Source organism: Lactuca serriola, chromosome 4 (genome assembly GCF_051521515.1).
Source record: "Lactuca serriola cultivar US96UC23 chromosome 4, Lser_US96UC23_V15, whole genome shotgun sequence".
NCBI lineage: Eukaryota > Viridiplantae > Streptophyta > Magnoliopsida > Asterales > Asteraceae > Lactuca > Lactuca serriola.
The window spans coordinates 154,264,122-154,335,291 of NC_136411.1; the positions used below are offsets into that span (position 1 = coordinate 154,264,122).

Sequence of the window (71,170 nt, forward strand, 5' to 3'; positions counted from 1 at the left end):
TCATTACCCCCAAACTGTTTTGAATCATAAAAATATGTTTTTTAAGATATGGTAGTGATCATACTCATCCAACTGAAAGATAATTATCAAAGTTTTAAAATAGTTGTTGTTTTATATGATAAACCAAATTGTTTTAAAATTGTTCATATATAATTGCCATGTATATGAGTTTAGTTAGATCACGAATTATATGATAATTTAGTTGTTGGAAATATGATCTAATTGATGTTTAATGACCTCCATAACTTGTCCTCAAGTTACGGAAAATGAAAATTCAACCCTTATACTGTATAATATTACAAGTTTAATAATATATATATATATATATATATATATATATATATATATGTGTGTGTGTGTGTGTGTGTGTGACATCCCCAAAATCACGGCCAGAAAAGACCGGTTTGTTTATGCTTTGTTTAAAAATCAGAGTTACATTTTAAATGAAAGTGTTGCGGAATTTGTCCCAAAACAAAAATATGATAAAGATTTATCAAAAGCATTTCCATAGAAATGTATTTCATTAAAAGACTCGGGATGTCATGTTCGTACAGATCAAAAGCATAAACAGTACAATATAAGCCTTACTACATTATTTCATATCTACAGGCCTATATCCGTAATCCCTCGTCCAAAACATCACACCTATGTTCATGCGCCACTACCTGTAATACATAAAACTGAGTAGGTCAGGCTTGGGAGCCTGGTGAGCACATAGGGTTTTCAACCCACAATAAATAAGTTTATTAATTTCATCGATCAACAATAACCCGATTACCCGTTCCCGTTATCCTCACTTTACGTCCCTAAACACCTATCATAAGGGACCTAGCCTAAGGATCATCATCGGGACGGACACTACTGCTAAGGGGATTCCTCAGCAATAAATGTCCTAAAGGCAACCATGTGGGGGATGGAGTACACCGGTGAACATATCGTTCACAAAAGCCTACAGGTTGCGAGCCTGCTAGTGTTCCACTGGACTGTCTAGAAGAGTCCGTGGTCGTCATCCATACTCCGCTAGATGACAGAATCAACAACATCAACATCGATGCCTCTCATCATTTTATCACACATCACCTATTGCATCTACCCATGTTTTACCCCCAACATTTTCGTAGATATAAAATACATATACAGTTTAAATCATTGAAAACATGTATAACAACGTTCATCTAGCATAGAGAGCAAGTATTCAGATAATATGCACACATAGCACGTAATTTATATAAAATACTTCATATCTATGTGTAAGTTGAAAGTAACTATGCACTCACCTGTTAAGGTGATGATTCCAAAATCGGGCAGCGCTTGCTTCTAACGATTCTATTTTCCTTCGACGAAACCTAGCATTATTATCGCTAAATTTTAGTCTAATATTTACCGTGACCAACTATTAGTCTTAGTATTATTATTATTATATAAGCGTTAAACAATATTTTCCAACCACTATGTACAGACAGGGGCCAGACATAAAACACCGGAGGGCAGGACCATTTTGGCATATAGCACTTCTGAAATCCAACAACCCTATGCGGCCCTTTAAACCAGATTCCCCGTACCGCGAGTAGTTAAAAAAAATATTATAACGACACTTATATAAGTTATAATAATAGCTCAAATATTTATTATAAGTTCATAATAACAATACTAATTTTAAATATAAGCTATATTAAAATAAGGTAAGCATAACTTACTTACAAGGGGGTTTTAGCTAGGAGTCGGGCTCTGCAGGGGCAGAACTTCGTCGCTGAATCTTTCTAAGAAAGATTCGTGCAGCGCTTCAGCGCTCACCTTACTATACTAAGCTACAGAAAGAGAAGTCGAATCACGAGGGACCGAAATGCTCGGGGGATAAGGAGAGAAAGACTCTTGAATCAAGAGAATGGTGCAAGAAATATGAGATCCCAAGGCTCTTATTTATACTAATTGAATTTTCAAAAACTACCCTCCATAATTACTTAATGACCTTTTAGTTATATAAACAACTAAACACCCCTCTATAATACTATTATAAATGGATTTAATGATATTTGTACTAAACTAATGTCGAAAGAACTCAACATTAGTCTTATAATGACCGCATCGTCGATACCTTTCTAATGATATATACATATGTATATATATATGTGTACGTATACATGATTTATACTTTATTTTAATACGTAAATATGTTATTATAATTTGTAACTCGTTCATACGAACTCCGTTTTTGACGTTCTTTATATCCACGCGTAGGTGAAGACGCACTCTACAACTTCGTTTAGACTCCGTCGGCTAATTTTGACTTTATTTTTAAAGTTATATTTTTAACAAGCCAGGACAGGATTGGTCTGTTTAAAATCTCATAACTTCTTCATACGAAGTCAGATTTGGGCGTTCTTTTTATCGATGTTCTTAGTTTAACATATTCTACGACTTTCGTTTAGATCACTAAGGCTAAAACTCGCTCTATCGTAAATTCACTATTCACGCTTCCCGGTATCGTGCCGGTTCTGTCGTGAAACTTCGACGGGTCATAACTTCTTCGTTATAACTTGGATTTCGGCGTTCCTTATATGCACGGAAACCTTGAGACATATTCTACAACTTTATGTAGAGATATCGGGATTATCTCACACTTTAATTTTGACGCTCATTTTTATTCTTTATTAATTATACATTTATAATTAAATAATAAACACATATAATTCACATAATACTCAAATATTTCATCTTTATTACTTCAAAAAGAGTTACAAGAGTTGACCTAGACTATTACATTGACAAAAATGCTTAGCCCTGAAACCCGGGCGTTACAATTCTCTCCCCCTTAGGATGATTCCGTCCCGGAATCATGCATCAACAAACAGATGTGGATAGCGACTCATCATGTCATCCTCTGTTTCCCAAGTGAGATTCGGCCCATTCGAATGTTTCCATCGGACTAGCACCAAGTCGACCATCTTGCGTCGTAACTTCTTAGTCTTACGGTCAACAATTGCCTCAGGCTCTTCGATCAACCTTTTATTTTCATCCATCCTTAACTCTGAGATTGGAATTATGTCGGGAACATCTCCCGTGAATTTCCTCAAATAACACACATGGAAGGTGTTATGAATATCATTGAGTTCTTCGGGCAATTCCAGCTTGTAAGCTTGGTTCCCTATCTTCTGAAGAACTTTGAACGGTCCAATAAACCTTGGACTCAACTTTCCTCGTTTCCCAAATCGTATAAGTCCCTTCCACGGTGAGACTTTAAGCAAAACGGAATCCCCAACTTCGAAAGTTATCGGTCGTCTTTTCTTGTCAACATAGCTCTTCTGACGATCCTGGGCTGCTAACATCCTTTCCCTAATCACCTTCAACTTCTCAGCAGTCTCATGGACTATCTCGGGGCCCATAAACTGCTTCTCTCCGGCTTCAAGCCAACAAGACGGCGTACGACACTTCTGCCCATACAAGGCTTGATAAGGAGCCATCTTGATGCTCGAGTGAAAACTATTGTTGTAGGAAAATTCTACCAGAGGTAAGTGCTCGTCCCAATTCCCTTGGAATTCGAGGGTACATGCTCTCAGCATATCTTCCAGCGTCTGAATCGTTCTTTCGCTCTGACCATCAGTTTGCGGATGATAAGCAGTACTCAAACACAACTTTGTACCTAACTCCTCTTGTAGACTCCTCCAAAACCTTGACGTGAAACGACTATCACGATCTGATACAATCGTAAGAGGGACACCGTGAAGTCTTACAATTTCCTTCACGTAAGCATTTGCGAGCTTATCCATAGACCACTTCTCGTTGGCTGCTATGAAGTGTGCACTCTTGGTGAAACGATCCACGACTACCCAAATCATGTCGTGACCGTTCTTTGTCCTGGGCAGTTTAGTCACAAAATCCATGGTGATGTCTTCCCATTTACCCATGGGTACAGGTAAAGGTTCCAAACTCCCATACGGTTTCTGATGTTGTGCCTTAACCCTCGCACATGTTACGCACTCGGCCACATACTTCGCAACATCGAGCTTCATCGTCGGCCACCAGTAGTAGGGTTTTAGGTCCCTATACATTTTAGTGCTACCGGGATGAATCGAGTACATGGTCTTGTGTGCTTCTTCCATCAGAAGATCTCTTATTCCTCCCGTCTTAGGTACCCAAATTCGATCTTGGAATACCTTCAGTCCTCGACTGTTTGTACCAAACACTAACGTTCTTCCCAAACGTTCTTCCTTTCGGTCATTTTTCTCTAAAGCTTCTTCTTGAGCTTTCCTGATACTTTCCATAATCGTCGAGACGACTTCAATTCTTAACGCTCTTGGCCTTTTCCTTTCCACATTGACTTTCCGACTGAGAGCATCAGCAACAATATTTGCTTTACCTGGGTGGTAAAGTATCTCACAGTCGTAGTCCTTGAGAAGTTCTAGCCAGCGTCGTTGCCTCATGTTCAACTCCTTCTGATTAAAGAGATACTGGAGACTCTTATGATCAGTGAAGAGCTTGCACTTCGTGCCGTAGAGGTAATGCCTCCATATCTTTAAGGCAAAAACTACCGCTGCCAACTCCAGATCATGAGTGGGGTAGTTCTTTTCGTGCTCTTTCAATTGTCGAGATGCGTATGCTATCACCTTTTCTCTTTGGGTCAGAACACAACCCAACCCGACTCCAGAAGCGTCACTATAAACCGCGAAATCTTCGACTCCATCGGGTAGAGAAAGTATCGGTGCTTCACATAACTTCTTCTTTAGCTTCTCGAATGCCTCATCGTGTTTCTCACTCCACGTATACGTAGCTCCTTTATGAGTCAAAGCTGTTAATGGAGCAGCTATCGAAGAAAAGCCTTGGATAAATCGTCAATAATATCCGGCTAATCCTAGAAAGCTTCGAATCTCCGTGGGACTCTTTGGACGTTCCCACTTCATTACAGCCTCGATCTTTGCGGGGTCAACCATTATTCCCTCCTGGTTAACAACATGACCCAAGAATTGGACTTCCCGTATCCAAAAGTCGCATTTGGAGAACTTTGCAAAAAGCTTCTCCTTCTTCAACACTTCTAATACTTCCCGTAGATGCTTGCCATGCTCCTCTTGGCTTTTCGAGTAGATGAGAATGTCGTCGATGAACACTATCACGGATTTATCGAGGAATGGTTTACAAACCCTATTCATCAAATCCATGAATGCTGCGGGAGCATTGGTTAGCCCGAATGACATAACCAAGAACTCGTAGTGTCCATATCTCGTTCTGAATGCAGTCTTCTCAATATCCTACTTTCTCACCTTTAGCTGATGATATCCTGACCTAAGATCGATCTTTGAGAAGTAGCTCGAACCTTGCAGCTGATCGAATAGGTCATCAATCCTCGGCAATGGATACTTGTTCTTCACCGTTACCTTATTCAACTCTCGGTAGTCTATACACATTCTCATACTTCCGTCCTTCTTCTTCACGAATAACACCGGAGCTCCCCAGGGTGATGAACTTGGTCGAATAAAACCGTTGTCCAACAGCTCCTGAAGTTGCGTCATGAGCTCCTTCATCTCCGTCGGTGCTAATCGGTAAGGTGCCTTTGCTATCGGTGTTGTTCCTGGTAACAAGTCTATACAAAACTCCACTTTCCTATCAGGTGGTAATCCGGGAAGATCTTCGGGAAAGACTTCCGGATAATCACACACAACCGGTATATTCTGCACCTCTTTCTTCTCCTTCTTGGCATCGATTACGAATGCCAAGTATGATGCACATCCTTTGGACAAACATTTCCTGGCTTTCATCAGGGAGATGATTCCAGAATTCACTCTGCGTTTGTCCCCATACACCATAAATGATTCTTTTCCGGGTGGGTTTACCTTTACTATCTTCTTTCGGCATTGAATCTCAGCATCGTTGGCGCTAAGCCAATCCATACCCAAAACGATGTCGAAACCGTTTAACTCTATGGGTAATAGCTCTTCGTGGAATTCGTTTCCGTTTATGTCAATGACGATGTTCCTAATACGATTACTAACAGGTACGAATTTGCCACTGGCAACTTCTACAATCAGGGCATTATCTAGTTTTTCTACAGGCAATGCTAATTTCCCACCAAATTTATGCGACACAAAGGAGTAGTAGGCTCCGGAATCAAATAGTATATTTGCAGGCAAACCATTTACAAGAAAGGTACCTGAAGCGACGTCTGCTGCCTCCTTTGCAGCCTCGAGCGTCATCTGGAAGGCTCTCGCCTTCGGCTTCGGTGGTATGTTGGGTCTTCCTGTCTCCTTCTTCTTCGGGCAGTCCTTCAAATTTTTCCCTTCTTCATTGCACCCATAACAGGCTTTCTGGTTGAGGGTGCATTCATTGGCGTAGTGCCCAGGCTTTCCGCACTTGTAACAAGTGACCCCTCCGTCACACTTCCCAGAGTGCTTCTTCTTGCACTTGTCACACCACTTCGCTTCTGATCCTCCTCCCCTCGAACCAGACTTCGAGAATCTACTCTTCTTGTTGGACTTCGAGGATCCATTGAACTTCCGTTTCTCACCAACCTCAGCCCTCTCCAGACCTCTTTCCTTTTGTTGGGTCTCCAAGTTCTTAGCTGCTCGAACAGCTGATTTCAGAGTGGTTGCCATCTTGACTGTTGGGCCAAAGTCAGCCGGCAGTCCATTTGCGAATTTCTCAATTTTGGAAAGTTCGGTTGGCACTAGGTATGGAAACAACTTCATCTTTTCCGTAAATGCAGCAACATAGTCATCGATGCTCATTCTCCCCTTCTTCAAATTTTGGAACTCATTGTTCAGATCAATCAGGTCTATCTTTGAACAGTACTGCGCCTTCAGTTGTTCCAAGAACTCATCCCATGACATTTTCAGAGCTTCTCCCCGTGGCATTGTATCTGCCAATAGCTTCCACCAGCTCAAGACTCCAGTTTTCAATTGTCTCACAGCGAAGACAGTCTTCTGCTTCTCGCTGCAGTCGCAGCTCTCAAACACCATCTCCATCTCGGAGATCCAATCCATAATCTCAACAGGCTTTGGGCTTCCTGAGAGACTTAGTGGTTTCGCACCCAAGAAATTTTTGTACATCCGCCCATCCTTGTTGTTTCTCCCTTCTGGGCCATCCTTTTGCTCACCTTGAGTCCCTACTTGACTCACTTGGCGGCTATAGTTCCCTTCCTCAGATGGCTCGGGAACTGGCTCCGTCAGTTCAACATGTATGGTAGGTTCGTCCCTATTTTCGTGGAGCATCCGTCTCATTTCTTCCCTTTGTTCAGCTAGCATAGCCTGAATCATGGCTTGAACTCCAGCCATGGTGACTGGCTCAGGTGCAACTTCTTCAACAACAGGTATTTGCTGAACCACTGGGGGTTGGTTCCTACCTCCATTTGCGTTCACGTTTCCGCTACGGGTCCTTGCCATCTTGATCTATACACCGAATAAGGTGAATTTAGATCTTTATTTAGGATAGACGTTTTAAATCGTCCTTATCACTCCGAAACGTTTACATGCTAGTTCTAATATCGTAGTCGTACGTTTAGAATCCTAAACACATAAGGTTTCCAGATCCGGTCGGCAACAGACCATAGATCCGAACAATTAACAGCATATTATGCACAAAGCCTTTAGCACATAAAAGCATTTTAGGCACAATTCCTAAAATAAGCTAGTGCTCACACCTCACAATCATCGCTTAGCATTCTAAGTTTAAGTCTATAAATCCTACAAATTCCTAGTTCGCTTAAACTAATGCTCTGATACCAACTGTGACATCCCCAAAATCACGGCCAGAAAAGACCGGTTTGTTTATGCTTTGTTTAAAAATCAAAGTTACATTTTAAATGAAAGTGTAGCGGAATTTGTCCCAAAACAAAAATATGATAAAGATTTATCAAAAGCATTTCCATAGAAATGTATTTCATTAAAAGACTCGGGATGTCATGTTCGTACAAATCAAAAGCATAAACAGTACAATATAAGCCTTACTACATTATTTCATATCTACAGGCCTATATCCGTAATCCCTCGTCCAAAACATCACACCTATGCTCATGCGCCACTATCTGTAATACATAAAACTGAGTGGGTCAGGCTTGGGAGCCTGGTGAGCACATAGGGTTTTCAACCCACAATAAATAAGTTTATTAATTTCATCGATCAACAATAACCCGATTACTCGTTCCCGTTATCCTCACTTTACGTCCCTAAACACCTATCATAAGGGACCTAGCCTAAGGATCATCATCGGGACGGACACTACTGCTAAGGGGATTCCTCAGCAATAAATGTCCTAAAGGCAACCATGTGGGGGATGGAGTACACCGGTGAACATATCGTTCACAAAAGCCTACAGGTTGCGAGCCTGCTAGTGTTCCACTGGACTGTCTAGAAGAGTCCGTGGTCGTCATCCATACTCCGCTAGATGACAGAATCAACAACATCAACATCGATGCCTCTCATCATTTTATCACACATCACCTATTGCATCTACCCATGTTTTACCCCCAACATTTTCGTAGATATAAAATACATATACAGTTTAAATCATTGAAAACATGTATAACAACGTTCATCTAGCATAGAGAGCAAGTATTCAGATAATATGCACACATAGCACGTAATTTATATAAAATACTTCATATCTATGTGTAAGTTGAAAGTAACTATGCACTCACCTGTTAAGGTGATGATTCCAAAATCGGGCAGCGCTTGCTTCTAACGATTCTATTTTCCTTCGACGAAACCTAGCATTATTATCGCTAAATTTTAGTCTAATATTTACCGTGACCAACTATTAGTCTTAGTATTATTATTATTATATAAGCGTTAAACAATATTTTCCAACCACTATGTACAGACAGGGGCCAGACATAAAACACCGGAGGGCAGGACCATTTTGGCATATAGCACTTCTGAAATCCAACAACCCTATGCGGCCCTTTAAACCAGATTCCCCGTACCGCGAGTAGTTAAAAAAAATATTATAACGACACTTATATAAGTTATAATAATAGCTCAAATATTTATTATAAGTTCATAATAACAATACTAATTTTAAATATAAGCTATATTAAAATAAGGTAAGCATAACTTACTTACAAGGGGGTTTTAGCTAGGAGTCGGGCTCTGCAGGGGCAGAACTTCGTCGCTGAATCTTTCTAAGAAAGATTCGTGCAGCGCTTCAGCGCTCACCTTACTATACTAAGCTACAGAAAGAGAAGTCGAATCACGAGGGACCGAAATGCTCGGGGGATAAGGAGAGAAAGACTCTTGAATCAAGAGAATGGTGCAAGAAATATGAGATCCCAAGGCTCTTATTTATACTAATTGAATTTTCAAAAACTACCCTCCATAATTACTTAATGACCTTTTAGTTATATAAACAACTAAACACCCCTCTATAATACTATTATAAATGGATTTAATGATATTTGTACTAAACTAATGTCGAAAGAACTCAACATTAGTCTTATAATGACCGCATCGTCGATACCTTTCTAATGATATATACATATGTATATATATGTGTACGTATACATGATTTATACTTTATTTTAATACGTAAATATGTTATTATAATTTGTAACTCGTTCATACGAACTTCGTTTTTGACGTTCTTTATATCCACGCGTAGGTGAAGACGTACTCTACAACTTTTGTTTAGACTCCGTCGGCTAATTTTGACTTTATTTTTAAAGTTATATTTTTAACAAGCCAGGACAGGATTGGTCTGTTTAAAATCTCATAACTTCTTCATACGAAGTCAGATTTGGGCGTTCTTTTTATCGATGTTCTTAGTTTAACATATTCTACGACTTTCGTTTAGATCACTAAGGCTAAATCTCGCTCTATCATAAATTCACTATTCACGCTTCCCGGTATCGTGCCGGTTCTGTCGTGAAACTTCGACGGGTCATAACTTCTTCGTTATAACTCGGATTTCGGCGTTCCTTATATGCACGGAAACCTTGAGACATATTCTACAACTTTATGTAGAGATATCGGGATTATCTCACACTTTAATTTTGACGCTCATTTTTATTCTTTATTAATTATACATTTATAATTAAATAATAAACACATATAATTCACATAATACTCAAATATTTCATCTTTATTACTTCAAAAAGAGTTACAAGAGTTGACCTAGACTATTACATTGACAAAAATGCTTAGCTCTAAAACCCGGGCGTTACAATATATATATATATATATATATATATATATATATATATGTGTGTGTGTGTGTGTGTGTGTATGTATGTATGTATGTATAAGACAAGTCGTTCTTACCGTTAGTAGGCCCCATTCACGAAGTCGGTCTATAAGGGGAGTATAAGGTTACTGCCTATAAAATGGTGGTTTAATGGGTGTCCACTCTCACCCACCGCTTCCTTGACTTCTGGAGGGTTGTTGGCCGAACGGGTAGGATAGGACACTAATTCTCCCTCATTAAAAGTATAATGATAAATATAAAGTAACTAAACTTTTATTTAATTCCCAATCTTAGTTACTTTAGGAAAAATGTGAAAATGGTGCTAATCCATGAAATTACACTTTGCACCTTATTAAGTCGTTAGTGGAGCGTGTGTAGTTAACCGGCACACTAATCTGGGACTGAAAATGTGTGGCAAAGGGTAGCTTGATGTTAATAATAGATCAATGGAGCACGTGTGGTTAACCGGCACATTGATTAGGTGATTTGTAACATTGGGTGTACCATGTTAATTTGCATGGTTATTCACACCTTGTTTGTGATCCTCGGCATCCCAGTCACAAACTTGAATGGCACAATCAAGATTTAAACATGCCTTTGAAAATTTCAATGAATCTCAAAGATCTAGGAATTTCAAACCAATTAAAACCTAATAATCTATTTCGTTTTTCATGGTAGAAATTGGTAAATCGTCATTTACCTACCTTCAAATATTTTACAATCGGATTACGGCATCCCTCTTCGCAATTGTAGAATATTGTGTTGGATCCTAGCCTTAATATTTCATATTGGGTGTAATATTAAGGATTCTCATCTAATCTAAACTTTATTCTTCTTCCTTTTAAGATGTCTACCCCCAAACAATGCTTCAACACCAATTCCTTCAGGCTCTTTCTCCCTCATGAACCTATGTGGAAGGGTCATTTTTTATGGCTCGAATTTCAATGTCTGGATTTGAAACATCAGAATAGCTATTCGTTATGTAGGAAAAAAAATATGTCCTTGATAAAGAGCTAAAGGAGATTGATGTCACCACTGCTATCCTGAACAAATCGCTAAACACACTACTCATGAGAGGGATGCGACAAAGGTGTCGTGTCTTATGATTGCAACCATGACTGCTGAGCTGCAGAAGTCATATGAGGACTACTATCCCTATGAAATGTATCATGGTTTGATGGAAATATACCATCAAAGTGCTTGGCAAGAGAGGTATAAGATCATTGCCTCCATGATCACAACCAAAATGAAGGATGGTGAGCCCATCACAGCCCACTTGCAGAAGATACAAAGATATGTGGACCGCTTGCAAAAACTGAATGTCAATTTTGATGAAGAGTTGGCCATAAATATAATTCTACACTCTTTACCTTCTTGTTATGATCAGTTTCGTATGACTTATCATATGAACAAGGAGGAGGTCACAATTAGCAAGCTTCAAGGGCTTTTAAGGACTATAGAAAGAAACCTTAAAGGCAAGTCGGTTGTGTTTGCTCCTACTACTCCTGCCCATGTTCTGGCAATAGGACATGGAAAGGGAAAGAAGAGGAAGGCTCCCTCCAAGAGCCGCAAGGGAAAGTCTCTTGATGAATCCTCTTCTAGTGGGACCAAAGCAGGTTCCGTTGATCCCTCTTCCAATCTGAAGGATCCCACATTAGATCAGATCAAATTTTGGGGTTGCGAGGCTTTTGTGAGAAAAGAAACTCACGACAAGCTCGAACCTCAGAGTGAGCGATGTATTTTTATCGGCTACCCACAGAAGTCCTTTGGATATCTCTTCTATATATCGAGTGACGATGTTGTCTTTGTTGCGAGGAGAGGAGTATTGAGAGAGAGAGAGAGAGAACTCATATGCCAAGAGGACAGTGGGAGGAAAATTGACCTTGAAGAGCTTCAAGAGTTAAGCGATGAAGGAACCTCAAACACTCGCACTCAACCCGAGGAGGAAACTCCGGTTGAATCAATTGAAAAGTCCGTAGCTCCGAGGCGTTCCAGTAAGGTTAGTGTTCCACCTGTGTTATATGGTTTTCATATAACAGCTGAAGGTGATACATTTATCAGTGATAGCACACTGATAAATTTGGATGAACCTAACAACTACAAGGAAGCCATGGCAGGCCCCGAGTCTGCTAAGTGGAAAGAGGCTATGGACAGCAAGATTCAGTCCATGTATGACAATCAAGTTTGGAACTTGGTTGATAATGTACCGAGACGTAAAACAGTCAGGTGCAATTGGATCTTCAAGAAGAAGACCAACATGGATGGGATTGTACACATATATAAGGCGCGACTGGTTGTGAAGGGCTTTACTCAAACTCCAGGAGTTTACTATGATGAGACCTTATCACCAGTAGCGAAGATTAAATCTGTAAGGGTTATGCTAGCCATAGCTGCATTTCATGACTATGAAATATGGAAAATGGATGTCAAAACTGCTTTCCTTAATAGAAAGTTGGCTGAGGATGTTTACATGAGGTCAAGTCAACCTTGCAGGAGGTCAAGTCCTGGCTTGGGAAGTGTTTCGCTATGAAGGAACTCGGAGAAGCTGCCTATATCTTGGGGATAAGGATATTGAGAAACAGAAGTAAAAGACTAATAGGACTTAGTCAAAGTACCTACTTGGACAAGGTGTTGAAACATTTCAACACGGAGAACTCCAAGAAAGGTGACTTACCTATCCAAGGCAATACCAAACTGAGTAAGACTCAGAGTCCGAGTACAAATGTTAAGATAGCATAAATGAGTCATATACCATATGCATCTGCAGTTTGTTCGATCATGTATGCTATGACTTGTACTCGCCTTGATGTGGCCTTTGCTTTGAGCATGGTCAGCAGATATCAAGGGAACCCTGGTAAAGCTCATTGGACTGCGGTTAAGAACATTCTTAAGTGCCTGCGGAGGACTAAGGACTGGGTCCTTACCCTCGGTGGGAGTGATGACTTAAGAGTAACTGGGTACAACGATGCGAGCATTCAGACCGACAAAGATAATTTCCGCTCTCAGTCGGACTGGGTGTTTACCCTGAATGGAGGAGCAGTGACATGGAAAAGTTCCAAGCAAGAGACTGTAGCTGATTCAACGTGTGAATCAGGGTACATATCAGCAAGTAAAGCAGTGAAGGAGGCGATATGGTTGAAAAACTTCATCGAAGACCTTGGAGTTATTCCATCCATAAAGGAGTCTGTGGAAATTTTCTATGATAATGAAGGGGTGGTTGCCTTAACCAAGGAACCAAGAGATCATGGAAGATCCAGACATATCGACAGAAAGTATCACTTCATAAGACATCAAGTAGAAGAAGGGCACCTCGTAGTAAAGAGGATATCGTCAGCGTACAACCCAGCAGATCCCCTCACAAAGGGACTGACTAGGGTTAAGCACTTGCAGCATGCGAGAAGCATTGGGCTAAAGGATGGTATTAGTTTTAGTGATTAGATAAACCAAAACTTATAATAGCTAAATTTTAATTGACATTTGATGATGAATAAAAGGAGTTTTATTTATAAGTAAAGTTAATGTCTTGTGTCAATTATTTACTATTGTTTCACTTTGCATGTTTTGACTTACAAAATAAATAAGATTTATTCAAACTATCCACAGTCGTTCATACTTTGGAAGTAGGTATGAAATAAGACTGTCATGAGTTGGCGTGTAGGATTGTCTAAGGAGTTAGGCATTGCAACAAGTTTGCTAAACCATTCATGAGTAATTCTGAAATAAGATTTGAGTATTGGATCAACTTGCGCTCACTTGTATCACTTCATGGAATTTATCACGAGTGATCATGAGACGATAATATCATGTATGTCTTTAAACCTAGATATATAAGTTGTTGACTATGAGTTAGTCATGCATTGATGGCACGAAAACTCATCAATAACTTGATGTTATAAAACGTGTCGTTGTGCATGATTTAATGAGTAGCTAGTACAAGAACATAATGTCGAAGTTTATCTGTTTTTTTATCCTAAGAGGATTAAAAGCGATATCTTGGGCCCCTCGATGATTCTGTTTTGACTTATGTGTCGGGCCCGATCAGAACTAAATTGATGTGTTCATTTATGTTCTATTTCAGACAAATCGGAAATCGGGAAACAAACTGCTGGACAATAAGTATGACATTGTTTCATGTATTTTTCCAGCTGATATCTTGAGAATAGAGGAGTATATGATCCCTTATCTAAAGGATCCGTCACTGACTGGGTCAGAGTTGACGACAACTTTTGGAAGCTTACGATTGTTAAGTCGGATCCTGAAGTCACATAGGCAGCTATAGTTAGACTTATCCAAGTGGGAGACTGTTCGATTTGTCTAAGCCCATAACTATAACTGGTATGTACTTGACCCGATAGTAGCAGGGTCCTTTTGGGTTGCCTTCACCAGTGCAATTTGATAGGATGGTTTTATGAGCATAAGGTTAATTACGATTTATTAATATATTATAAGTATAATATATTAATATGGTTAGTTAATTAGTATTATCCAAGAATTAATTTGGAATTAATTTTATAGTCAAAAGAGACTAATTAAATATGGAGGGATTGATTATGTAAATCAATGATAGTTATAATATGGGCTAAGTGATCCATGATTATGTAAGTGGGCTAAACCAATAATATAACCCATGGATAGTCCATGGAGGTTAAACCCATGGATCATAGGAATGTGGAAAGTCATGGATCCTTAGGGTTTACAAAGTGTAACCCTAGCACTTACCATAACTATAAATAGCCCCTTCCATGCTCCAAAATCGGTTGCACCTTCAAAAGAGTTAAGTAACTTATTCTTTTAGAACCTCCTTTGCATATTGGTGTTTGTGAACCATTAGAGGCATCACACTTGAGGTGCTCAAGTTTCCAAAGGTCAAGAACTCTACCTTACTCAAGAGGTATGTATCCTAACTATGTTTTGATTATATATAGCTTCAATTGTATGCTAACTAGGGTGAATGCTTTTGAAAATGAAAATGCATGTATAATTAGAGAAAACATAGATCCAAAGCATTTAGGGTTGCATATGCACTTAGGAAGTGTTATAGTGCTCAAAACCCAACAATAAAGTCTCTGACTTTATGACTTAACATGTCTAATAAGTGCTTAACTCAAGGTCTTATCCCAATAATACCTTCTAAATGATGCATGAAGCAAAACTAACCATTTGAAACCCCTTTTTATGACTTAAGACCCCTCCTAGGGTCTGAAATGACAGCTTAATGGTCAAGAACATGTCATGCTCAAAATCTAACATTTTAGGGCCAAAAAGCTTCATAAAGACATCCAAATCTAGATCTATATGATAGAGGGCTAAAGTTGCAAGCTTTATACCTTAGAAAGGTTGCAAATGATGTAGAAACTCCATATCCAAAATGCTTAACTCTTCCAAGATGAGCTTGGCTTCCTTCCTTCTTCTTCTAAGCATAAAACACACACTCTTAGGCTTTAAATAGCTTCTCAAGGTGAACTAGGGTGGAAACGTATCAAGAGGGATGGAGGCTGATGAGGTGAGGGAAAATGAACCCATAAGGGTGTTTAAATATGAGTTAAACACTAAAAAATAGGGTTTCCAAATCTGGCAAGTACGCCCAGCTTACAGCATGTACGCCTATCGTACTAGGGTGTGCCCTAGTACACTCAACATACATACGTATGCATGGCGTACTCCTCCACGGCATAATTACGAAAATGCCACTAGCGCTCCTTTTGCACACTTTCTTGAACTTAGGGACCAAAATGCATCATAATTAAATTATAAGGTTAAAATTAGAAGTGCCTTATCATCGAAATGTTACATGAAGACCTCTAAGGTTGTTATTTGCAAATCAGGTTGACTTAGGCGTGTTTGGGGGCCTAGAAACACACTCATTGCAACAACTCAAGAAAATCTAAAAGATCTATATGCTCAATAGTCATTATAGAATGATATTGCTAGATAATATATGATCATAAAGGGTCACACTAACAAAAAGTTGATGCAAATATATTATTTATAAGTATTTGATTCTTGATAAATAAATATGACTCTTGCATTCAGTTGGAAATTATTTATTTCATGGAAATATTAATTTTCAATGTTAAGTGTCAAAGAATATCATAATATATCATAAGGTATGATTTATTATGTTATGTATATCTTTTTAGACTAGAAAGACTTTTGTCTTTTAGCTAATTGGATAAAGGTTTATAATCTATAAAAGGCTTAAAGCTTTTTAAAACTTTGTCCTTGTTGTTTAATAAAATCGTATGTAGGAGAGACCATGTGCCTAGTTGCCTTTTGATTATTATAATACAATGTGCATGCTTCTAAAGTTAAGCAATACACCATCATGAAGCATGTGTCTTAAAGTGTTAAAGACCCATTCGGTAAAGGGATAAAGTAAGAGGCATATAAACTAGTTGTGAGCTTTTGTTTCCTCTTGATAAAACCATATACATGCTCTCTTCTTCCTCTTTCTCTCTATGTCTTAAAGGTTTAACTTCTTATTAGATGGAAAATAATACTTGCAAACTCTCTTTAACTTAATACTTGGGTGTAACTTAAAGCTTAACAATGTTTTTATTATTACAAGAAGAAGACTAACATTTTATCAAGTTGAAAAATTATTGGTATTCCTAACTAAGGTGGAGCTTCACTCTACATTCTTAATCAACTTCTAACCTCCCAAGAGGAACTAAAGTCTTCAAATGTTGTATTCTTTTCTTCCTATGGTTGTTTTAATCTTTCCATGTTTGCAAAATAATCTTTGGTAGATAAAATGGTTTTAATTTATTCAAATCTAAAATTGTTTCTGTTGCTAATCTCGATATTTTTGACACTATAGTTAAACTACTTTTGAATAAAACCCAACAAAATCACCTTAAGTTATATAGGATATAGATAAATTAAAGTCAAAGTTAAACCTAAAACTTTGACAACCATTATCGATAGGTCCAGTACACATGAATAATTCCAACCTCTTTCTTCATAACCTACCTTGCAAACTGCAAAATGATATTGTTTACGTTTGATTTTGTTTTCGAATCAACATCCCCTTTGTCCAATTTTCTCTTCACTGGAAACATATTGTCCAAATGAGTGATAACCCTAAAAATGGAAGAAATCGACTCGTGTTAATGGAAAAATGATCTCTCGATGCTTTCGAAAGTGAAGATCTAACGAATTACAATCTGATGGACGCCAGTTTGAGGTAGAATAAGGTAGGAGGGGGATAGAGTTAAATTTTATTTAGAAGATGTTACACAAATGGTTTATTTAGAAACAATAAAATAAATAAATAAATAAGATGGTAAATCGACTATTTTCTATGTCTTTTAATTATAGTATTAGTAAAAAGGACAAACCAAAAGCGGTGTGCATTTTCCATCATTGTCCTTAAGTTCTTAAGTTGATACTAGAAATTTAAAATAAAAAAAATAAAAATAAAAAAAAATAAAAATCATATCTGGAATTTTGTCTAAAATTTATCTTACAAAGATCTGCCAAAAAATTTAGGAAAATGTCAACAATTAGTAGTTTATTTGTAGAAAAAAAAAAAGGAAAAGAAAAAACAAATTAAGCCTACATAGGATGGTTGAAAAACCGATAGTAATTGGTACAATCATTATTGGTTAATGGTTACTGCTCCCATGTGTTTGCAGCTGGAATATGGGAACTTTGTGTTTAAATGGAAGTCTGGCCAGAAGCCCCACATTTCAACTTCGCCCGCATTTTATAACAAACGTGGCATCTGGTCGATAGATTTTGGTAGCTGATTATCAACAATATTTACTATTATTATTAATGTTAATAAATTATAATAAGTATTACTAATAATACTAGAATAACTATGAAAATATTATTATAACCATTTACTATACTTTTATACAAAAATACAACTGTTTGAAAGGGTAAACACTGTGGGTGTAAATGATATTATTAATATGCCAAATTGACACTTCCTTTTAAAAAGAAGTACCTATTTAATAGCATCATTGCTCATTCATAACTCATATAATACATAATAGAAATTAGAAAAAATAAAAATAAAGAAAACTATTTCGTGGTTGAGTAGCCGCCACCTGTCATAGACCAAAAACTTTTTATTTTCTTACAATATGGTTTCGAGTTTCGGCAACTTTGTTATCTTTCAACATTACTGGACGAGACTTTCTTCTTCAAAATAACGACTATGTCCATTCATAAGAATTATAACTGAAAAGACTTGAGCATGAGTTTTGTGACACAGATGTAACCCTATGTAACAAGTTGTACAAAAGTACCTATATTAAATTATAGTAATATAAGAAACTTATTTATGAGTGCAAAATACAAATTAGGATATTAGATATGATATTAGATATGCTAAAATGAACAATTAATACCATCTCCTTTGTAATTTTATCTAGCCTAAGATCTACGTACAACATACTTTACTATTTTTCTTTTAATATTTGCACAAACTTGGTAATCGATTTAAAAGGAAACTCACACATTCACTTTTTTCCCAATGGACACCATGAAAAAGGGATTTGTGCATTAGTGCCAGGTATGGAGATTGAGATATTTACCTTAAAAGAGCAACCCAAAGTGTTAGTGGTAACTACTAAAGTAGAACCTTTAGTGGTTAATAAATACAGAGAAAAAAAAAAAGGAGTGGTTGCTGTTTAGTGCTACACATAAGTTGTTTCTTTTTTTAAACTACATTGAGTACAAAATAGCGAGCTTGAAATATATAATATATTAACCCAAGCTTATAAAAACTCAATTCCAAATCCAATAAAAGTCTTTCAAGTTTTTTGTATTTTTTATATTATCTTTGTGTCAAACATGAATCAGAACTTATATTTGAATTTGGGTCAAAAAGATATTTTGAATCAAACATAGTTTCAATTGATAGATTTCGATCTCTCAAATCCATCATCAAAAAAACCTATCGAACTATTAAGTTGTGGAGCCTGATGTTAAAACCTGACCACCACTGTGACATCATTAGTTCAAGATCACAACGCCTAGGTTGGTTCGTTTGGCACTTTAAACCCTATCATGATTATCAATGCAAACCTCTCTAGTTCAATGTAATCACAATCAGCTTAATCGACGTAATTTTCTATGTTGTTTTTACTTTTCACGAATCTTTAACATATGTGTGGGTTGAGAGTAAACCTAACACGAATCATTTTTGCATCCTTGTGATGGAGGGAGAGATAAAATTGGGGGGTGAAAGAGAGAGACCCACTCCATGATGTTCAAAGGACCACAAAATTAAACCATAAAAAAGGGAAGAGCTAAATCCTCACCGACAAACACACCATTCTCAAAAATCATGTCATGAAAGCTGGCTTTGCTTTAATTACTTTCTCTGTGTGTTTAATAAATAATAATAATCGACTTGTAACATTTATTTTGGGTTTCGCTTTTCAAATAATATATACTAGTCCTCCAGGTAAATTATTAACTTAACTTTTTAGTTTTCAGTTTAGATGAGGGGCGGAGCTAAATCTCCAAACTCTACTACAACTCCAAGAAAAGAAAAGACAAATTGTTGACTTCAAGTGTCATGGACATTGGACACCACCTCCGTACTTGGCCTATTGAATCTTTTCAGTCGGCTATATATTTCACCTCACACTCTCCCGAGTTTTCAGCTTTTAAATCTCATCTCATCTATTGATTCCTTCTGACTTCTTTCTGACACTCTACCAAATGGTACAAACAAAGAAATTCAGAGGCGTCCGTCAGCGCCATTGGGGTTCTTGGGTTTCCGAGATTCGCCACCCTTTACTGTATTTCACAATTCTCCCTTCTCTCTCACACACATACACACTGATAACACATTCTATATCTAATGACTTTGTTTGTTTGTAGGAAGAGAAGGGTATGGCTAGGGACGTTTGAAACGGCGGAAGAAGCTGCCAGAGCGTATGATGAGGCTGCCGTTTTAATGAGTGGTCGTAATGCCAAGACAAATTTCCCGGTTGTCAAAGGCCAAACATCCGGGGGTGGAGACAGTGACGCAACTCCGGCAACCACCAACTCGCCACCGTCGTCTTCAACCACTACTACTAGTCTCTCAGCGATACTAAGTGCAAAGCTACGGAAATGTTGCAAGTCTCCGTCGCCGTCACTCACCTGTCTCCGGCTTGACACGGAAAGTTCTCACATCGGGGTATGGCAGAAACGGGCGGGGATTCATTCGGAATCTAACTGGGTTATGACTGTGGAGCTTGGAAAGATGAAGGATAGTGTCGAGAGAGAAGCTGAAGTTGAAGTTGAAATTCCGATGGTGGTGGATACGCCGATGATGGCGTCTGGTGGTGGTGGTGGTGATGAAGAGGATGCGATTGCATTGCAAATGATTGAGGAGCTGCTGAATACAAATTGATGGGCCCCACGAGCTGACTAAAAAGATAATGAAACTTCCGACGTCAACTCATGATCAGTACCATGCATCATCTTCTCTCTTGCAGAATCCTAGTTTTTGCAATAAGAATGATATATCGAATAGTTTACACTATATGAATTTGCACGTACATACATGTGTATGTGTGTGTATGTGTGTATATGCAGTTGCCCGATTAAAACTATAGGAGGAGAGGGTAAACATGTAAATTAATAAGTATTTTTATCAAGTTGCTTTTACCCTCATCTGTTATTTATGAATTTTTATGTTCTAAGCAAGCAGCCTCTTCAAGTCATACTTGTAGCAATATATAGCCAAGTCGATTTTCTCGTATGTTTGCCAAAAAGAGTGAAATAAATCCAAGTATATTTTTAGCCAATTGAAAAGAAAAGAGTAATCTACTCAATTTCAGCTCTTAATCCTTTCATCCATAGAAAGTTTGATTCCTAGAGACAAATTGACATCGACTTTGATAAGGACAGGACAATACAATAAAACCTTTGGCTTATTAGAATTAGAGGTTAGGCACATAAATTGATGATTTAATTGCTATGAAATTGACAAAAAATTTAGTTATGGTTGCCGTTAATTGTTTTGAAGAAATGTAGCATCATCTAACGATAAATGGGAGATTCAATGTTGGAATAAACGACTTACGAGGCTAGTCCTTGCTCTCAAACGATACTCAAAACTATGTAAATTGTGTTTGATAAAGACATCATAAATTATTTTCAAGAAAGTAGGGATGGATATAATGACCACGGAAACTAGTGAAAAAAGTGCATATGCTACTACGGAGGTCGTTATCAATAATTAGGATTAATTAACTCACATAATCCTTTCTTGGGGTTTGAGATCTGCTAGAAGTTCTAATACCAATTCTAAGGAATATAGGGCCCCAGGAACTATTGAAAAGTGCATATGTGGAGATATGCATTAAGAAGTAAAATCTCTTGGTATATATGTTTGGTATCAAGGATCCAAATGAACAAACTAATGGAATCGGCAAGCTAGTTAAATTTCATTATCATCTTCGGTTTGTTGGTTTGAATGAAATAAATCATTTAGAAATGTTTGATGAAAATAAAATTAAGGAAAAAATGTAATCAACTAGAGATGGATCACCAATAATTAAATTACATATGAACTTATTTCACGATTCGTTATATTGTATATGTATTTCAAATAATGAAAAAAGTTTATCAATTTGAAAAACGTTGTTTAAAAAAATGCCATGAAATTTAAAATCTCAAAATAGATTTTATTTTTTGAAAATTTATAGAAGGAGTAACGTTGTTGAAAATTATGTAAATAAAAATAATCATACAGTTATAATATATCATTCTGTTCCATAAAAGAATAGAATGAAAATCCATAGGAATAAATATAACATTTCATGAATCCTCCGTTCCACTCTATAGTGGCATACAAACAAGATCTTTTTTTTTTCATTACTTTCCCTCTTTGATTAACATATGTCAAGTAGTACCTTGAAGTTCTTGACAGAGTTTTCCTAAACTACATTGGCATCGATGATATTAGGTAGCTCACAAATCCATGCTTATTAACATGTGACTTTAAATGGGAAGAAAAATAAGAGGTAATTTTGATAATTTGATTTGTGTTTCTAGGAATAAGAGCATCCTTCTGAAAACAAAGATAACCCAAGTTGAGCAAAACGCCAATCCGCAAGGGAAAATCTTATCACTTGATTTTCTTTTGGGGGTTTACGATAAAAACATAATTGCTAACATTTAATAATGAGCCACAAGGAGTAGGTGGTTAAATTTCTTAAGAAAGTGGCCCCTTAAGTGTCGAATTTATTTGAATTTTAGGTCAAGACAATGATACTTATGATGGGTCCAGTTGTGTCTAATTAGATCCAACATACTCCTATAAGCTATAATCATTAATCACAATACTTTAGTTACAATAGTCGCTAACAAATGAGAGTGTACCAAAAGCATATATAAAGTCATACATAACAAATACTCGAAATATACCTAGAGAATGTCAATTTAGGTACTAAATCAGGGTGTAGACATGATTGTGGGATATATCTGAGCTTGAGCTTTCTTTTTCCTTTTAGTATGTAGTTGTATAGATCTAGATATCAGATGTTAACCGGGCATACTCTCTATATTCTTCCATTGGTCCCCCATGTGCTATTCACTTGACCTTTCTATTCAGAATCTTCGTTTCTACTGGCCTTCAGTACGTTTTTTAGCCTAAAATTCAGCGATTATAATCTATTAACTATCGTTAAATGAGTATATTGCACATGTTCATGATACACCACCACTAAACATGTGGGCATGGAAAAAGCCACTTGGGGCATTATAGCGCACATGTCATTTTCACCCAAGGATTTGAGCCAGTTCATGTATATTGGTACTTATGCTATCAAAGTGGAACACTGCAAGAACTACTGAAATCCCATTTGTGCTTTGCCAGGTCATGAGCCTGAAGTCTATGAATTTGGCGTTTGTTTGTTGTTGACATGTTCTTTGAGATGCCATATCTTTCAGCTGAAAATTGTTATTGCGTCTATTTAAGGGATGAAGATTAAAGCTGGAATTTGATTTCGATTTTGTAATAGTTTTAGATTTGATTTTTAGGATTTTGTTTGAAAATAATTTTAGGTTTTCTTGAGAAGGGAGATTGAGGTCGAAACAAATTTTGGGAGCTTAGTGCGGTTTGATACCACTAATAAGTTATTTTAAGTGTTTGGGTGAAATAAAATAAAAAGTGTTTATCAACTTATAAAGTAGTTTTTGGTAAGTTGTTTCCTTCTAAATTATTTGAAAATTTGCATAACTTATTTAAAAAGGATTCATTATACTTAGGAAACAAATTTTCTCTTTTACCATTGCTTTAACCCAAAGAAATCCATATGGATCGTAGCCTCATTTTCTTTTTGCACGACCATCAATACACATACCAATTTACCATTTTACCCATATCCTTTTGGTCAGTTTATAGGTATAAGCAGAATTTGCAAAACACTAAAATACAACCTATCACTTTACTGTGTTTTGATATGGCAAAGTTTGTGTTTTGATATGGCATAAGTTGATTCAAACATTTTTTGCTCTAAACTACATAATTATACACATAAGCTAATAAGCACTTTTACAAAGAAAAAAAGAACATAAGTTGTATTAAATAAGCAAATCCCAAACACACTCCCTTAACAGTTAACAGCTGGACAGATAAAGCTGATGACGCAGGATCAAAATCGAAATGAAACCTGCAGATAGGGACCAAAAGCGAAAAGAATAACGTTCCTTTTTCGACATACCTTATTTTATATAATAAAAGTGCAAATATGGAGAAGTAGACATAGAAACCAAGCTGAAAGTCACTCTAATTTTATCTAATTGCACCTACAAGGCTACAAGACAAAAACAATGCATTTCTTGGAAAAGCATGTTAGAGACAAGGCTAAAAGCAACAACTAACAAATCTTGATGACCTCAGAATGCAACAAAATTAAGCCTAGCAATTTTCTATAACATGCAATATACATCTGATGTATAAAATAATACACAAGTGGAAGAAAGAAGATGATTACTTTAATGAACCTATCTTAGAAATCATCGATCAATATCATTCGTCTATACATCTTATAGGACGAATACTTTTGTCAACCATATGATTAGTGTTATCTAATGCAAAAAAAGAGGAAATAATATTAATCCCAAATGACAAAAACTATAAGAATATACTTCGAATATATTGACTTTCAATTCTTAGTAGGAAGAAATATCGACACGGAATGATTCCTTGATCCATAGAATATGCTTAACAATGTTTGGTCTTTAAAAGAAGACAACTTCAAACTTTGGTGCAATACCTTCTTGAGAAAAAAAAAATTAAAAAGATGAAATTTGGAAAAAGATTTCGCGTTAAGATATCGATTATCATGCCTGAATGGGAAAGTGAGTGTATGTCTTACAAAGACTTGAAAAAGCAGTTGAATTTAATGGACCCAGAAAGACGCCATGAGGGTTTTCAACAATTACTCAAGAATGAACTTGAAAGGATGAATGATTTTTTTGTGAGGACTGAAGAAGAATACATAATCAGATTCCAGGTAGTTAAGGCTTATACCAGTTATCCACTCAATTATTTTATAGGTTTTATGGTAAGGAAATTCATTTTTTTTGTGTTGTTATATTGGAAATAAACATATAGGTGTTGAAAGACATGATAACTGATGAATATAGCAGTGAAGATACAGCACAAATGACAAGTGATCTCCTGCAATTCCACAATAAACTGGTTTTGCTACTTCACTACAATGTCCTAAATTGTGATGGTATACATTCTCATCCTTGCAGAAAACTCAGAGAAAGTGTCATAATTATATTATAGGTTTCCATGGATTGACTAACTGTAAACATAAAAACAGGATTCTTGAAGATCATCAAGAAACACAGGAAGAAAACTGGTAGAGAGTTTAATTTGTCATTTATGCAGGGAGATAATCAACAACTGTTTTTCATTGCAAATTCACTCGGTTTACTTTTGGGAGAGTGTAAAGAGATTCTAGAACAACTGGTGCGCAGATGATGCCCTTGTTTGGAGTATTCCAAGTGGAATAAATGTCACGTGTTCTGCATATTGACAACATGAAATGCAGAAATTACTATATACTTATATTTAATATTGAATCATGAATGTCTCTAGCACTGACATTTCAATGGATTTAGTGGTAAATCTTGCCTATATGGGTCATTGGGAGGAATCGCTATTGAGTTTTTTCTATCCATTATGTACAATGTAATGTTAAATATTCCTATCATATGTTATATTTGGTAAAATCTTCAGAGAGAGTCAGTGTTCAGTTGTACTCTTAGTCAGCTTGAAACTGGTGGTGTTTGAATTACACTAAGGATCCTTTGTGAACTGTAATATCTATAGAAATAAGCAAATGCGAGTCATCCATTAAAATTGTTCTTACACAAGATTCCCAATTTCAGTGGCAAAATCACATATTCTTCTTTCCTTCTACACCCAATTGAAATTGAATCCATGGCCTCTAGAACCTGATTTATGACATGATACCATTGATGCAGTGACGCTAAAGTCTCTTGGTAAGTAATTTTAGTTTTTCTTAAGGAACCATTAAGCCTGCAGCTCTGTATTGGAACGAATAAGTGTAAATTTCAAGAATACTGGTTTTCTTGTAAATACCTAAAGTGTTGGGGACAATGAAGGTAATTTGAACAGTACTACCAAAAAGCTCGAGAAAAAACGAGAATTGTTGATGTATTGGTACATCGGTGTTGGTAGATTGATGTAAGTCTCTCTTTACAATTGTATAAATGCACCGACTCATGTTAGTTGAGGCCAGAAATGATGAAAGCTGTGTGTTTGGTAGTGCTATTTGCCATTTCCATAACATCACAAGCAAGATCAATCATCCAAAAACCGCAACCTAACCCTAACTTCAAGATCAACTCAACTAATCATCAGGTACGGGATCCAGTATCTGGTTTAAGTAAATTCAAAACAGAATTTTCACTAACATCTTTTGATTTTCCTAGAATGCACGCACCTGTTCATTCACCGTGGAGATCACGACGAGCTGTTCTTCCGTTCGATACACTCGAGATCAAATCAGTATCTCCTTCGGCGATGCTTACGGCAATCAGGTTCGATTTCTGTAAACATAGTCCGGACTTCAAACTTCGAAACAAATTAGAATACAATGTTGATGAGAAATGATGATTAGGTTTACGCACCGAGGATAGATGATCCGTCGACGAGGACATTCGAGCGGTGCTCCGGCGATACGTTTGAGATATATGGTCCATGTACGTATCAGATATGTTATTTGTATTTATACAGAAGCGGATACGATGGGTGGAAGCCTGAGAGAGTAGACGTATACGGGTATAATACGAGGGCGGTTTCCTTCTACTATAATGTTTGGATCCCAGCAAACATCTGGTACGGGTTCAACTACTGCTCTCCCTACCTTTCTGCAAGCAAATAGGATTAATGATAATGTTCTCTTTCTATTTCTATTTAGGAAATGATTTGTATAATAATTTTTTTCTATATATAAATATTGGTGTTTTAAAATGTTATACTGTACAATTTAATAATACATAAATTATTATGTATGACAAAAAAAATTGTTATATACAAATCTTACATTCATAATTCCATATGTATCATTTGAGTTTTTCACAGGTTCTAATGTAGGCAACTATAACATAACTCAGCAAAATAAAAATATAAAATTGCTTGTTTGGTGTTTTTGTTGCTTAATGTAGTCCTGTGTAACACGAACTGTGCGGATGTTTAAATAGTTGTGACATGTATGGCTCGATCAAATAAAGAAAATGAAATGAAAGAAAGCACAATAATTACGTATTATTTTAATACTTAAGTTTTTTTTGCTCTCCAAATGGTTTTGAACATAATTGTTTTATTCTTGTTGAATGGAATTATTTGGAGGAATACTTTAGTAATCTTTATTTTTTTTGGTAAAATATATTTGGACTTGTTACCATTGCAACTAGGTAAAACACATGAGAAAGTTTTTATATTTGTAATTAGGTTATAACCAACGGTTAATAAATTAAAATAACATAAATGATAATTATGACAAATTGCAAAAAAGTCATTATATTATAACAAAATTTTGAATTTGACGAGTTTTTTTTTCTATAATTATGTTATTATATTTATAACTTTATTGCAATATCAACCAAATGATCAATTATATATTTTCTACCTGTAACTATTTTTTAAAATTGTAATAAAGTTATTATGTTTATCAAAATTAAGATTTAGATATTGTTTCTCAATTATGTTACTCTATTTATAACTTTGTTGCAATATCAACCAAATAACCATATATATATATATATATATATATATATATATATATATATATATATATATATATATATATATATATATATATATATATATATATATTAAAGGATGACTTTTTAGGAATAGTAACTTATCTGACTTTTGGCAAGAATAGTCCTCTGTTTATGTGTTTGTGTTCAAATCCGTTTTTAGGTCATTTTATGTCGGTACCCATATTTTGTGCGGATACGTGTTGGGAATAGTTCCGATTTCCCGGTCATTTTGTGTTCAAATTCGTCTTAAGGTGCAATTTTTGTTTTTTAAAACAAATATATATAAAAAAACACTTTTTACATCCTATAGTGAAAATGAATATGTAAAAAATAAGAATTTAATTTTTTTTAAAAGTCATTCTTAAAATGTAAAGTTATTTTGTTCATATTTCAATTTTACTGAAAGACCTGTCGCATCCGAACCCCGCAACGCGGGGTTCCCCACCTAGTTACTATTAATCTAACACGTTACCAAATAAATGACACTATAGTTACATTTTTGTTATGACATCCCGAATTTTAGGGCTAAAGTTATAACCGATCAATTCACTGCGAATCTCATGATAATCTGACTTATTGAGTTTTATGTTATGTTTTGTGTACTAGTTGAAAACGTAATCCGATGTCGGGATCTTGATTCATCAATTTATAAATGTTTTGGACAAGTTAAGGAATTAGACTACTTTGTGGGACCACTAGGTTTATTAGAGCATCTCCAACCCACTCTCATTTCCATTTTTCCCCCATTTTTATCCTCATTCTTCTCCAACCCACCCTCATTTGTTCCCTCATATTTGGAGGATATGAATAGTATTACACCAAATATGGTGTTATACTGTTCATTTCTCCTAAAATATGGATGAACTTTGTGTTCTCAGTTTTAGTCTCTCTGTTTATATATTTATACATTTTTAATTTATTTTTATCTATTAATTATAATTTAAATGTAATATTTAATACTTATAATATTTTTTTATATATTAAATTATATTAACTAATTATAAATATAAAGTTTGTGTTTTGTTCATCAAATTCTTATAAAAAGTTAAATACATATTGAAATTTTAAAAATCAATAAGGTATTTTACAAAAGCTTATAAATATGTTATAAATATAATTTTATTTATTTAATGTTATTGTAATGAAAAAAAATATAGATTATATTTTTGTTAAAACCAAATTAGTTAAAGGGGTGTGTTTGACAACCCACATAAGTTGTAAGAATTGAATATACTTGGAATATACTTTTTGGGGTTAAAATGGGGTAAAAAGTAGAGTATGGTTGGAGATTAAATACTATTTACCCCATTTTTACTCCATTTTTTTAGGAAAAAATGGGAATGACTTAGATATGGTCTTAAAGGCAAAAAAAAAAAAAAAAAGTCCTGCCATTCTTTTGCTTCTCTTCCACGTGAACAACACTCAATACTCTTTTTCAATATGAAGGTATGGGGATGAAGACTTGTATATGCATGGCTTGACTATAAAACAAGATCCAACCTTCTTTACAAGTCACAATCTTCTCAGCCTCATTCCCTCTATATATCTCTCACGGTTGTAGTATCACCACCAAGAAACCACCATAACCCACCACCCAAAACCACCCTTATACCTTACTCTTTTGATCAAAAACATCACCCAAACACCACCTCACATATCCCTTCTCTCCCTCTCATCGGTTTCTGCCTAGAAAAAGGAAGGAAGAGATGCAACCACCTTGCTGCCACCACACTGCACCACCCTTATTCCACCTTCAAAACTTCACAATCTACTGAGGTAACTTGAAGGACTCCTCCATCATCCCTCCACATCCCGGTGCCTTTTTCTTCACCGGAAAACCACAAAAAACCGGCAGCGGGAGGTTATCAACCACTCTCCATCACCATAAAAAATCACCGCCACCATCCGCGTTCTCACTACTAGAAAAATTGAAATACAATACAAGGTAATAGAATACGGTCACTAAAACACACGTACTAGATACGGCACAAAATAAAAATAACACGTTTATTTTTCATATGTGTTTATTTATTTTTAAGACTAACTTCTTATTACCCTCCAATAGTAGCCCTAAATTAAAATTGTCCAATATGTACGCTCCCTGTCATCGCCATAGCCACCGACGCCAACACCACCACCATCACCACCACCACTACCACCGATTATTGCCGCCATCAGTAAGTTTCACTTTTACGTTTAAGGTGTCTCAATGTTGCTTAATCCTTTATCGAGTTTAGGAATACACATATATGTATGTATTTTTCGCATATGTGTACATATTTCGCTTAATCCTTGATTGAATTAAGGAATACAAATTTGTGTACGGTCAAGGTGGTGAGATTTCTCTTACCATTGGAGACTTAAGAAATATATATATATATATATATATATATATATATATATATATATATATATATTACGCATCCGTAGATGAAGGTAGTGAACGAGGTTTCATATCAGAAAACGTCAACAGTAGATGAAGGCAATGAACGAAACTATTTTTGGAGGAACTGCAGTTTATGGATGTTACAAAAGTAAGTTTTTGGATCGTATGTCGGCTATTTTTCCCAAGGTATTAAAAACAAATCTTTGTTTATACCTGCAGTTGATCGGAAACACACCATTCGTTTATCTCAACAATGTTGTGGAAGGTTGTGTTGGACGTATTGCAGCCAAAACTGAAAATGATGGAACCATGCTCTAGTGTTAAAGACGGGTACTTATTTCATTAGATTAGAAAACTTTCATTTTCAAATGTACATGTTTCTAGTAGTTGATTACTTTTTGAATTAGCCTGGTTATACATACTATGTCTTACAAGGTTTAAATTAATCAACACTACAACAGTTATCAACTAAGTTATTGAATCTGATGGGTGATATGTTTTATGATTGTATTTATGATTATGATTATACGTTTGTGGATCTGATTTTGTTATGTTGTGTTTACTTGTGGAGCACAAGATTGGTTACAACATGATCTCAGATGCAGAGGCAAAGGGCTCATATCCCCTGGACAGGTTTGCTAACATAGTTGATATGTCCTTGAAGATCATTGTGTATTTTCAAAATTTTCCATATATCTGACACATAGTTTTTGTTTTCTTTCTAAAAAGTATTCTTATTGAACCAACAAGTGGTAAGACTGGCATTGGACTAGCTTTCATGGCTGCAGCAAAAGGTTACAGGTTCATCATCACCATGCCTTCATCCATAAGCATGCAAAAACGAATTATTCTTTGTGTTGTTGGTGTTGAGTTGTTTCTTACAGATCCTACTAAAGGAATGAAAGGTGTTATGCAGAAGGCTGAGGATATATTGGCTAAAAAACCAAATGCATACATTCTTCAATAGTTTGAGAATCCTGCAAATCCAAAGGTAGCTTTCTTTAACTATTTTTGTTTTTCTATCTATTTTAAAAATCTAATTACTTATTGTATGTTCTAGATCCATTATGAAACAACTTGACCCAACATTTGGAAAGGTTCAAATGGTAAAAGTGATGCTTTTGTTTCTGAAATTGGCATTGGAGGTACCATAACAAGTGCAAGGAAATGTCTTAAAGAGCAAAACCCTAACATAAAAGTTTGTGTTTACTTCTTTAGAACTAATTTAATAAGTTCAACATTAGCACTGTTAATTGATTAATTTATTTTTGGCATCAGCCTGGTAAGCTACTTTGATGCTTTATTTATTTATTTTTTTCATAATTGTAACCTTTATATTATATTTTCGTGTTCTCATGGTCAAATAAAAGTACCAAGAAAATATACAGATGATTGAATATTGTTTGACTCGATTCAAAGAGGTAATATAATAATATATATTTATTTTCTTGCTTAATAAGCATAATGGCAATTTATATAACAATGATTTTACCTAATTTGGGAACAGATTGAAGTAAAGGAACTTCCCTTTCAATAAATGAGTAGTGTCTTAATCACTTTCTATGGTCAAGCTGATGTAGGGTGTAATTATGGCATCTGAGACCGTTGTTGTTGTCACTAGCCAACAAGGTCGAGCAAATCAACATGAAGATCTGAATGATGATGCAGGTACCTTCTTATATACTTCCATTTTTAGTCATCTTTCATATGTTCCCACTTTTAATCATTCATGTTTGAATTACCTAAGTGAATTGACAACTATGGACTGGGATTGGCTTAATGGGACAAAAATTCAATTTTGTTTAGTTCCACCCAAAAGGGAGGGAGATAGACTCGCTTTTAATCTTTAAAATTCTAAATTTAAAGATATTAGATAACCAAGGGATGGAAAAATGAACAAATATATGCATATTCATTAAAGGTGGAACAATTCATTTGCAACCTTTTTTTCCAGGAGCAGGGGGAAAATATTTATTTGTAGATACATACGGTTGGAGTTAGGGTTGCTATTGGTCATGGATGCCTATTGCTTGTTGTAGGGAGTAAGGGGAAAATATTTAAGATGCCACATGCAAAAGGTATCCTCTATATCATAATTCATATATTTTGTTATATCTTTATTGTATTGTATTGTATTTCAACTCACCGAGACACGGCTTAACCAGAAAAGGCTAGGTTTCCACGACCAGACTCGTCAAGTCCAAGAACAGACTCGCCGAGTCCAAGGCAATCTTCAACAGACTCGTCGAGTTGTTCTACCAACTCGCCGAGTCCAAACGTGACATCTTCATTCTAACGATTACAGGCCATTTCATTGCTTCCAATACATAGATCTGGACTCCTAGGGCCAGATTCACACGTAAAGTTTCCAACTTTACGTGCATGCAAGGCTCAACAAGCTCTAATAAGCTAAAAAATGAAGGTTTAAGGCAAGGACCCTCTCAATCAAGCCCCAAAGCTATCACTTTCCAGATTCTACAATCAAGACAAGTTTAGATCCGAAGTAGCAACCTCATATATGGATCCAATACACGAAAAGGACTCTTAATATGACAATTTGGCCCTAAAACTTCATCCATGAGCAATCTATTTGAAACAAGGTCAAGGTAACAGCTTGTTACCTTAAATTTGATGCCAAAAAGCAGGGAAAACAGATCTACTTCGTTCCTCTATGATCCCACCAACTTATACTTCAAGTATCCTTCTTCTCTAAGCCCCAAAGAACACAAAATTCCTTCTCTCTCACAATTTAGGGTTGAAATCGATAGGAGAAAGCTCCTGAACGTCAAGGGGTGCTAAAGAGGCTGGGGTGAAGGCTTAAGGTTCTTTAAATAGGGTGCAAACCCTAGAAATTAGGGTTTCTCATTCCAGCACCGACTCGTCGAGTCTAGCCGCCGACTCGGCGAGTTGGGTCACTTAACATGTTCCCGGAACACGCTTCGACTCGGCGAGTTGAAGATCCTACTCGTCGAGTCCTTCTTTTCCAAACTTACACTTTACCCCTTGAACTCTTGATTCTGACTTGGGATGTTACAAGAATGATGTAGTCTCCGAATTTGACAAAATTCGCACATTATATGTATATGATAAAACTATAAATTACTTCATGATCACCAATGATGTTATTTCATCCATTTTGGATTGTTTAGGGGATCAAAATGTCGTTTGTCGGTTTTCGGCTAGCGCGCGAACTTTTCGGGTGGAATGATGCAGTCTCCGAATTGGACGAAATTCGAGATTGTATGTATATGCTAAAACTATAAATTCCTTTGTGATCACCGATGTTGTTATTTCGGCCATTCGAGACTGTTTAGGGGCTCAAAATGTTGTTTTTCGGTTTCGGGCTGGCGCACGAACTTTTCCGATGGAATGATGTAGTCTTCGAATTGGACGAAATTCGCACATTATATGTATATGCTAAAACTTTAAATCACTATGTGATCACTGGCGATGTTATTTCGGCCATTCGGGACTGTTTAGGGCCTCAAAATGTCGTTTTTCTGTTTTGGGTTGGCGCGCATACTTTTCGGGTGGAATGATGCAGTCTCCGAATTGGAAGAAATTCGCACATGTTATGTATGTGCTAAAACTATAAATCACCTCATGTTCTCTGACGATGTTATTTCGACCATTTGGGACTGTTTAGGGGCTCAAAATGTCGTTTTTCAGTTTTGGGCTGACGCGCAAACTTTTCAGGTGGAATGATGCAGTCTCCGAAATTGACGAAATTCGCACATTGTATGTATATGTTAAAACTATAAATCACCTCATGATCACAGACGATGTTATTTCGGCCATTCGTGACTGTTTAAGGGCTCAAAATGTCGTTTTTCGGTTTTGGGTTGGCACGCGTACTTTTCGGGTGTAATGATGCAGTCTCCGAATTAGACGAAATTCACACATTGTATGTATATGCTAAAACTATAAATCACTTTGTGATCACCGACGATGTTATTTCGGCCATTCTGGACTGTTTAGGGGCTCAAAATGTCGTTTTTCGGTTTTGGGCTGGCGCGAGAACTTTTTGGGTGGAATGATGCATATTTCATTATATGTCATGACATATTGTTATGTATACTTGTGTTGATATGCCTTGGATGTGTGTTTCGTTGATGTAGTATGCCATGGATTAACGATATTAATTCACTTGCATGATTACATAATGATACTGGCGAGGAGAGTGTTTTACCCATGTGAGAGAAAATTAATTAATTATCTAATTACTTAAATAAAAGGGGAAATCGCGGGAAACCTAACTTAGGTATGTGTCGTTACGGGATATCACGGTGGAAGGATATCGATGGAGGAAAAAGAGCTTAATCCTAGTCGACGCTGAATGGTTTTCTAGTTGACCATTTTGAGGCATGGTTCTGGTGCACTTGATGTACGGGAACTAGAGTGATGTTGGATACTCGGAGACGTCAGACCAAACATCATGTTTGGGTGGGGGAAAGCATTTTGATGTACCCTTGAACCACCCTCGAACGAAAATGCATTATCTTGTACGTGCATGGTCGGAGTAGCGAAGGCAAAGAACGATGGATAGTGTTACGAGTGAGAGTCACACCCTATTTGATGCACTGGGTCGCCATGTCACGTTAGTAGTGAACGAGGTCTTTATTTGGGGATTGTTAGTGATGAAATAGACCCTAGTTAGAGAGGAACATTAAAAGTAATTATAGTGAAGCAAATAAATAAATAATTACTGCGATGAAAGAATGTTCGGATTGATGTATATACGTATATGTTAATATTTATTGAAGAATGATGCATGGATTGATGTGATTACATGACTTGACATTATGTATGTGTATGCTTTGTTTACAAGTTTATGTGCTTGAGATTGACTAAATGCGCTGATGTTGACACTTGTTTCTTGCATGTTGTTGTGGTTTTGCATTGGTACAGGTAGCATGATTATTGATGGCCTGGTGAGGTTGGGTTCTTACGTGTAGTTATAGTCCTTTGAATAATAGTGATGATACCGATTTGAGATTCATTGTGATGTTTCATTTATACTTGGTTTGGTGTTTGTTTTGATTGGATTTTACAACTATGAATTTTGATGGGTTGTTTTTGAAAGATTTTTTAATTAACTACTATGATGTTTTTATAAAACTTTCGCTAACATTTTTCTGATAATAAATGGTTAAAATTAAAGAAAATTTTTGGGTGAAAAATCATGAATGTTACATGTCATGTTCGGGATCAAACTCGTCTTATATACAAATATATTATATTTTTTTTTTAACAACAAATCTAATTTATTTTTAAACTACTTCTAAATTCACATATGTCTTAAACGAAACTTAAACTCTGGACCTCAAGAAGGAAAAAGAACACTTGATACCACAAAACTAGAAGATATTTGGTGTTTGTCTAACTTAGATTAGATCATAACAATAATCTTCATCAAACACTTGTGTTTATTCCGATACAATAAATGTCCAATAACACATTAACACTAAATGCAACAACATTATTTTACTTAAGATATCTCTGAACACCAAGGAAGCAATTACGCACCTTTTATTAGAGGAATGCAATGTACCATTGACTCTAAAGGCTCATTGGCAGGCGATTTTAATTTTTATCTAATAAACTATTAAGCCTAGAGATCTGTATTTGCCGTGAATTTCAAGAATAGTGGCTTTCTTTTAAATACCTAAAGTTTGGGGACAGATAACGTTATTGACCATCGGTGTTGGTAGATTGATATTGGTTTCTGTATAAATGCACCAACTCTTGTTAGTTGAGGGATGAGGCCAAAGATGATGAAATCCGTGTGTTTGGTTGTTGTACTATTTGCGTTTATCTCCAAATCATCATCACAAACAAGATCTATCATCCAAAATCCGCAACCTAACCCTAACTTCAACGTCAACTCTACTAATCAACAGGTACGACCTCCATTATCTGTTCGTATTTCGCGTAAATTCAAAGTAAGGATCTCACTAACATCTGTTGATTTTCATAGAATGCACAAACCTGTTCCTTCACTGTGGATATCTCGACAAGCTGTTCTTCCGTTAAATACACTCGAGATGAAATCAGTATCTCCTTCGGCGATGCTTACGGCAATCAGGTTCGATTCCTGTAAATTTATACATAAACAGAGTTCAGATTTCAAATCTGGAAACAAATTAGAATAGAGTGATGACGATTAACGATTAACGATTAATGAATGTTAGGTGTACGCGCCGAGGATAGATGATCCGTCGACGAAGACATTCGAGCAGTGCTCAAGCGATACGTTTGAAATATACGGTCCATGTACGTATCAGATATGTTATTTGTATTTGTACAGAAGTGGATACGATGGGTGGAAGCCTGAGAGCGTAGACGTATACGGGTATAATACGAGGGCAGTTTCCTTCTACTATAATATTTGGGTTCCCGCTGATACTTGGTATGGGTTTGATTACTGTTCTGGTTACTCCGCTAGTTCGCATAACCAAATAGGATCGATAACAATCCTCTCATGTTTAATCCTTTTCATATCTATCCTATGGTTTTAGAGTTTAGATTGATTTGCCACTTTGTTTCTAAGATATGTAGACGAATATGATATAACCATGAAATAAACTTATAGCTTAAGCAGCTTAACTTTTGGTTTTAACAAAGCTATAAGCAGCTTAAAATTTTTCTTAATTTCAGTGTTTTGTGTTTATTAAATAATACTATATAATCATTGTGATTGATGTTTTATATTTTGGTTTTGTTAAATTGGAATTGATTTATGAGAAACTGAAGCCTTGTGACCACTTGGATCCATAGTTAGCCAAGAACTAGATGCTTCCATAAAGGCGTGGATGGAGATTGTCGTTCTAGAATATGTTTTGCAGTTTTGGTTAAAAAATATAAAAATCAACAAATGATTTTTCAGGTTGCTACGCGTTCAAATGGTAAAAAACTAAATGTAGTAATTAGATAAATAAATTCAAAGTTATGTTGGTCTAAACATGAAGGCAACATGAGCTTTTAGACGAATGACGTTAAATATCACAGTTTTTTTTATAAAACAAAAACATAAGTCTATATAAAATTAGTTAACAATCATATATAGTTCAGACAATTATAAGTAATTAATAACCACCCATCCAAATTTGAAAAGAAGAAAGATATAGTTTAGTTGTAATAATCTGGAATTTAAATAAACTGCTTTTAAAAATGTAAAATAGTTTTTCAATACCAAAATTTTAATAATTTTAATCTTACAATATTAAAATAAAATTCACACAACTTAAATAAACTGATGTTACATCATTTGTTATTCATCTATACCAACTATATATATATATATATATATATATATATATATATATATATATATATATATATATATATATATATAGAGAGAGAGAGAGAGAGAGAGAGAGAGAGAGAGAGAGAAAAAAAAAGAGAGAGAAAGAGAAAGAGAGAGAATAAAAAATATTGAGAATGGGAAAATCATTTTCAGTCACTCATTTATTTTTGCCGCAAAAATCTTCATCGTACCAACGGAAATGGGAAAGTAATACACATGTGTTTCCACAAAATATGTTTCCTTACTATGTTAATCATTACCTTAATATATACAAAAACATAATTTTTTTTTGTTTTTTTAATTTTTAAGAAGCTATTTTCATCGAAAAATAATTTTAAATATATCAAAATTCATGATTTTTTATTTTCTACAAATAGACATCCATATTGATATAGTTCTAAGATAAAATAAAAATATATAATTAATTTTTATTATAGTTTAAATATGATTTGTACTACTTATTTATATATGAATAACAAATTAACTGTAACAAAAATCTGATAAATGTTTTATTCATATATGAATATAAAATATGACGACAACTAATATATGTTTTATTTAAATATAAATAAAATATATGACGAATGATGATTGAAAAAATATTTTTTAAGTAAGAAAACTTTATTACGTGTCATATTTATATATGAACGATGCTAAAACTATATAAAAAAAAAATTAAGTATACGTTTTATTTATAAGTGAATAACGAATGTACTGTAATAAAAATCTGATAGATTTTTATTCATTTATGAATAAACAAAAGCTGAAACTCTAAAAAAATAAATTTTTTATTTTATCTTAAAACTATATCCATATAGATATATTTAAAATAATTTTTCGATAAAAATGACTTTCTAAAAATAAAAAAAAAATGTTTTTGTGTATATTAAGGTAATGATTAGCATAGTTTAAGGAAACATGTTTGGTTGGAAAACACATGTTTATCCGTTGTCCATTTCGGCCGGTATGCCTAAGTGTTTTGCGACAAAATAAATGTGTGGCCGAAAATGATTCCCTCATTTTCAACCTTTTTTTTCTCAATTCAACCCTCATATATATATATATATATATATATATATATATATATATATATATATATATATATATATATATATATATATATATATATATATAATGCATGCTTAAAAAACAACAAACACAACAATAATAATATTCATGTTTTATAAAAAACAACAAACTTCGACTAATAAAAGGTGCGCAATTGCTTCCCTCATTCTCAACCTTTTATAAAATGCATGCTTAAAAAACAACAAACACAACAATAATAATATTATAATAATCAGTTTATTTAATTCATGCTTAAAAACAATAAACACTACAAAATAACATAAAAGGGTACTAAATGTCTTCAAACAACCTTATAACACAATAAAAGCAAATTCATCTATTCATTATTGCTATCTAATTACATAACATCATCACTAAAAAATTTTAAACATAAACACTTCATCACCTACAAAACAACAAAAATAATTTAAGTTAATTAAAATTTTTAATACATTAAATTCAAAGTTTCAACAAGTAATTTACAAACACCTTTAATTCCAAACAGCCAATTTCTTGTACAAATTAAAGCCTCAACAATATCGTGCTACAATGGAGAAATCCATGTCGACTATGGTGCAACAACTATAGGAGATTAGTTTATTGTTGGGTTTTGAGCACTATAACACTCATATGGTGCACATGTAACCCAAATGCTTTGGATTTGTGTTTTCTCTAATTATACATGCATATTTTCAATTTCCCAAAGCATTGTCCTAACTAGCATACATTTGAATAATTGAATGATACAACTAGCTAGATAACTTACCTTTTAGAATGACTTGTAGTTCTTGGCCTTTGAAAGCTTGAGCACCCCAAGTGTGATGCCTCTAATGGTTCACAAACACCAATATGCAAAAGGAGAGTTGAGAGAATAGGTTACTTGCACACACTTTTGTAAAGTATGGTGTACCCGATTTTGGCTCTAGAGGATCCATTTTATAGTGTAGCAAATGCTAGGGTTACACCTTGTAAACCCTATTGACCCATGACTTTCCACATTCTTATGCTTCATGGGTTTAACCTCCATGGACTATCCATGGATTAGTTTAGCCCATCTACATAATCATGAATCATTGGCCCACACTATAAGAATCATTGATTTACATAATCAATCCTCATATATTTAATTAGTCTATTTTGACCAAAAAAATTAATTCCAAATACCCGGTGTAGCGGGAGAGTGTGCGGTGTGAGGACTAGTAGACAGTAGTGAGTTGTATGATTATTGTTTGCCTGTATTATGTGCCTATTTTATCATGATTGTTTATATGTCGACATATGGTAGTAATGGGTTGAGGCGGTCTTGCTTTATGTTGTAGACCAAGATACCCGGTGCGGGCCGACTGTAAGCCGTAGGCACGGATGTTCGGGAAAAGTGGTTGGGTTGAGGCGGTAGGCCAACAAACCCTGAGTATTCCAACCTGATGGCTAAGTGGACCCGATGCATGCTTGTATGTTTACCGTATGGGGTATTTTAGGCGAACTCACTAAGCTTTGTGCTTACTTAGTTGTTTATTGTTTCAAGTATCATCGGTCGTCATGGGAATGCGAAGGCGTGACTGTACACATTCATCAACAACAATGAATATTCCACGCTTACTTTGATTTCAATAAATGTATTTGGAATAAATACGTTATCAAGGCATTTCCGAAGAAACGTATTTTTATTCATTTTAAAACATTTGGGATGTCATCGTCAATACAGAAACATAAGCATAAACAGAACTTACATTCATTATCATTAGTGATTTATATCTCCTTAATCTCTCAGTGTAATGTAACTTCATATCAACACCTGTGATATAAATAAACTGAGTGGGTCAGGTTGGGAAACCTGGTGAGTACATAGGGTTTTCAACCCACAATAATATAATTATTATGTTTAATCATCAAACAGTTAACCCAATTACCCATCCCAATTATCTTCTTTACTCTTAAGGGTCTACCCTAAGAATCAACTATTTCTCATTCATTCATTCCTAAGGATTATCCTAAGGAATAGGTACGAAGTCCATCGTTGTCAATGACGCAACTGTCAAGCACAGCTGCTAGTTCTATTACTTAGGCGCAGCTGCCAGAATTGTGACATTCTATGTGAGGCGCTTCTGTCGGTATTGTCCTTTAGACGCTACTGTCATGGTTATAATGTTCTCTATTAGGCACAACTGCCGATACTATCCTTAGAGCGCAGCTGCTTGGGTGTTTATCGTAGATCTAAAACATCTACAGATTTTGGCGCAGTTGCCAGTGCTCATCTATAGGGTACTAGGTCCATTGCTACCAATGTTCACCTATAGGGCACTAGGTCCATACTACTAATGTTCCTCTATTTCAGCCTTCAACCCTCATCATTCATCTACCCATGTTTTACCCAACATATTATGTAGATATAAAATACATATACAGTTTAAATCATTTAAAACATGTATAATATCGTTCATCCAACATAGACAACAAGTATTCAGACAATATGCACACATAGCACATAATTTATATAAAATACTTCATATCTATGTGTAAGATGAAAGTAACTATGCACTCACAACACCTAATATATATTAAATACTTCATATCTATGTGTAAGATGAAAGGGACCATGCACTCACAACACGTAATATATATTAAATACTTCATATCTATGTGTAAGATGAAAGAGACCATGCACTCACTTGATAAGGTGGTGACTCGGTACTCGGACAACGCTTCGTTTACTTTAAAATAATTTTCTTCGACGAAACCTAGTATTATCATCACTAGATTTTAGTCTAATATTTACCGTGACTAATTATTATTATTATTATTATTATTATATAAGTGTTTAAACAATACTTTCCAACCACTATGTACAGACAGAGGCCAGACATAAAACACCGGAGGGCAGGACCATTTTGGCATATAGCACTTCTGAAATCCAACAACCCTATGCGGCCCTTTTAACCAGATTCCCCGTACCGCAAATAGTTAAAAATATATTATAACGACACTTATATAAGTCATAATAATAGCCCAAATATTTATTATAAGTTCATAATAACAATACTAATTTTAAATATAAACTATATTTAAAATAGGGTAAGCATAACTTACTTACAATGACGTTTTAGCTAGGAGTCGAGCTCTGCAGGGGCAGAACTTCGTCGCTGGATCTTTCTAAGAAAGATTCGTGCAGCGCTTCAGCGCTCACCTTACTATACTAAAGCTACAGAAAGAGAAGTCGAATCACGAGGGACCGAAATGCTCGGGGGATAAGAAGAGAAAGACTCTTGAATCAAGAGAATGGTGCAAGAAATATGAGAGCCCAAGACTCTTATTTATAGTAATTGAATATACAAAAACTACCCTCCATAATTACTTAACGACCTTATAGTTATATAAATGACTAAACACCCCTTCATAGTACTATTTTAAATAGATTTAAAGATTTTTGTACTAAACTAATGTCGAAAATACTCAACCATAGTTTTATAATGACTGCATCGTCGATACCTTTCTAATGATATATAAATTTGTATATATATGTATACGTATATATGATTTATACTTTATTTTAATACGTAAATATGCTATTATATTTTATAACTCGTTTATACGAACTCCGTTTTTGAGGTTCTTTATATCCACGCGTAGGCAGGACCGTACCCTACAACTTTCGTTTAGACTCCGTCGGCTAATTTTGACTTTATTTTTAACAGGCCGGGACAGGATTGGTCCCTTAAAAATTCATAACTTTTACATATGGACTCCGTTTTCGTCTATCTTTTTGTCGTTGAGTTCCTATTAATGAGATATTCAATTCTCATTTAGGTCGCGTTGGCCAAAAACCGCTCGATCTAAAATTCGAATTCCGGGTTGTGCACTATTATGCTAAATCTTAGATAAATCATAACTTCTTCATACGAAGTCAGATTTGGGCGTTCTTTTTATGGACGCTCTCAGCTTAACATATTATATGACTTTTGTTTAGATTACTAAGGCTAAAAAGTCCTCCATCGTAAATTCACTATTTACGTATCCCGGTGTCGTGCCGGTTTTGCCGTAAAACTTCGACGGGCCATAACTTCTTCGTTATAACTTGGATTTCGGCGTTCTTTATATGTACGGAACTCTTGAGACATATTATACAACTTGGTTAAGATTATTTATTCTAAATAATCTTTTGTCGATAAGTCGTTTTCGACCATTATTACCTCTAAATTGACTAGCCCGGATCTACGGGCGTTACAATGGGTTTATAAATGGTAAGCTCTACTTAAATAAAATGAAAATTTTTGGTTGTGAAAACGGGATGTTACAAAAATGGTGATAGTTTAAGCTTGATTATGTCTCATGTTCATGTAAATAAGCGAGTTAGATCAAAGTCACATCGACAATATATAGTAGTACCAACATCACGTACATGTTCTCGTGAACAACCTAGGACCTTAGGGTTAAAATCCATCATCAACCTTCATTATTTGTAGTTCTTGGACCCAAATTCAATGTTGGATATTCGTAGGGGACACATCTGGTAGAATAAAACTAATTAAAGACAGTCTAACTGTAAAAAATTCAAAAGAAGGTCCAAAAAAGAAGTACTTATGCATCAAATGTGAGTCGCTTCATTGAATAAACGTGCATATGAGAAGTTTTTGATAGCACGACGACCATGTCTAACAATGTCGCGACGGTTGTACATCGGAGTTGAGATCATTAATAACAAGATCAACCTCAACTGTCAGTTTCTCCTGCTATCAATGATATGATTCGCCTTCACCGATTTTATAGTGGATGATTTAGTGCACTAAATAGACGGTGACTGAAGAATCGTAATAGAGTTTCGTTGCCTTCGAGATTTACATGAGGTGTCAGTAGGTTAACACAACAGAGCAGGGCCGGTCCAAACGTATATGGGGTCCGGGGCGAAACGAAAAAAATGGCCCTTTAAAGACAAATATAATAAAGATTAAAAAAATATTATTTATTCTTCACTATAAACGCGTTCAATTAACAATAACAATCAAGTCAAATTGTTTATGTTTTGAGTTAGTTTGAGTTTAAACAACTTTAGACCCTAAAAATCATTTATGTAATATATATATATATATATATATATATATATATATATATACACACACACACACACTACATAGCCTAGAAAATTTGGGCCCCTGGAGACGTGGGCTCTAGACGGTCGTCCGGGTTGCCCACCGTCTGGACCGGCCCTGCAGCAGAGTACTAGATTATGATGATTGAGGGTTTGAATGAGAAGAAGGGTTTGAGAGTGAGGTAGCATGAGGTGCTAATGACATTGTAAGAATTTGGAAGTCTAGCATGAGTGGGAGAATCGAGCTCACAACAGAGTAAGGGGAAGTGATGGTGGACGAGCTCACGACAGATGAGGAATACCCGACGGGCCACCAAGAGGGGCACCACTCATCTCAAGAGGGCACGAATGATCGAACCCACACCAATCTAGAGAAAATCTCCCACATGTGCTCAGTCAAAGAGTCGAACTCCTGACCTCACCCCCTAGGGCCTATAACTTGGATGCATCACAAACAGTTAGGCTGGTGATCACTTGCAATTAATGACTTATTTATATATCATTTTTATTTTTATTTATAAAAATATAAAATCAAATCGGGTGACAAAAAATATATAAAAAATACATTTAAATACACTAATATTGTCGACAACGGTATAACCCTAGTTGGATTAGTTTTTGTACGAAGTATGATAGGTGTGACGAGAGCGGCCACTTTAAGGGCATGGATGTAATTTACCGGTACACGATAACTTGTCTATAAATTATTCACTGTAGCCGTTAACTGTATCTGCCTCTCTAGTCTTCGTCTCGTTCGAAAACCCTAGATTTTTGTTTAATCTCTTTCAGGTGTTCTGCCCCTCAATCTCTGCTCTTAACACAACGCTTGTTGTTTGATCTCGATCTGTTTCGACGCGCTTCAGCCGCAAGCGAGTTTAGTATTTGGTCGAAGAAAGGTAAACATAAACCCTAAATCGCAGATTTCTCTCTTTTATTTTGAACATGGATTGATTGATCTTTATTAATTGATTATAACAAAGTATTACTGTTGTGCAGAGGAGTTGTCATGGGGGAAGTAAAGGATAACGACGCTTACGAGGAGGAGCTTCTCGATTATGAAGAGGAAGATGAAAAAGCTCCCGAGGCCATTAACGGGAAACCTGGTTCCGAGACCGTCAAAAAGTAAGCCGCAGTACTTTGATCTACGTTTATTTATTTATTTATTTATTTATTTTTGCAGAGTTTGTATGACGTCTATGAGTGATGTTAGTTTATGTTTGCAAATTGCATGTGTTGTCTTGTTACTTGTTAATTTAAATTGAATCCTTTGTTTGAACTCGAGGAACTGTTTAGCTGGTAATTCATTGCAGAATTACATTTAGGGGGGATTCTCATTAGTTTAATCATATATGACAGCGAGGGAAAAATATTGAGAGTTTTATTATTTAACACTAATGATAACCGGACTCGGAGAAAGTGTTAAACATGCCATGTCTCACGTACATTACTTATATAGTTACATGAGTTATTTACAAATTAGTTTTATCGGTAAAAGTATAAAATTGGTATTACTCTACAACCTAGTTGAACACAAGATACACTTCCGTGAACATAGATCCTTGCACCAAAGAAACTATTCATCACTTGATTGTGGATCTAGGTACCACCAAGAGAATTTCATTATGAAACTTAAAAGTATCACTCTCACTTCTTTAAACAAAGAGAACCAGATCACGTCTAGGCTCCTCTTATTTATACATGCTCAACAGTGTTGAGACTTGAGATTTTATACTATTTCATTAAGGCTTTAACCTTCTTCTGTTTGATGTCACCTTCCTATATGTGGTATTATGGTTGTACATTTGTTTTTCTTATCGTTACATGTTACTTGTGCTGCTGAACAAAAAGCAAGAAGAAGAATGATTTGAGTTTGTTATACATTCTGTATCAGGAAGTTAGTTATATTACCTGCAAATATGCATCATTGCTATAAACATTAGACTTGTTAGATTTTATTTTTCACACGTGACTCTGATTTTAGGTTCTTGAATTCATCATTCTGTCACACCCAAACTTATAGTATGCTACTTCACTTGATATTGCAGGGGCTATGTTGGAATTCACAGTTCCGGGTTCCGAGACTTCTTGCTGAAACCAGAGCTTCTTCGAGCCATTGTAGATTCTGGATTTGAACACCCTTCAGAAGGCAAAGTCTTATACTTCTTTTTGTTTTCATTCATTAGCAGTTATAGATTGTATACCAATATGCTCCTGTTACTTTCTCTCCCAAGTTTCTTTCCTTTATACATGTGTATTTCAACTAATTATACTTTTTTTTATTCTTTCCTTCTTTTCAGGTAAATATTACTTCCATGCTCATCATTTCAGCCAGATATCTGGTTTGGTAAACCTTTCCATTTTCGGGAAGAAGCCGTGATTTTTACTTACGAAGGATTTCATTCGCTTCATCAGTGCAACATGAGTGCATACCACAGGCTATTTTAGGAATGGATGTCATCTGTCAAGCCAAGTCTGGAATGGGGAAAACTGCTGTTTTTGTTCTCTCTACACTTCAGCAAATCGAGCCTGTAGCAGGTCAAGTTGCTGCACTTGTCCTTTGCCACACCAGGGAACTAGCTTATCAGGTCAGATTTTCATTTGTAACCCTCCAACAATTTGAACATGTTAATTTTCACCCATGTCTTAACTTTTTTTTATGTTTGTTGTCATATAGATCTGCCATGAGTTTGAAAGGTTCAGTAGATACTTGCCTGACCTCAAAGTTGCTGTCTTTTATGGAGGAGTCAACATAAGGACCCATAAGGAGCTACTAAAGAATGAATGTCCTCATATTGTTGTTGGAACACCTGGAAGAATACTAGGGCTTGCTAGAGATAAGGATCTTGGATTGAAGAATGTGAGGCATTTTATCCTTGATGAGTGTGACAAAATGCTGGAGTCACTTGGTAGGTTTTTTTTTTTTATGGTTGTCTTATTACTTATAGTGTATGCTTTAGTTTTTGGCATGTATGTTTAATTCTGTTTTACTTGTGTACAGATATGAGAAAAGATGTGCAGGATATTTTCAAAATGACCCCTCATGACAAACAAGTGATGATGTTCTCTGCAACACTAAGCAAGGAGATTCGACCTGTTTGCAAGAAGTTTATGCAAGATGTATGTAATACAATACAAATACATTTTTGCTGTTTGTTTCTTGTGTAATTGAACTCTTTGTGTTTTGTTATTTGCTTAAAAGTTTCTTGATTCCTGTTTTTACCATTTTCAGCCGATGGAAATTTATGTTGATGATGAAGCCAAGTTAACTCTTCATGGATTGGTCCAGGTATTCAACTCTATGAAGCCAAGTTAACTAAAAGATCCGACTCCCCGTTTTAACCTTTTCACTTACTTTTATTTCCTGAAAGTGACATGACTGTATTTACATGAAAATGTGAAAGATTTCATATGAAAAATTATTCAACCAAACCTCATTCCTCTCAATGTGTTATTTCCTGTGATGTGATGTGATGTCAGCATTACATAAAATTGGGTGAGATGGAGAAGAATCGGAAGCTGAATGACCTTCTAGATGCCTTGGATTTCAACCAAGTTGTCATTTTTGTCAAGAGTGTGAGTAGAGCAGCAGAGCTTAACAAGTTACTTGTGGAATGCAACTTCCCATCTATATGCATCCATTCTGGAATGTCACAAGAAGAAAGGCAACCAACTAAACTAACTCATTGGTTTTTATAATATGCTCTTTTTTTTTTTTTTTTTTTTTCTTTTGGAGTTGACTTGATTTTTTTTGGTATTAGATTGACACGCTACAAGGGGTTCAAGGAAGGGCTGAAAAGAATCCTGGTGGCAACTGATTTAGTTGGAAGAGGGATAGACATTGAGCGTGTTAATATTGTCATTAATTATGATATGCCAGATTCTGCTGATACATATCTCCACAGGGTTTGTTTCTTTCATTTTAATTTTATATAAAGCCAAGTAAAGACTATTATTATAAATTAATGTAAACTGATTTCTTAATTGATGATGCTTTGTTTTGGCACAGGTGGGAAGAGCTGGCAGATTTGGAACAAAAGGTCTTGCTATCACTTTTGTATCATCTGCTTCAGACTCTGATGTTCTTAATCAGGTATTTATTTGTTGCACTTTTGCACCCAAACATAAAAAGTCCATTTTTTATTATTATTTTGGTGGACTGAATATCTGTCTGATTTTATATCATAATTTTAATTTTATGTTGTTTGCAGGTTCAGGAAAGGTTTGAGGTCGACATAAAGGAGCTTCCGGAACAAATTGATACTTCAACATACAGTATGGCCTTTTGTTGCAGTATTCATGATTATTATTTTTAATTGTTTTTGTTTTGGTGATTATATTCTAAACAAACTCTGTTTCTGAATCCTTGTTTTGTAACAGTGCCGGCATAAGAAGTGGTTGTTTAAGTTGATGGATGGATGATATGATTATGAGCAAAATTTCACATTGTCTGAGCGACTGGTATTTAATATTTTCTTGCAGACTTTGAGTTTTTGGATTGGAATTTTAAAAGCAGTTGAGATTTTGGAAGTTAGTTAGTTGTTTGTGCTTTCTCTTCCCTTTCTCTTTTCTCTTGTACAAGTGGTATTAGTTGGTAACTGAATTTTAAAATGGGGGCATCAACTTTGCATCTTTGTTTATGGGGTAAAAATTACAAGCAGGTGGAACATGATCCAGATCATGTTGTTAAAACAAATGGTTGATCACATGTTAATGTGTTTTGGCCATAGAGTCATCTCATCTTATGAAAACTCTTTTAGAGTTTTTGTATGGAAGCAGATATCATTGTGAAAATTCATTAATTTATTATGACTTTTACAGTATATGAAAATTCATTAATTTATTATGACGTGTAGAATCCATTAGGTCTCTTTCTTAATTTATTATTTTGATTTTGATACTTATCTTGATTTAGCTAGTAGGAAGAAAAAAGTAAAAAGATAAAATGATTTTTCTTAAACCGGTGTGTGTGATACTATATTTTTTGCATGTCACGTCAGCACATCATTTTTCCATATCTTTCTTTAACTACACAAAATTGATAAGAAATGGTCTTACCACATCATCTTATTTTTTTAATATTCAAATATATATTCAACTTGTCGGGAATTGAAAACCATAATATATAATATATTGACAGAATTTCATATATGTTATTGTTAAACATTTAAATATCGTATTTATCCAACTTAAATTCAACTTGTTGGGAATTGAAAACCATAATATATAATATATGGGCAGAATTTCATATATGTTCTTGTTAAACATTTAAATATCGTATTTATCCAACCTAAATTCTTAATATCGTATTTACCCTAATTGTTTATTATCGTGTGTGTGTGTATATATATATATATATATATATATATATATATATATATATATATATATATATATATATATATATATATATATATATATTCAAATCTATTTTTTAATAATTTTTATTGATTTACAATCTTTTTTATCATTTTAAAATTATTAAAACATTAAGGACAATATTGTCCTTAGTTCTAAATTGCAATACAAGATCACGTGTTTGAAGTTAATTACGATTGCATGGGCTTCTTCCCCATTGTAGCCTGCCTTCTTCCCAATTGCAGCTCTTAATACATTAACATTAACATGCAGATTACCCTAAACCACATTTACCCTACATTTAATTACATCATCCAATATAAGCTTGACTTTTCAGGAACAAAACCAGCCAAAGCTACATAACTTCAAAAGTAAAACACATCAGCAATGAGTTGAAACTGTTGAAGGGTACTCTAGGCATTTCAGGTTATTGGTTGATGGAAGTTATAATCAGTTAGTTAAGTTAGATATTAAAGTTAATTAATTATGCTTAATAGAGGCAACTGGGTATGACAGTCAATTAGTGCATGAAACTTTGCAATGTTATAGTAAACATTGTGATGCTTCATCGTGTATATATAGCTTAGTATTCTATTCTCTGTAAAAAACTGATGATTGGTTAATAAAGTTTGCATTTACTACACATAAAAGCCTCCTTTTTATTGTTCGAAGGTTCCTTAAGTTTCTTGCATTAGTTCATTTTGATCCAACAGAAACAAACATTAGAATTCTACTTTAAAGAGCAAACCAGAATTATCCATCTACTTTCAAGAATAAGCCAGCACCAAAACCAACATTTTTGAAGATGATAACCAAAATTCCAAATCGATTTACCCCCAAAATCCAATTGATTTATCCCAAATATCACTTTCAGATGAACACTTCCAAAAAGCAAAATCGATTTACCCCTCAATCAATGCTATGAAATGAAGAAGAATCGCATACCTTAGATTAGATTGTGGCTAACGAACTGTTGTCGCACCTGAATGAAGAGTGTGTTTGCGTTGGATGTGTGTGTAGAAGAAGTCAACTAGATCAGAAGGGGGAATAGAAGGCTACACGTAAGTATTAAGAGATTGTGATCGGGAAGAAGGCAGACTGCGATAGGGAAGAAGCCTCTGCGATTGTAATTAAATTCAAACACGTGATCTTGTATTGCAATTTAGAACTAAGGACAATATTGTTCATTTGTCCATTTGGTTGTTGTTTTTAGTTTTAGCGATTTTAAAATGGTAAAAAAATTATAAATCAAGAAAAATTATCAAATAAATATATTGGGATATATATGATATTAAAAAACATTAAGAATGACAAGTACGATATTTAGATGTTTAATAAGGACATCAACGAAATATATATATATATATATATATATATATATATATATATATATATATATATAGAGAGAGAGAGAGAGAGAGAGAGAGAGAGAGTATACACTGTGTATGTATACATAGTGTATAAACAAATATTATCAAATATATGAAGAACATTATCAATGATGATATGAAGACAAAAAACTTTAGAAGATGCTCTATGATTATATGAAAAATGATGATCATTATTACGACAAAATTTTCAATATATATCTCAACAATGCTTTTCTTTGGCTTGCTTTTCAAAATTTCATTTTGGCCTGCGATAATGTAATCGGGATTTTAATAAATTTTTTTCTATGAAAGCAAGAGATGGAAAGTTTTGTTTTAAATTATGTCTTATTCTATGAGATCTAGAAGCTCTCTCTCTCTCTCTCTCTCTCTCTCTCTCTCTCTCTCTCTCTCTCTCTCTCTCTCTCTCTCTCTCTCTCTCTCTCTCTCTCTCTCTCTCGACCTTTTTATTTTTTACTTCTTTAAAATGGGAATGACAACCTTCCTTAGAAGTTGGCGCTATCTTTGTGCGGCAAAAAATGACTTATTGAATAATACAATTTGATGCAAATGGAGAATGAGAATTGAGATTTTCACAATCTTCATGTGGCAAAAGAAGACTTACTAAATAATGCAATTGGATGCAAACGGAGAGTTGAAAATTGAGATTTTGTGAAATTTGAGACAAAAAGCTTTTTTATTTCATTAATCCTTGAATATCACATTAAATAGTTAAAACAACAAAAAAAAACCATTATTTATATGTCTTATTTTGTTTTAACTTCTATTTTTTATGTCTTTTTTTTTAATTGGATCATTGCCGTTCACCAACATGTTAGTTTATCCGTTATTTTTTCATTCGATCTCAACATTTATGTCTTAATTTGCTTTTGGCCTAAACTTTTTTTTTTTTCTTATTTTCCATTATCTTTTAGAAAAAAAAATTCATTTTTAACCATAGATGTTTTAAAACGTAATACTTAAAATAAAAAAAGAAAAAAGAAAAAAAGGAGTTGAATGTAAGAGTCAAAGTACAACTTTTTGAATGGTGCAACATTGTAGCTAGTAAGCCATTAACTTTTTTTTATTTGTATTATCATCTTTTGTTGTATTTAATGTTTACATATATGTTACAATAAAGTAAAAATACATAGTGTAAGTCTCAAACTCAAGACATATAATAAACAATACGACATGTTAATCTCTGTGACAATCAAATTTTTTATTTAATTCGTAATTTATCTAAGAAACAATTGACTACTTATAGTGATATATTTGTTGAGAAACCAAAAATGAGATGTCAGTACGTATAAGTGAACGGGAAGCAACGACTGATCGAAAAGCGAAGATAGGTGCATAGTTCAGTGATCTACAAGAGTGGTAGAGGTCCCGATCAGGGAAGCTGGAGCCTTAGATGCCTTGTCAAAGGAAAGCGAAGGTTGAACCAAACTACTTGTTAACTCTGGGTCCCATGTAATAAATAAAGTTATACATTTTCCTTTTCCCTTTTTTTTTTTCCATAATTATTAACTCTTAGATGTCGTGGATTCAAGACTTACACTTAGATGTTGTTTGTTATTTAAGAGGTAAAATATTTGGACTATGTAGATTACATTTGTAGACATATGCACAAGAGTATATGGATTAAGTCAACAAGAAAAAAATGTTGTTTTTCTATAGTTTGCAAGTTGTTAATATAAATTGATTTTTTTTTAACTTAAAAAAGTTTTTCTAACACTAAAATTTAAATAAAATAATTTTCCTTAAGTATATATGCTTTATTGATTATAAACTAAATAATCACTAACCGACTTTTAATAAATTTAGTCTAAATGTTACTTTAATTTTGGTTAAAAGACCATGACAAAAAAAGTGAAAGTAGTTATTTTAACGATATGAATATTTTTCCTTTTTAATTTGGAAATCTTTTTTAGAAACCGACACCTAAATATTAGGGTTAAATGCAAAAAAGATGTTAGAAACAAACAGCCCCACAAATATTATTTTTTCCCAAAATATAGCAAGATATAAGGAAAAAAGAATTGGGTTGAAACAGAATAATAACCCTATAATCTAAATATTAAAAAGAACTGTTGGAAGTTTTGTTGAGAATTCGATAAACGTTCAATCACGCTCAGTCCCCTAGTTAAAGGTTTCTTTTTGAAACCGGAGTCAAAGTGAAGTCGCAAGTAGATTAGAAAGATCGAGACTTTAGGACGATGGGTTTCATCGGAGATTCGATCGCTTCGTTGAAGTCCATTAAAGTCAGACAAGCCTTAGAGCAGGCCATCACTCTGGGTAAGCTATACCTATCTCTGTCCATAAAATGTAACCTAGATGTATAGCTTTACTGTTTGATTTCTGCTGCATATGATATGAGAATTCTGTTATCCCCATTTTCGTTATCTGGATTCTTCCGTTCTTAAAATATCGATCAGATTTTTTATACCCTTTGTTGTATCGGTGTAGAATGTTGCTTCCGAATTAGGGCTGGTTCTTATCATCCCGAAAATGTGCAAGGTTAATATGGCAGGGAACGTGGATGAAAACTTAACTTAGAAAGAATGTATCAAGAATAAAGGATTTTAATTTGTTTTTTGCGTTTGAATTGGGAAATGCAATCAACCCTAGTATCTTAATATATATCTGTGAAATGCAAATCCTTACAAGCAATCGACATTAGAAGTCAAGAAACCGAACTTTGGTTTCATCGACTCATTTCATTGAATTTGTTGTATCGACATCATCTGGTTTGAGCTCTTTGGTTTTCAAACTTATGGAGAAAACCTAAATTTGCATTAACGGAGCAGTTTCAGAGCACTCTTTGTGTATAACTCACAACTTGAAGTTTTTATATTTGTGAGTGGGATTCTAGTTCCAATCAAGATTGTTTCTTGAAATAACTTGAATTACTATCAGTTGTTTTTATTAACATGGTGTAAGAAACGACCTATTAAGCTTAATGGTGACATGCCAATGTAAAATAAAAAATGTGACTTGATATATTGATTTTTTATCAGATTAGTTAAGTTAAGATACATTTTGGTTTTGACTTCAGGTATGATTGTTTCATCTGCACTAATTTTATGGAAGCTTTTGATGTGTGTGACTGGTAGTGAATCACCTGTTGTAGTTGTTCTTTCTGAAAGCATGGAGCCTGCATTCCAAAGGGTAAGTTTGTCCAATTAACTTGGTAAGAATTCTTTTAATTTCTCCTTCATATATTTTCTTGAAACTGATGCCCAATTATATTTTATATTATCAGGGAGATATTCTGTTCTTACGAATGGGTGAAGACCCTATTCGAGCAGGTGAAATTGTTGTGTTCAACATTGATGTAAGATTTCCAATTTCTTTTTGTTACCCTAATTATTTATCACCCTTATCACTTTTCTTATTAATCTCTAAGCTTCTTCATTTTTTTTTTTTAATAAATTTCATTCAGCGTCGCGAGATTCCCATTGTTCATCGTGTGATCAAGGTATTTCATTTTTTTTTTTTTAAGTTTCCACCAAGTAACATGATGTTTCTTTAACTGTATATATATTATTGGTTCTTTTTACAGGTTCATCAACGTAATGATACAACAGATATTGATGTACTTACAAAAGGTATTATTTTGTATAAATTTATACCAATTCTCACACAACGCAAGTATTCTTTTATGACAATGTCTTTCTGAATCTTTCTCAGGGGATAATAATGATCAGGACGACCGAGTTCTATATGCGCCAGGTCAGCAATGGCTTCAAAGGCAGCATATCATGGGTAGAGCCATTGGGTAAGACCAACACGTTTAGATTCAGTAATATATTTTATTTGGAAGTCAACCAGTCAACTATCTACTTTGTTTCAAGATCTAAAAGCACCATTTATTTGCAGGTTTTTACCTTATGTTGGTTATGTAACAATAATAATGACTGAAAACCCCATTATAAAGGTATGTATACTTTCTGATTTTTCAAAGTATAATAATGTTGCGACTTATTATAGTAAAAAGCGATTGTATAGCTACAATGCTATAAAATGGAGAAAATAGAAAGTCCATTGCTATTTTTTTTTTTTTTTTTTTTTTTTGTTTTAGACCCAATTCTGATTGATGTTGGCTTCTTTCAGTATGTTCTTATTGGCGCTTTGGGTTTACTGGCGCTTACATCCAAAGATTGATAACCAAGATTCCGGAAGTTTCCAGAAACGATTCCTTTTATTCACACCTTTTTTTTTTTTTTTTTTTTTTCATACCCATATTTATCTGAGGTTATTTGTCAATTGAGAATAATGGTTCTGAATAGATTCAATCCTAACATCATGAAAATCAAAATTCCAGCCATTTGATTTTGGACATTATATATATACATATATATATATACACACACACACACACACACATTATGTATGTGTGTATGTGTAGAAGAACCCATAGTGACAAACAAGTATGGTGAACAGGGTTCCATCACATACAGTGAAACCATTAAAAAATTACTGGTTACGAACAAAAGGGGGATGAATAGTTTACATTATGTCGAAATAGTATAAAATAAAATTACAAAAATGATCTATAGATTAAATAGCAAGGAAATATAAAAATTGCATAAATTACCCATGTATAATACTGTAGTAAAATTATAGAAATGCTCCAAATGTGTAAAATCAAATTATATAAATGGTCCATATGTAATAGTAAAACTACAGAAACTGTCCATATATCTTTAATCTTTGTAGGAGATAACATTTAGTATTAGTTAGTTAGTCAAAAATAACTTTTTGTACCTATAGAATTTATGAACTTTCACTCCAACATACATGTTTAAAACCCTTGTTTTGCATAAGATCCTACATCTCTTTTAAAACAAATAACAAATAATTATTAATGAAAAAATGAAAATAATGTTAATCATTAATTAAAAGTAAACAACTAATAGTTACTATTGTCTATTAATATTGAGTTTGATAATATACCAAACTAAAAATAATTTATTACAGGACATATTTAAAAATACAAATTCTAAATAATTTATTATAGGTCATATTTAAAAATACGAATTCTAAATAATACACAATATATATATCTACTATAATAAATGAAAATCAATTTTGCCACATGTCAATCTCTCATAAGTTTTGACACTTGTCATTTTGTGATATTTTTAAAATAAAATAAAATTCACATGTCAATTTCTAGATTTTTCAATTTTTAAAATTAAAGTCACATAATATTTACATGTATATATGTAAAATATTAAATATAGTAATATGATAATAAATTGCAATTAATATGTTTTTTATTCCTTATTTCAAAATTTTATTTTAAAAAATATTTATTGTTTACATTTTGATATTTGATCTTTTTTTTAATCAACCCGTGTAATACACGGGTTTTACACCTAGTTTTGAATAATTATCGAAGTGGGTTGCCTAGTGGGCAAGCCCGTGAGCAGTACCTACACGTGGCAAGAGATGACTTGCTGAATGATGCAACTGGATGGCAGCCCGATTAAGGTTGAAAACTGAAGCAAATGAAACTGTTGTGACATCTTAGATAAAACTTTAGTGACTTTTATAGTTTTATTGCATTAAGTCGTTTAACCCTTGATTATTACTGTATATTAAATAAAATGTGTAATTCAATTCAAATATTAATATTAAAAGAATTGTTAAGAATTCCATAGACGTTCAATCACCCAACCCCTGTTAAAGGCTGATTTATGAAATCGGAGTCAAAGTGAAGTCGGAAGCAGATTAGAATTTAGAAAGATCGAAACTTTAAAAACGATGGGTTTCATCGGAGATTCGATCGGTTCGTTGAAGTCCATTAATGTCAGACAAGCATTAGAGCAGGCCATCACCCTGGGTACGCTACCCTATCTCTTTCTAAAGCATGTAACCTAGATGTGTATACCTTCACTCATTCATTTCTGATTTCTGCATATGATACGAGAATTCTGTTATCCCCATTTTCATGTATTTTGATTCTTCTATTCTCAGATTTTTTAAACTTATGGAGAAAACCTAAATTTGCATTGAAGGAGAAGTTTCAGAGCATTCTTATCGTATAAAATTAGGAAGATAAAGCATCAACACTCTTGTATAACTCATAATTTTAAGTTTTTATATATGTGAATGAAACTCTGGTCTAATCAAGATTGTTTGTTAAAACAACTGAATAACTATTGGTTGCTGTTTTTTTTAATGGTGTAAACAACAATCTAGATTTAAGCTTAATGGTGACATGCCAATGTAAAATGTGTCTTGATATATTGATTTTTTTATCAGATTATTGAAGTTAAGATTCATTTTGGTTTTGACTTCAGGTATGATTGTTTCATCTGCACTAATTCTATGGAAGTTTTTGATGTGTGTGACTGGTAGTGAATCACCTGTTGTAGTTGTTCTTTCTGAAAGCATGGAGCCTGCATTCCAAAGGGTAAGTTCGTCCAATTTATTAATCTTCTTTTTGACTTGTGGATGTACAATTTTTACAGAAATCTTTATAAGTTTCCACATCAAGCAACTAACTTGGTAAGATTTATGAATTCTTTAATTTCTGCTTCATATATTTTCTTGAAACTGATGTCCAATTATATTTTATATTATCAGGGAGATATTCTGTTCTTACGAATGGGTGAAGACCCTATTCGAGCAGGTGAAATTGTTGTGTTCAACATTGATGTAAGACTTCCAATTTCTTTTTGTTACCCTAATTATTTATCACCCTTATCACTTTTCTTATTAATCTCTAAGCTTCTTCATTTTTTTTTTAATAAATTTCATTCAGCGTCGCGAGATTCCCATTGTTCATCGTGTGATCAAGGTATATTACATTTTTATAACCCTTGAGTTTCCACCAAGTAACATGGAGTTTCTTTTTATTCATTTGCTAATTTGAAGTGTATATATATTATTGGTTCTTTTTACAGGTTCATCAACGTAATGATACATCAGATATTGATATTCTTACAAAAGGTATTACTTTTTATAAATTTAGACCAATCCTCAGTTAAGTGCTCTTTTATAACAATCTCTCTCTCTCTCAGGGGATAATAACCCTACAAATGACCGAGGTCTATATGCGCCAGGTCAGCAATGGCTTCAAAGGCACCATATCATGGGTAGAGCTGTTGGGTATGAGCAAAACATCTGTCACATCACATGCTTTAGATTCAGTAAATATTTGGAAGTCATACTATAAAGTCAACCAGTCAACTATCTTTTTGGTTTTTTATACTATTTCCAAGATATCTACTTTGTTTCAAGAACTAAAAACACCATTTATTTGCAGGTTTTTACCTTATGTTGGTTATATTACAATCGTAATGACTGAAAAACCCATTATAAAGGTATGTATACTTTCTGATTTTTCAAAGTTTATAGTTGTAAAAAAAAAAGAAATTGAAAGTATAATGCTATAAAACATAGAAAATAGAAAGTACATTGCTATTTCTTGCATTTAGTCAATTTTGATTGATGTTGGCGTCTTGCAGTATGTTCTTATTAGTGCTTTGGGTTTTCTGGCTCTTACATCTAAAGAATGATAACCAAGATTCCAGAAGTTTCCAGTTCTATACACATATTTATCAGAGGTTAATTGGCAGTTGAGAATAGTGGTTCTGAATAGATTCAATTTTAACATCAAGAATTAAAACCAGTCATTTGAGGTTGGATGTTATGTTAGTTATAGCTGCCTATTTTTTTCATTCAAGTAGAAGAAAACTAAATTTGTTGGGTTTTAGGTGTCATTTATAAAGATTTTTTAAAGTTTTAGTTAACAATCAAATATTTTTATTCAAAAACAATTCCACTTGACATTATAGTTTGTTCAAAACACATGTAAGAAGAGAGGTGCTATATGCTAAGACTACTTATAGTGGTAGCTTTTGGCAAAACTTTTTACTATTTGAAAAAGTCTTTTTGATAGTTTTTAACCATTGAAAATGAAAGCTTTTTTTAATAGGTTTGGTAAAGTATGCCCACTTATTTCTTTTATAATTTTGTCTTTTTTGGCATTTACTTTTAATAACATTTCATTTTCCACCTTACTTATAATGAACAAACTTGAAATAAAGTTATATAATTAAATGAACAAACTTGAAATAAAAAATATTTTAAAAAAGTTATATAATTAAAAGTACTAGTCATAACTTTCAAAATAACACAAATAGAAAGATTAAAAAAACATTGTGCTACATTGATTTTTTACATTTATTTAGATATTAATGCCAATTAATATTATTTTTCTTATGTATAAAATGACAAATTATTTGAGAAACTTTATATAACATTTAAACAGATAATGATGAATAAGTTAAAAAAAAACATTTGAAAAGGTGTAACCATTTGTGAAGGTTTGTGACAATATGTTTTTATTAAATAATCTTCTAAATATTTACAAATTACTCCGCCCTTTAATCTTACAAAATGTACAAGGATACTAATATAGCCTTAAAATGGGTGTTAAGCCCCAAATATGAAACCTTGATTTGTTCAACATCTAGTTACGATGTTCTTGAATCGAAACTTCAATGCATTTAAGTGGTTATATTTTTTCCCCATTAAGTTTTATATTTAGCTGAATTGATAATGTTTGCCAGATAAACATGTGATATACACGATGTCTTCTATTTATTTTTCAGGCTAAATGAACTCAACTGTGTATTTAAGTAAATGTTCATTTTACCATTGAATTTAAAAATAATAGTACATAAAAAATGACTTGCGGTGTATCCTAGATAATAGTGGGACATTCTCGGTGAGTAACATGCGGAAAAAGATTGCATAAAAATTGTCCCCATCCCCCTCTTGCGCTTCAACCAGCTTTGTCTTCAAATGGAAAATTACGTTGCTAGGAATTTTTATATTATACTTAAAGCTCAAAAACTAAAACTTTAAAAGTACAAGTATTACTTAGAACACACCTCCCAAAAACTAAAACTTTAAAAGTACAAGTATTACTTAGAACACACCTCTTATTAAAATACTACGGAAGTTTTGATACAATGGTAGTGGTGGTGATTGTAGGTGAATGGATTCGATGATCTAAAACTTAGAACTTATGCCCTTATATAGATGGGCTTACAAACTATTGGACAAGAATAAAAACGTAAGCGATGATGTTTAAACAAAGGCCATTATTTAATTTGTTACATGTGGCCGTGACCGACAATCTTGATAATTATAAAGATACTTTTAACAAGTGGTGGAGACTTCTTGATGATTTCTGAACATCCAAACAACTCAACTTTTGAAAACCCGTGATATGTGAAATAATTTCACATACGAGCCCTTCTAGCTTTTGGATAAAGGTATGGATCCATGAGACGATTCAATTTTATCGTTTTTAGACAATAATCATCCTAAGGTATCTCCTAATAAAGTCATTTGTTTTATTTGGTGAGCATTACAAAAGAAGATCCCTTCAACGGTGGCGTTACGATCTCGTGGTATTGACCTCACGACGATTACATGCGGTGCATGCATCAATGAATCCGAGTGTGCAGATCATATACTACTTCTATGCCCATTTGCTCGGATAAAATCCTTTCTTGATGTGATGTGCAACAAAACTCATTCACCTCTGTGGGTGAACTGTTGGAATATGCAAACGGATGGGGTTGAAATTTAAAGACGAGAAAGAGATTCGTTACCGTATGTCACGAACTTATCTGGAACTTATGGAAACTCGGGAATGATCTCGTGTTTAAAGGAGTATTCGCAAAGCCCGCAACTGGTGTTGAAGTCGTAAAATCAATGATGTATTTCTGGTTAAAATGCAGGGGTAAACAAGTAATGTGCACTTGGGAAGAATATTCGCAAAGCCCGCAACTGGTGTTGAAGCCGTAAAATCAATGATGTATTTCTGGTTAAAATGCAGGGGTAAACAAGTAATGTGCACTTGGGAAGAATGGTCAACAGATCCGATTTGGTGATGTCTTTAATTTTCATTTGTCGTTCTTTTGTTTTTGTTTTAGTTTGAACAATGTTCTTTTCTGTTGGTTTGTTCCTTCGCTAGTTTCTTGCTAGTCGTCGGTTCTTTTTATAAAAGTTGCCGTTTTAAAAATAAAATAAAATAAACAATACACCATAACCTTTTTATATATTGAACAATACAAAATATCAAAAATGTTTAAAAAAATAAGCATACCAAGTCATTACATGTGTCTAGTTATTTTAAATCAAATTATAAAAAATAAAAAAGTATTATATGTGACGCTTCCTGAATTTGGGTTTTTAGAAATGCATCAACATTGTAACATGTTATCATATAGTTTGGATTTCTTTAAAAGTAATTTATAAAATATTTGCTTTTCAAAAATGCATAAAAATATATTCATAAAATAAATCAAAATGTAAAAAAAAAAGACAATTGCAAAAATAGTCCATGTGGTGTGCAATTTTTGGGGTTTTAGTCCAAACCTCGACTTTTTTGGATTGATGGTCATTTTGGACTGGTTTACATGCAATTTGGTCCCTGTCCAAACTAAAAAGACTATTATATCCTTAATGAATTTAGTTTTCATTTTTCTTTAACTTTTTAAAATTATTATTATTAAATATAAAAATGGGATCACCCCTCTCTCTCTATCTCTCTCTCTCTCTCTCGTATATAATCATTTTCTTCTTAAAAAAAAACCCACACAGCTTCTTGTCAAAATTAAAACTCAGACAATTTCACACATACAAACACATTGTGGTCTCTCATCTTCTTAATCAATACACACATACACTTAATGGAGAAAGCTTCAGTGACCTTATCTCTCCCCTTTTCTTTCTTTCTTTCTTTCTCTCTCTCTCTCTCTCTCTCAATCGGACACTACATCCCAAAATACATACCACAACATTCATCTTCTTCAATCTCATACATCAATCTATCTTCTCCTCCACCTCTGCAAGATTCATGTCTAAATAACATTGAATCATTGACAACAATCTGCAAGATTTTGGTACTTATTAGCAATTCGATGATTGGTATGAAGAATAATAGGCATACTTGATGGGGGCAACTTATGTTGCCGGCGACGGGAAAAGGGACCTCTGATCCTTGGTTTTCATCTGATTGAGAAGGCTAATCACGAACGAGGCAGTGACAGGGAAGGCTCGGGGGTGGTAACGAAAGCAGCAAGGACTGCTTAAGTAGCTCCTGCGCTTCTTCTGTCACGGAAGGAAGGTGCCAAGGTGGGAAATCAAAAAGGGGTTGTCGTCTCCGATGTTTTCTCCGGGGAAAAACCCACTTCGGTGGTGGGTTCAAGCCAGGGAACGAAGAAGAAATGGAGGATGAAAGGGGGAAAGGCAACAACGATCGCAATAGTCTTCATGAGGGGAGTTCAATGACTACGATCGACAGGTGGAAAGGGTGGAGCAACAAGGGGCTGTTGTCTCGAAGTCTCGTCGAAATTGGCCATCACCCGAAGGAGAAGACATGAGAAGTAGAAGAGGCAGTTGCCTCCTGTTCTTCTTCTTGATGACAACAACAAAATTGAATGAAAAGAAGGGTGTTTGGAGTTGGTTTATCTCATCAAAGCTTTGGTTGTGAAGAAGGAGAAATGGGTTCGAGATTTGGGTTCTTATTTTGGTTTACAACTTCGATTTTCATTAGAACAATGGTGGTTTCAAGGTTTGATCGGGGGAGAAAAATGATCGTCAAATGTGGGTGCTGCACACACACACACACACAGAGAATGGGGTGTGGGCCCCATTTTATTATTAATAAAACATTAAATTAAATAGAAAAAAATATAAAAATATATCACAAGGGCAATTTAGTCATTCAATTTTCGGAGGGACCATTTTCATATACAAACTAGTCCAAAAGGACCACCAATCCAAAAAAGTCGAGGTTTGGACTAAAACCCCCAAAAAATACATACCACATAGACTATTTTTTCAATTTTGTCAAAAAAAAAGAAGAATCTACACCAAATCAATATAATGACCTAAAAAGTCAAGAATTGTAATCTCTTCTGATATAATGAAATTATCGTCAAAAATAAAATGTTCAAAAGTCATCTATTGGATTTCATAAATGATAGATATCGTGTCCAGGGTTTCAGAAATATAAAGAACACTAAAATCCGAGTTATAACGAAGAAGTTATGACCAACCTAAGATTCACAGCAAAACCGTCAGTACGGTTAAACGCAAAACAAGAAATTTAAATAAAATACTTATTAGCCTAAGGTATGTAAATGAAAGTCGTAGATATCATTAAACCGTGAACATACATAAAAAGAACGCCCAAATCTGACTTCGTATTAGGAAGTTATGATTTTTCGAAGTTTCGGGATAGCGGTAGACAGCTAAAAACTCGAAATAGAGATCGAACTATTTTTATCCGAAACAACCTGTCACAACTGTAAATTTTGAGCTATGTAATCTATACATTCAAGTAAATGTGAATCAAAAACTTCAATCAAATACATCATACAAGTACTACAAGTAGTCATCAAACAATTGAAAAACCCTAGAAGTTCTTGTTAAGTCTATTTTGGACTAGAACTTCCTTATTGGATCCAAACGGACCAATAAGCTTCTAACTAGACTATCATGGGCTTAGAACCCTAATTGGGCTCTAATTGGAACCACACTAATTTATTTCAACATTTTGGGCCATGTTGGACCTATAATGAAATGAATTTAAAAGCTTTAAGCCATGAATACCCTAAACTAGTTCATCAAAAATAGAAAAATCATACTACATTCTTTTAAGCATAAAACACACCCTAACTAACTCTAATTTTGGGCTTAAGGGGAAAAAGCCCAAATTTTTCTTTCCTCTTTCAAATTCTCGGCCCAAGGCCCACACCCAAAGAGAAATGGAAGAGTTGACTATTTGCTTGCCACCTCATTATTACCCAACATGTTTCCATGCACCTTAGTCCATATCTCCATGCATATCACTTCAAAAGTCATTTCTTCTTCTTATCTCTCTCACTCTCGGCCACATCTCAAACACACACACACATTTCACAAATTCCCTCAAAGAACATTCAAGAAAACTCTCTCATTTCCTCCCCATAAATTCGAGATTTCAAGAAGCTTTCAAGGAGATCATCCACAAAAATCATCATCTAAGGTAAGGTTTTGCTTGGATCTATGGTTTAGATTCTTTTTGTTATCAAAATCCTTTCCTAATCCATGCAAAAATCATGATCTTGCACTCTAGAAACCCCATAAACTCGAAAAGTTCATCAAGGAGTGCAAAGGCCAAAAATCACTTCATTTCTTCCAATCTTTCTTCAAGAACCGAAACTACCCCCTAAGGTGAGCTTCATACCCCCTATTTTCTGTTTTATGAGTTTTGTGGGGGGGGGGGGGGGGAATACAAGTGAAAGTGTAGATCTATATGTGTTTTGTATGCCTTGTATGATTTCCATGCTTATATGTATGCTTTTATGTGTTTTAATGTTGGATCTAGCCATAAAACCCCTCAAAACCGAGATATAACTTATGTTTTATGATTTTAGCTTTAAATATATTTCTACATATAAAGTGTTACAAGAAAAATAGCTAAGTGGTTAGCAACAATTTTCTTTAAGCTAAAAACACAAATTTTGGGCCAAAAATGTGAAAAATACAAAATTAAGGGCCCAAATTGACAATTCACAGATTCTGATGGATGAAGTGTGCCAAAACAGTTTCCATAAAATTATTTCTGGAGTTATACTCAATTGGAGGATTAAAAACATAAATTTCAAGTTTAATGGGCTAAAAATGACATTTTCGGCCCAATGAGGCCCATTATGCGAATTTTTCTGTTTTGGAGGGCCAAAACTGTGAATTTCTGTAAAACAGTGGACTATAAGTGTCCCAAATTCTTTTCAAAGGTTTAAAATGCTTTTAAATTTAAAAAGGACCAAAGTTGCAAAATTTTTCCAATTTGGGCCAAAATTGTCAAAATTGCGAAAAGGAGGGCTAAAACCGAGAAAAACTGCATTTTCAGGGACTTAAACTGTTTTCTATGAAAAATGTGCTGAAAAATATTAATTTCAATAATTTTTGGTGTTAAAATGTCAAGAAAAATAGTTCAAGGACCAAACCGGGAAGTATTTAATAAAAAGGGTTGAAAATGTAAACTTTACAAATAATGAGGGGCTGAAAACAGGAATATTTCAAGGCTAGTTCAATATACACAATTTGATTAAATAATGGCATCGCGGCTATCGACGAAATACAATACACTACAATACCAAAAGTCGTTGTTAAATGAATTGGTTCGGTCTCGAACCAATAAAATCCGAAACTACTAACGTTACGACACTATGACACTACGACACTACGATTCATACAACTAACGATTTGGAATTCACTATACATACGAGTGTGCACAGACGTCTACGCACCATCTTTGGGCCCCAAAAGTGTAAAATCTTGTTCGTTGAGCCTAGCTAGCCCAATGACCTGATCTTAAGGCCCGAAGACCTCTATCTTACGAAGTGTTGGGTTCCACCAATCCGACACGACGTAACCGGACTTTCAATGGCTGTAGACTACTGGTCCCCAAGGGTCCTTTAGTGTCGCTAGTGGAGTCTGCCTTTTTGCGAGGCGGGTCTGGGACCCCTCGTACATTTTTATCCCCAACCGGTTAATGGAGTCACCGGGGTCTTCGTGACCTCTTTCTCTTCGGATGTGGGACTACACCTAGTCAGGGCGATTGGATAACGCGATTAGTACTGACGACGCCTTCGGGTTCGTTAGTATAACTATAAACTGGGCGTTTGTGTAACGCGGGTTTGTAGTAAATAATCCTGCTCGAGAACCTTCCAACGTCGCCTGGGACTGACACTATACGCTATGCAATGGTTTCAATGTAACATCACGTAATTCAAGGAACTAGGAGAACATCGGGTTTTCCTAGGGTTTTCAATACGTACAGATTTGAAATGCATACATTTTAAATGAACATTTTTTTTTACAAGTATAGAAACAAACAAGCATACCTATGGATCTTCACAAATGTTTTCAAAGGCTTTTCTTTTCAGAAAATATCGGATTTTCTGGTGGTTTTTCAAACAATACAAACATTCGATTTCAAACACTACTTATGAACTCACCAACATTTCATATGTTGACGTTTTTCAAAATACTTGTATTCTCAGGGAACCAGTGAATCAAGGGAAATCATATTCAGTGACGGTTGCAGTTTATTTTTGTATGAATTGAACAAATTAATTTTTGGGGAATGTAATGTTTAAACAATGTATGATATGTAAACGCTACTGGTTGTATTATGTTAATGAATGGTGACGAATGTTGTTATGTTTCATATATATTCAATGTTATGGTATTCAATTGAGTCACGACAGCCCCCGGACGTTTCCGCCGTCTGGTTCGGGGGTGTGACACAACCTAAATGACAATCAAAGATCTCAACAATAGTAGTGCAACGGTAAAAAGTCTGACGAAAACGGACATCGGATGAAGAAGTTATGGATTTTTAACGAACTTTTCCTGTCCCGGCCTGTTAAAATTGTATTATTGAAAATAAAGTCAAAAATAGCCGACAGAGTCTAAATGAAAGTTGTAGAGTACACTCTCACCTACGCGTGGATATAAAGAACGCGAAAAACGGAGCTCGTACGCAAAAGTTATGCAATTTAGAAGTTGGAAAAATCCATTTACGCCTCGCGTACCAGAGGATAGGAACCTCGTCCCATCGGCCACAGGCTCTACCATCGGACCTCCCATCCGAAGTGCGTCATGCATGACGTCCGGTACGCCTAGCGTAACCCAGAGTACGCCCCCTGTACCGAGGGTTTCCAGCCCCTATATAAAGGGTGCGAGGGTTTCGGACATAATTGCTCATTCTCTCTCATTCTCTTGCGTTTTTACCCCGTTTTGCGTGCAAGGAATATCCCGAAGTCCCGGTTTTCATACCCAAGTCCCGAAGGAAGTTTTACGCTCCCGATATTCCCGAGAATCCCGAGAAATCCGCTTTCTCCTGTCGAAGTTCTGCTCGGTTTTCGTCTCACCTTCTTCAATCTATCAAGTGAGTTCATACCCCTATAACTACATTTTCAAATGTTTTGTAAATTCTTTTATACACTTTTAGGGGGGGGGGGGATACAAGTACACACACGGTTATCCTCGTGTGAAAAACATCAATCTTTGCTATTCTTTTGTTATATAAATATCAAACACTTTATTTATATTTTGAGTATAAATGTTCAATAATGTTATTACAAATGTTATACTTTACATACAAAGTCGACACTACACTAGGGTTTATCATACAAACGAATCACACATTTGGAAAAACTATAATAGGTATAGTTTACTAGATATTCATGAGATTTTACATAGTATAAGTACTATATCAAGGAAATACTTTCATATACAAGAATAATTGGACTTTTCATATGTAAATCTATTTGATACTAAGTCTTGTGAGACATTCAACTTCACGTACTTTCAAGTATGCAGTTAAAGTCGTGTATTATACACTATAATCTCTTGTAGGGAGAGCGTGATACTTGTGTATAGATTTATACGGGATTGACAATCCCGCACCTAAACTGTTAGCCACAGTTAGACTGGCAGGTCTGGGGTGACAAACGTCATAACATTCCAATGCCTGAAGAACGATGTTACAGGCAGTGTGGGTCAATAGCATGGTTATAAAACTCACATGGAGTATTAAAAACACGTTGATTTACGGGGTTATCAAATGCCTTCGTGATTTTATACATACATAAATATACTATTCTAGGCATGAAAAACACTGTTGCATTATAGTTTTGGAACTTTTAAACTACCTCACACTTATGGAAAAATATTGGATTTCTAGAAGCAAACATTCAAAAACAGTCGGGTCTTGGTAAAAGACTACTTTTATACTAGTAGGAAATATGAGATTTTCTAGGAGTTTTCAAACATCTACAAACAATTTCATTCAAATTTATACAAACATTGACATTAAATACTTATGAACTCACCAGCTTAAACGCTGATCTACTCTTTCAAATTTACTTGTATTTCTCAGGGATTCATTAATACAGGTAAACTTCAGCTTTTGGAGAAGTGACGCTAAGGCGTTAGTTTAAAACTCATTTTGTCATCATATTGTAATTTGTTTTGAAACAAGTATCATTCAACAATGTAACTTTTAAATTATATATATGATGGTTGCTTTACTTTATTTACTATGTATTCAACTGTTACGATACTACATGAAGTCATCCGCCCTTGAACGATTCTGTCGTTCTGGTTTGGGGGTGTGATAGATTGGTATCAAAGCATTGTTTATAGTGAACTAAGTATATCGAACCACATAGGATATACAAACTATAAATGCATAGGGACTAAAATTCTCTGACAAAACGTTGTCAGACCTAAACTGCGTTTCATTTAACTTAAGTTATTGGGTCGAAAAAAGCACAAATACATGCATACAACGATTTATTTTCATAGTTAGAACTATACAAGAAGTATTAAGACAAGTTGGACACGACTAGGCCTCGGAATATGTAATCGGATTTAGGACGAATATAGCATGATCAACTATATTTATCCGAGATCGGACTAATGTATGTCGAGTAATGGTCGTAGTGAGCAACAAATCAAAACTTACCAAAATAACACTGGTATCAAACATAAAAACTTAAATACTATAGGGATATTTGGTAGATACAATAGTTTAACTTACATGTTTAGATTTACGTGTTTTAATTTCTAGACAATTCACATATTTCTATTCTTGCACAGACGCAATGGCTGGATTCTATCCACCCGGGGATCCCTACTACCCGAATCAGGGTAATGGAGGATGGGTAGAGGAGGAACCCAAAGAAGATGAGGAAACTATAGAGTTGGAGGAAGGGGAAGACTCTGGGATAGACTCAGAGCCAAAAGTAATCAACCCACCAGTCGCTCAACCTCCCGCATTTAGGAGAAACTTTCAGGGACCAACTCCCATTTGGGGAAGTCACATTCACTATTGGAGCCGACAACAAGGAATACGTCCTTCCTACGGTATGTGTCGGGACTTCTGCGACGTCAGGGGTGGAGGTTCAGCCGACCGAGCAATCCCAGTCATGGTAGGCAAACTAGCCAACCAGTCCTATCAATCCGGGGTTCAAGCAAACCGGATTCGTGAAGTCAATGTGGAAGTACAAGTTCACACTTCCGACATCCATCGAACGGACAAGTTGCAGGATAATGCCTAACTCCGCACCAATACATTCCAAGCACAACTGATTGCAGCCCTCTCTGAGATAAGGGAAATAAGGGAACAGCTAGCCGCCTTCGATAGGCGTCTTATGGAAGCAAAGCAATCAGACACAGAGGCGCAACCTACGTCGCAAGTAGTACTTGCTCGAATCCCAAAATTTTTGTTATAGAATAGGAAATCGGCTAAAAGTCTTACTTTTCTTTAACTTCTGTATCGGAGACTCTTAGAAGGGTCGAAATTTTTCCTAACTTCAAAATGTAACTCAACGTATGTTTAATATATATGAAGAAATTCCTTTGTGTGTTAATTCATTGAATACCACTCAGATTCATAAGTTTATCTATCACTATATAAACTTTTACTATGAATCAAGCTCTAAACCTTGGGTAGGTCAGTCAAATTCATAAATTGATGAATATAGAAAATTTATTAACTTACGACTTCCAATCATTAAAGACTTATGGTCTTCATTCTATTTCTTTAGCAGCACGATGCCTCCCCGTAGATCTACACGCCGTGTCAACAACGCAACACCTCCACCACCAGCACCTCCATCAACGGATAATGCCGCCTTGATAGCTACTATAACAGCTGCAATGACAGCATCAATGGCACAAATGAGTAATAATGGGTCCGGAGGGAGAGTAAATAGCTCTACGAATGGCCAACGTTAGGGTCGTTCAGGGGATTACACCTTCAAGGACTTCACCAATAGAAAGCCCATATCTTTTAATGGATCCGGAGGGATAATGGCTCTATCGCAGTGGATAGAGAAAACAAAAGCGGTTTTCGAGATCTGTGCATGTCTGGAAGGGAGCATGGTAAAGTTTGATGCTTGTACATTCTCCGAGAGAGCTCTGACGTGGTGGAATGGCCATGTCAAGTCATTAACTCTGGTAGTGGCTAATTCTATGGGCTGGGAGAATCTAAAGCAAATGTTAATGCAAGAGTATTGTCCAAGGGGCGAAGTACAAAAGCTAGAGCAAGAACTTTGGGGCCTTACTATGGTAGGCTCGAACATCACAACCTATACCAATAGGTTTAGTGATTTGGCAATCCTTTGCCTATGGATGGTTGCTCTAGAGAGCAAGAAGATCGAGAGGTACATCTGGGGACTGTCACCCCAGATCCAAGGAAGTGTACTAGCTTCCAAACCAGTCAATTTCGATAGTGCCAAACAGTTGACACAAGCTCTCGTTGACCACCGAGTCTGCCAAGGCTTCGCAACTACTGTCCCTGAGCAAACCATAAGAAACAACAACAACAATATCAGTACCAACAACAACAGCAAGAAGAAGTTTTGGAACAAGAGGAAGAGTCAGTTTTCACAGGAACCTTCCAAGAAGCAACAAATAGTGGCAGTCCATGCCGCTACTACCCCCACTGCTGCTCCTGTTACCTCTACACTAGCGAAGCAATATGCCGGGAACCTACCGAAGTGCAGCAAATGCAATTTCCATCACAACGGAAATTGTCGGGAGATGCACTACAACAACTGCAACAAGAAAGGGCACACTGCCCGTTTCTGTAAGGCACCGGCACGACCAATCACCCAAGTCCCTGGAGTCGGTATGGGCCAGGCGTGTTATGGGTGTGGTGAGGCTGGACACTACAAGAGAGACTGCCCTAAGGCAAGGAATTCTGGCGGCATAGGAAGAGTGCTAGCAATAGGGCAGAACGAAGCAATAGCTGATCCCACGGTGGTTACAGGTACGTTTCTCCTCAATAACGCTTATGCATGCATACTCTTTGATTGTGGTGCGGTGAGGAGTTTTGTGAGTCATAAATTCAAACACATACTAAAACAGAATCCTCAATCACTCAATAAGATGTTTACAATAGAAATGGAAAACGGTAGAACTGAAAGCATAAACAATATGTACGTAGGCTGCACACTAACTCTAAACGAACATTCATTTCAAATCGATCTAATGCCGATCACTATAAGGAGCTTTGATGTCATCATCGGTATGGATTGGTTAAGCCTACACCATGCCGATATACTTTGTCACAAAAGGGCCGTTCGCCTAAATCTGCCAAACGGAAAAACTCATGTCATTTATGGTGATAAACCCGGTACCAATTTACAAATTATCTCTTGCGTCAAAGCCCAGAAATACCTGCGTAAGGAGTACCATACCTTCTTAGCCCACGTAGTAGATAAGGAAAAAGAATCGAAAGACCTCAAATACATTCTAGAAGTCTGCGATTTTCCCGATGTCTTCCCTGAAGATCTTCTAGGAGTCCCACTAAAACGACAAGTCAAGTTCAGAATCGATTTAATTCCAGGAGCTACCCCAGTAGCTAAGTCGCCGTATCATCTAGCGCCAACTGAGATGCAAGAATTATCCAGACAATTAAACGAACTACTCAGCAAAGGATTCATCAGACCAAGCTTCTCACCTTGGGGAGCACCAGTCCTATTCGTAAAGAAGAAGGATGGATCTTTCCGCATGTGCATTGATTACCAGGAACTCAACAAGCTCACTATCAAGAACCGATATCCCCTACCACGCATTGACGACTTGTTAGACCAACTCCAAGGAGTGAGTTATTTCTCGAAGATCGATTTGAGATCTGGGTATCATCAGCTACGAGTCTTGGAAGGAGATCTTCCCAAAACAGCCTTTCGAACTCGTTATGGTCACTACGAGTTTGTAGTGATGCCCTTTGGATTAACAAATGCACCGGCGGTGTTCATGGACTTAATGAACTGAGTGTGTTGTTCATTCTTGGACAAATTTGTGATCGTTTTCATAGACGATATACTCATTTATTCGAAGAGTAAAGAGGAACATGGTCAACACCTCCGACAAATCTTGGAAACCCTAAGGAAAGAGAAGCTATACACAAAATTCTCAAAGTGCGAATTTTGGATTTGAAAAGTAGATTTCCTAGGTCACGTGGTTAGCAAAGACGAGATACACGTGGACCCTTCCAAAATCAAGGCAATCGAGAACTGGTCAGCTCCCAGAACCCCAACGGAAATCCGACAATTCTTGGGCCTTGCTGGCTA

The 71,170-nt window shown here is 35.0% G+C and overlaps 6 protein-coding genes, 1 long non-coding RNA gene and 1 pseudogene across 11 annotated transcripts; 7 read left to right on the forward strand and 1 right to left on the reverse strand.

Moving 5' to 3' along the window:
* Positions 1-19,600: 19,600 nt before the first annotated feature.
* LOC145102770 (ethylene-responsive transcription factor WIN1-like) lies at positions 19,601-20,921 on the forward strand. Its single transcript, XM_079040239.1, has 2 exons — positions 19,601-19,925; positions 20,008-20,921. The coding sequence occupies exons 1-2, from the start codon at positions 19,846-19,848 to the stop codon at positions 20,522-20,524; spliced, it is 597 nt and encodes a 198-aa protein (XP_078896365.1). The 5' UTR covers positions 19,601-19,845; the 3' UTR covers positions 20,525-20,921.
* A 2,627-nt stretch (positions 20,922-23,548) lies between these two features.
* Positions 23,549-26,431, reverse strand: LOC145102772 (uncharacterized). Its single transcript, XR_013706273.1, has 3 exons — positions 26,293-26,431; positions 26,106-26,211; positions 23,549-23,792 (listed from the first exon to the last, which is right to left on the reverse strand). It is a non-coding gene; the product is annotated as an uncharacterized LOC145102772 (long non-coding RNA).
* LOC145102771 (embryo-specific protein ATS3B-like) lies at positions 24,323-26,635 on the forward strand. 2 transcript variants are annotated; one of them, XM_079040241.1, is made up of 5 exons: positions 24,400-24,638; positions 24,740-24,863; positions 24,957-26,023; positions 26,095-26,202; positions 26,283-26,635. In XM_079040241.1, exons 3-5 carry the CDS (start codon positions 25,904-25,906, stop codon positions 26,544-26,546), a joined length of 492 nt encoding a protein of 163 aa, XP_078896367.1. In that variant the 5' UTR covers positions 24,400-24,638; positions 24,740-24,863; positions 24,957-25,903; the 3' UTR covers positions 26,547-26,635. The 2 variants fall into 2 exon arrangements, with proteins under 2 accessions (XP_078896366.1, XP_078896367.1); XM_079040240.1 differs by lacking the exons at positions 26,095-26,202; positions 26,283-26,635 and having other exon boundaries at positions 24,323-24,638; positions 24,957-25,907.
* Positions 26,636-29,948: 3,313 nt separating this feature from the next.
* LOC145098924 (putative inactive cysteine synthase 2) lies at positions 29,949-31,076 on the forward strand (annotated as a pseudogene).
* Positions 31,077-35,472: 4,396 nt separating this feature from the next.
* On the forward strand, positions 35,473-36,466 carry LOC145102773 (embryo-specific protein ATS3B-like). Its single transcript, XM_079040243.1, has 3 exons — positions 35,473-35,715; positions 35,793-35,900; positions 36,007-36,466. The coding sequence occupies exons 1-3, from the start codon at positions 35,575-35,577 to the stop codon at positions 36,331-36,333; spliced, it is 576 nt and encodes a 191-aa protein (XP_078896369.1). The 5' UTR covers positions 35,473-35,574; the 3' UTR covers positions 36,334-36,466.
* A 7,523-nt stretch (positions 36,467-43,989) lies between these two features.
* LOC145102774 (DEAD-box ATP-dependent RNA helicase 15-like) lies at positions 43,990-47,965 on the forward strand. 2 transcript variants are annotated; one of them, XM_079040244.1, is made up of 12 exons: positions 43,990-44,168; positions 44,269-44,394; positions 45,318-45,418; positions 45,685-45,857; positions 45,947-46,178; positions 46,271-46,389; positions 46,502-46,558; positions 46,750-46,934; positions 47,031-47,175; positions 47,279-47,362; positions 47,481-47,544; positions 47,650-47,965. In XM_079040244.1, exons 2-12 carry the CDS (start codon positions 44,279-44,281, stop codon positions 47,658-47,660), a joined length of 1,287 nt encoding a protein of 428 aa, XP_078896370.1. In that variant the 5' UTR covers positions 43,990-44,168; positions 44,269-44,278; the 3' UTR covers positions 47,661-47,965. The 2 variants fall into 2 exon arrangements, with proteins under 2 accessions (XP_078896370.1, XP_078896371.1); XM_079040245.1 differs by lacking the exons at positions 43,990-44,168; positions 44,269-44,394 and having other exon boundaries at positions 45,570-45,857.
* Positions 47,966-52,068: 4,103 nt separating this feature from the next.
* Positions 52,069-54,324, forward strand: LOC145102775 (uncharacterized). The gene is made up of 8 exons (XM_079040246.1): positions 52,069-52,292; positions 53,053-53,165; positions 53,260-53,331; positions 53,440-53,475; positions 53,560-53,605; positions 53,688-53,775; positions 53,877-53,934; positions 54,111-54,324. Exons 1-8 carry the CDS (start codon positions 52,214-52,216, stop codon positions 54,159-54,161), a joined length of 543 nt encoding a protein of 180 aa, XP_078896372.1. The 5' UTR covers positions 52,069-52,213; the 3' UTR covers positions 54,162-54,324.
* Positions 54,325-55,468: 1,144 nt separating this feature from the next.
* LOC145102776 (uncharacterized) lies at positions 55,469-60,010 on the forward strand. 3 transcript variants are annotated; one of them, XR_013706274.1, is made up of 9 exons: positions 55,469-55,845; positions 56,306-56,418; positions 56,592-56,663; positions 56,770-56,805; positions 56,912-56,957; positions 57,029-57,116; positions 57,274-57,331; positions 59,010-59,293; positions 59,398-60,010. XR_013706274.1 is itself a non-coding variant. In XM_079040248.1 (8 exons), exons 1-8 carry the CDS (start codon positions 55,767-55,769, stop codon positions 59,055-59,057), a joined length of 540 nt encoding a protein of 179 aa, XP_078896374.1. In that variant the 5' UTR covers positions 55,469-55,766; the 3' UTR covers positions 59,058-60,010. The 3 variants fall into 3 exon arrangements, 2 of the variants coding, with proteins under 2 accessions (XP_078896374.1, XP_078896373.1); XM_079040248.1 differs by having other exon boundaries at positions 59,010-60,010; XM_079040247.1 differs by lacking the exons at positions 59,010-59,293; positions 59,398-60,010 and adding an exon at positions 57,476-57,730 and having other exon boundaries at positions 55,502-55,845.
* Positions 60,011-71,170: the final 11,160 nt, after the last annotated feature.

What these genes read in the sequence shown, in the direction of transcription:
- LOC145102770 (XM_079040239.1), top strand. Translation starts at nt 19,846, where the DNA reads ATGGTACAAACAAAGAAATTCAGAGGCGTCCGTCAGCGCCATTGGGGT. An exon ending in GAGATTCGCCACCCTTTACT is followed by an intron (nt 19,926 to 20,007) that starts GTATTTCACAAT and finishes GTTTGTTTGTAG; the next exon opens with GAAGAGAAGGGTATGGCTAG.
- LOC145102771 (XM_079040240.1), top strand. Translation starts at nt 24,426, where the DNA reads ATGAAATTTGGAAAAAGATTTCGCGTTAAGATATCGATTATCATGCCT. An exon ending in AATACATAATCAGATTCCAG is followed by an intron (nt 24,639 to 24,739) that starts GTAGTTAAGGCT and finishes ATAAACATATAG; the next exon opens with GTGTTGAAAGACATGATAAC. An exon ending in CAATGTCCTAAATTGTGATG is followed by an intron (nt 24,864 to 24,956) that starts GTATACATTCTC and finishes ACATAAAAACAG; the next exon opens with GATTCTTGAAGATCATCAAG.
- LOC145102773 (XM_079040243.1), top strand. Translation starts at nt 35,575, where the DNA reads ATGAGGCCAAAGATGATGAAATCCGTGTGTTTGGTTGTTGTACTATTT. An exon ending in TCAACTCTACTAATCAACAG is followed by an intron (nt 35,716 to 35,792) that starts GTACGACCTCCA and finishes TGATTTTCATAG; the next exon opens with AATGCACAAACCTGTTCCTT. An exon ending in GCGATGCTTACGGCAATCAG is followed by an intron (nt 35,901 to 36,006) that starts GTTCGATTCCTG and finishes AATGAATGTTAG; the next exon opens with GTGTACGCGCCGAGGATAGA.
- LOC145102774 (XM_079040244.1), top strand. Translation starts at nt 44,279, where the DNA reads ATGGGGGAAGTAAAGGATAACGACGCTTACGAGGAGGAGCTTCTCGAT. An exon ending in CCAGGGAACTAGCTTATCAG is followed by an intron (nt 45,858 to 45,946) that starts GTCAGATTTTCA and finishes GTTGTCATATAG; the next exon opens with ATCTGCCATGAGTTTGAAAG. An exon ending in CTGATACATATCTCCACAGG is followed by an intron (nt 47,176 to 47,278) that starts GTTTGTTTCTTT and finishes GTTTTGGCACAG; the next exon opens with GTGGGAAGAGCTGGCAGATT.
- LOC145102775 (XM_079040246.1), top strand. Translation starts at nt 52,214, where the DNA reads ATGGGTTTCATCGGAGATTCGATCGCTTCGTTGAAGTCCATTAAAGTC. An exon ending in TGGAGCCTGCATTCCAAAGG is followed by an intron (nt 53,166 to 53,259) that starts GTAAGTTTGTCC and finishes TTATATTATCAG; the next exon opens with GGAGATATTCTGTTCTTACG. An exon ending in TATTGATGTACTTACAAAAG is followed by an intron (nt 53,606 to 53,687) that starts GTATTATTTTGT and finishes AATCTTTCTCAG; the next exon opens with GGGATAATAATGATCAGGAC.
- LOC145102776 (XM_079040247.1), top strand. Translation starts at nt 55,767, where the DNA reads ATGGGTTTCATCGGAGATTCGATCGGTTCGTTGAAGTCCATTAATGTC. An exon ending in AGAGCAGGCCATCACCCTGG is followed by an intron (nt 55,846 to 56,305) that starts GTACGCTACCCT and finishes TTTTGACTTCAG; the next exon opens with GTATGATTGTTTCATCTGCA. An exon ending in TTGTTGTGTTCAACATTGAT is followed by an intron (nt 56,664 to 56,769) that starts GTAAGACTTCCA and finishes AATTTCATTCAG; the next exon opens with CGTCGCGAGATTCCCATTGT.